Here is a 70,169-nt window from a genome sequence, read left to right as displayed (position 1 = left end):
GCCCAAAGTGGAAGAAAACAGAGGTTTGGAATTCTGAGGAAGGTCAACGTTCTGACGACTGATTATTCACATGAAGGTCATAAGTAAAACTATGTGAATAGTTGTAAACACAAAAGGAAAAGGAGCAGATGAATCCCCAAGAACAAGATGGTTGGCTACGGAAAGAGCTGGCAGGGAGGGCACAGGAGGATGAGCACGTAGTGAGGGAGACACAAGAGGAGCAGTAGAGTGAGGAGAAGAGCCTAGTGCAGCATCACAGGACCTTCAGGAAGATCCATGGATGGGCAATTATGAGTGGTGCTCATTTTCCTTTTTTTAAAATCTTCTATCAAGATCAGGTTGTACTTTTGCAAAAGTATCATTAATCAGTTTTTTTTTTTTTTTTTTAAGAAATCACTTGTTATCATGAAGAGCAAATACTACAGAGACATAAGAAGATGAGGGCTGATGGGGCACCTGGCTAGCTCAGTTGGAAAAGCTTGCAACTCTTGATCTTGGGGTTGCAAGTTTGAGCCCCACACTGGGTGTAGAATATTGCTGAAATAAATAAATAAACTTAAAAAGAAGATGAGGGCTGAGGATAACATTACATTTAAGAATTAGGAACTCCTATGTGTCCTTTAAAAACACTTTTTTTTTAGAAAAAAAGGGAGCAGAGAGGATTGTAAGGCAGCATGGGGTGGTGGGTGATTCTCAGCACGTGACTAGCAGAATGGCTACTTGAGGGGGTAAAAGAATTGGGGGGATTTTTTTTCAGGAAAAAAGATAAGAGGCACATTTGTTGAGGAAAGTAAGGACAGTGAAGAGGGAAAGTTTGAAGATTCGCAAAGAAGTGGGAATCCTTGACAGAGCAGGGCATAGGAAAGAAGCAAAGAGAGCCATGAAAAGCCAACAGCCAGTCTTCTAGAAAACCTATCTTCTAATGAAAAAGTGGAGATGAGTCGTAGAGGTTTTAATGCAAATAGAGAGAAGGTTAGGGACCTCAGTTTGAATTATTCAAAAGGTAACTGAGTTTAAGGAAGGTTTGAGGTTTATGGAAGGCAGAAAAGCAGGCTGCACCCTTCACCAAACCAAAATCAAGTCTTTCTTCTTAAATCTTATCAGATAGATATAGGTAAACTTCCCCAAATCAAAAATTTCAGTAGGTCTCAGTCTCAGCATAAAAGAAGTCACTTATGGGTTCATCAACCTTAATAGTCACAGAACAGACTAGCAGAGTAGGCTATGGCAGAGAACATAAGCAATATATAAATCAGAAATCCCTAGCTTTCATAGGGATTTCCAAAGGTCATCTGCAAATATACAAATCCCAGATAACACACACTGCCACACAAGTGCACAAATGGACCATGGTCTGTGAGAAGAGTTCAGACACCAGGAACTCGTGCACAGGAGAGAGGGGCTTCCCTGCACCAGACAGGGGGAAAACAAGGACGTGATAAAAAGAAAAGGGAGAGGGAAGGGCAGGACAGTGAGCGGAAGGGAGAGGGGAGGGCAGGACAGTGAGCGGAAGGGAGAGGGGAGGGCAGGACAGGGAGCGGAAGGGAGAGGGGAGGGCAGGACAGGGAGCGGAAGGGAGAGGGGAGGGCAGGACAGGGAGCGGAAGGGAGAGAAGGGGAGGCAAGGAAAAAGAAAAAGGAAAGGCAGCTTATAGCATGGAGCCAGAGGAAAATCGAGGCTCCAAATATCTTCTCCAGTCTACTCAACAGATAAAAATTGAACTATGTGTCAGGATCCTTGCATCCAGTTTCCAGAAGGATAATTTTAAACTCCAAGAGATCCATCACAGGGAAAATAAAAGTTTCCTGATTCTTTGGCCCCATCAAGTCCCACAGGGAACCTAGCTGCATTAGCTACACACTTGCTGAGTGTAAATCGGTGATGCAAGCCCATTATTTCAGGACCTTCGATCTCACCCTGAAATCCTGTTTCACTGAAGTTATTCTCCTCGTCATTAAATAGAGCAGAGAGGAAAAGAGCATTAAAAGTGGCAAAAAGATTTAAAGAAGCCACGTCGCATTGTACCATCCCCTCTGCAGTAGAGTCTCTGAGGTTTTTCCATTAATTGCCACTCCATTAAATGCCCAGCACCATGCATAGCATCCCCCCTCCAGCACACCTCTCAGCCTAGGGCTGCTCAAGAGCAGTCATGGGTGGACAGCTGTGCACAGATAAATCACTGTTTGCCATATCCAATGCCTAAATTCCAAGAAGGAAAAACACCTGCAGCACTGAGCACCAGTGACAGAAAATAGGAGGTGAAGAGCATATAGAGAAGGAGATAAGAACCAGAAGAACCCTGATGTGCGCCTGGGCACTGGGGTCACGAAAGCCGCAATGGAGAGCAGGGCCTTCATTATGTCTTTCCAGAGAGCAAAACCATGCCAATGAGAAAGACAAGAGTAAAGATTGTTCAGGTAACAAGGTTTAAAGAGAACAGGGATTTCTCATATGATCTTATAGTACTCCTAGTGGCATTCTAAGATTGCAACCCTCTCCTTAAAAAGTAGTGATATAAGCTTTGGTTGTCTATGAAAATAGGATGGTGCTCAATATGGAGACCTCACAGAACTGAGCAGCATCTACGGAACCAATCCAGACACCTTCTGTTTTAGCTACAGGAAGATGGGGAGGATGAAGGTTGTGGTCTTCACGCAACAGAAAGCACTGAGCTAGATGAAGAAGCATAAGGTGGCGGTGTTCAGGAAGGCCAGGTACTGCAATACAGAGTTGTATGGGAAGGCCAATGGATTCTGGAAAATATAAATGCTCTTCCCCATCACCACTCTGTTGCCACTGCCAACAGAGGCAAGAGTCCCCCACACAAGAGTCCCCCAGGCTAATTTAGCACAAGGTTAACAATGTTCTCTGTAACAACCACTCCATGCTCAATGTTACAGTGATGAACACTGCTTACTGCTGTCACCAGGAACAAAAAATAAAATAAAATGATAGCCAGGGTGATGGCTCTCTTATCGGCCAGTCACTGGAGGTTCTGGAACCATGTCATCTCCATTCATCTCTCCTGTGGACAAGATGGATCCCCCCAGACTTCAAGGTCTATTCCTTTTGGGTGGCTCTGGAAGGTCCTGCCTGATGTTTGCCCCTCTTGCTGCCGTCAGGTGTAAAGGACGGAGTAGAGGACACGGGCTATCTCCTGAGGGTAAAGAGGTTTCTTCTTCTCAGAATAGATGCAAATATTTCTAAGGCTCAGTTTCAAAAATCTCCCTGCCTATCCCTGAATTTGTGTGCCCTTCCTCTGCCCACTCTCTGTCCATGTCAACATTGGTGTGAATAATATGCCAGGCAGGCACTTGCATTTAGCATCCCTTACACAGAGGTTCTACTTCTCTGAGCTGACACCCACATCACTGCACACCTGCTGGCAGCTCTGTGAGGAAATCCTCTATCAAGGGTCAGAGCTCACATTCATTGGTTGATAGTTTGTTCCAGGCATTGTTCTAAGTGTTCTCCACTGTGTTAGTTCTCAGCATGACCTTATAAAATAGGTGTTTTTGGAAAAGTGAGCTAAACCTCTACTAAAGAGGTTAGTTTACCCCAGCTCCCTTCTCCTCTCTAAGAGTCTCAGCTAAGGTCATAGTTAAATGGAGGGAAGACCAAGACCCAAACTGATTTCAGAACCAGAGATCCCTGCCATAGTTAGCAACACATCCTTTACTCTGGTCTCCTTCATCCCGAGCTGAAGACAGAGACCAGGTTTTGAATCTTGTCACAATCACAATCTATTGATCTTCAGGCTAGTCATTTAACCTTTCTGAAAGCTTATTTCTTCACATATAAAATATATGGATCACAAATACATGTGAATATATATCTATACTATCTGCATAAGTATAAGAAAGAATTAAGGTAACGATGACAACTGTTATTATAATAACTACCTTCCTCCTGTGGGGGGACAAATAGTCCAAGGAGAACTCAGGAGAGTATCAGAGATGCAGTAGAGGTCAGAGCACCAAATCTTGGACTATCTACATTAACCAGAGGGAGGCAAAGTAAGCAAAGGTTCTATTTTTCATAGGAATGCTGCTCAAAGAGTAAAAAAAAAAAAAAATCAGCAAGTAAGGTGAGTACTTACTTACCCAGGTGAGTGATAAGCAGATTAATGTGTCTATAGGCACATTAAGGCACATTAATTATTTACAGACAAACAGAAATTATTCTGGTTTTATTATATTATTTTACTATTATAATTATATAACGTATATTACATAATATATATTATATAAATAAATTACATAATATAAAAGTATATTTTATTCTAATAATATAATAGTATTATTAATTAATTACAAGAAAACAGAAATTATTCTGGATCATATATGACAATACTGAAGGCTCAAGATAAAGTAACTTGAGAGTAAGGGAATATTTTATAGTACATTCCTGTTCTGGCCAACACTATATCCTACCAGTTCCATGCATACAACATCATCAAGAGAGAACAGAATGCAGAAACACAGCATCTCTTTCCACTTCCCAGTCCACTGGGACAAAGTTCCAGGCAGAATTGTTCTTCCAACACAGAGCCCTTGCTATGATGAATACTGCATTCCTGAAGACAGGAGAGATGAACTAAGGTGTTTTTTCACCTTGCCTTTCAGTGAAGATGCAAATCCTCAGTAGATAGAGTTTCTAACTGCTCTCTTTATTGACCTTGCTTCTCTGGCTGACATTTGGCCATTTCCTACTGGACCTTGGAGTAGGAATCCAATGGGGCAAACTTTGAACTCCTAAGTTCTAGAGTTTGGCCAGCCAGAGACCTCTCAGTATGGAAGCTCATCCTTCCCATCCACTTCCTACATCTTTGATGGCTTGTATAATTGGAAAGATATGTGCTACCCTAACCTTCAATGCACTCAACAATAATTTATGAGGCATCTCCCATGTCATAAGGACCCTGTGAAAGACACTGGGGATTCAACAGTGAACTAGGTACCTGCCCTCAAAGTGTTTTCATGCACCAATCATAAACTACAACATTACCTAGCCACAAACTTTGTGCAGATTAAGTTAATCCAAACAGGTAAATAACCATTTGTATTTAAATATGCAGTATGTTTTATAGTGATTCTTTTGTTTGTGCTTATTTGTTCACTGCCTTTTACTTCCTCATATCCAGATTTATCTCAGGTGGAAGCCAAAACTGAGAATTTTGAATTTTCACAGCTGGTCTTTATATGTGTAATGGTGGGGATGCTACAGTTAGGAATCCAGAGTAGATTCTCTACATGGGAAATACATACCTCAAGAACTCTCTCTGAGAGGGATAAAGTAGGAGGATTCCCAGGCTGCAGTTGGAAATGTTATATTTCCATTCCTACCAAGAATTCCAAGAAGAGCTCAGTGGGAGAAGCAGCAGCAAAGCCTTCACTGGGGTACAAGAAAGATGCTGTCTTGTATGTTGTAAGGAAGGAGACATGGGTCATTGAAGGAAATGGAAATGCCATTATGTTTAGGGAATAACCAGACAAGTTTGGGTACAGCAAAGGAAATGGTGGCTTATCAGGCTAGGAAGAGTCCACAGAAGGCCTAGAAAGCCAAGATGAGATACCGGGTTATGTTTTTGGTCAAGATGGAGTCATCAAGTGTTTGAGGGCTCTTATGAGCTAAAACCTAGGAAAAAGTGGTTAATAACATCAACCAATCAAGAAGTCCTGAGATAAGCCCACTAGACGTGGCATAACTGAAAGGGTTGTGAACAGGATGCAGGACATAAAAGTCGCATCACCATCCTCTCTCCACCCAAGACATTCAGTACAGTTCTGGAACTCTACTGTTTCAGGGAACAGTAGACACGGAAAGGCAGTCTTCCAGGTGCTTCCAGCTGAGAGGTCTGTGGAGACAGATACTGCTGATGCTCTTGCCTTCACTGCTCCCACCCAACCCTTTTCTAGTCTTTTGGTCTGCATGTGTTTTTTAAAATTGATTCCATCAGCAGGGGCACCTGGGTAGTTCAGTGGGTTTAGCATCTACTTTTAGCTCAGGTCATGATCCTAGGGTCCTGGGATCAAGTCCCACATCAGACTCCCTGCTCAGCGGGGAGCCTGCTTCTCCCTTTCCTCCCCACTCCTCCCTGATCATGCTCACTCATCTCCCTCGTGCTCTCTGTCACTATCTTCATATCTCTCTCTCTCTCTCTCTCTCTCTCTCTCAAATAAACAAATCTTTAAAAAAATTCTAGGAGCACCTAGATGGCTCAGTAGGTTAAAGCCTCTGCCTTCAGTTTAGATCATGAACTCAGGGTCCTGGGATCAAGCCCCACATTGGGCTCTCTACTAAGCAGAGAGCCTGCTTCCCCTTCTCTCTCTGCCTGCCTCTCCGCCTACTTGTGATCTCTGTCTGTCAAATAAATAAATAAAATTTTAAGAAAAAAAAAATTCCATCAGCAAAAAAAACAAAAAATTCATGAGCATGCATCCAGCCATATGCATATTTACTTAACATATTGTTTAACATGCATGTGTACTTTACTAATACATTCTGTACATCATAAAATATACACCAGGGGCGCCTGGGTGGCTCAGTGGGTTAAAGCCTCTGCTTTCGGCTCAGGTCATGATCCCAGGGTCCTGAGATCGAGCCCCACATCGGGCTCTCTGCTCAGCAGGGAGCCTGCTTCCTCCTCTCTCTCTGCCTCTCTGCTTACTTGTGATCTCTGTCTGTCAAGTAAATAAATAAAATCTTAAAAAAAAAATATATATATATATATATACACACCAAAAAAAGGAACTAAAAGGATGAGATAAAAATAAGTGGAAATTGGAGTTGCCACACTTTTCTTTCCACATTCAGTGGATCATTACGCACACAATTCTGGGATGCCAACACCCCAATTTGGAGACTACCATCGTAAGCAATGGCATTCAGGATCCACCTTTTGGGTAAGCAGACAGGAAGGGCAGGATTATCAAAATTAAGAACAACAGCAAACATATTTTGTATTCCTTCTCTATCTTCTGTTGGCCAAAACCTAAAATTATTTCCACATCACACAATTCCTTTGAATTCAACATACAGCAAACAAACAAATCATGGGCAGAGCCTAGAGTGGTGGAAAACTCCTATACAACCTCAGCCTTCCATAGGATCAAACTGAAAAGACTCCATGTGCGTGAAATCAGTCATAAGCTGGGCACCAAAGAAGGGAAGGGACAAGACTGGCAGACAGAAGAAAGAAGTAATTTCCAGATGGGCCAAATGACCACAGGCTAGAGTGAAGAAGATATGGAGATGTGGGGAGATGGAAAGAATCTTTCCTGGACTGGAGTGGAGAGACCACTGACAGGAGAGCAGTTGTGTGTGGGATGGTGGGACAATCTATGCCACCATTAAAAAAATACTTCAGGTTGACCTCAAAGATAACTGACAGCCATTACAGGTCTCCATAAAGTGGTCAGACCCAAAGGATGTTTCGAGAACTCTCATATAGAGGGTGTGAAAGGTCTAGACAATGAGGCCATCATCCCAGCCCAGAGTGGTTTGGGACCCACACTGGGTACTAGGAGCAGTGGAGGGGATGGCAGGAACAGAGAAGGGTGCAAAAAGAATTGATAGGGCATGGAAGAAGTATAAAAGAAAGAGGGAAATGAAAAGAACAGTACCCAAAAGAACAGTACCCAAACTTTACAGGTTCTCACCACTCATGGGCTTGTCCACACATAATGATTATTGACACTGTTAACTTGAGACGGACCAGCCTTTGTCCAGAGCTTTCCAAAGCATGGTCTTCAGGACTTTTCGCAGCTTGGGGCTGCTTAGCACCAGGATGCTGGAGTGCAAACAGATGCTTGCATAGGTCACCACTTCCCAGGACCAGTACCAGTGACCCAGGACCAGTATCAGTGAAGACTGATTTTCATAGCAACAACAATCAGAGACAGGAAATATGATGTATAAAAGACAAGGAAGAAAACAAGTGACTTTCGGGGCCATGGTGTGAGCCTGGGTACTAGGATCACATGCTCCCAGTCTACATTCCCTCATCCGCCCCAAGTGCTGGTACAGTGAGAACATGAACAAGAGCATGGACACCAAGAATAGGAAGAATGGGATCAACCATGTAAGCACTGTATGAGGTAGAACAAGAGACCAATAGAAGGGCTGTACTGTCAGCCAGGGTGCTGTTTCCTTGGGAACTCTGGGGAGTAAGCATCTGCATAAAAATTCTCATTCCAGTGGCTGATGAGATGACTCTCAGGCCAGCTAAGACCAGAGAGCCCAGCAGCAGCCTGGGCATTGATGGAGAAATCCTTCACTTCAGGCAGAAGAAGACAGGGTAGGAGAAGAGAGTGATCTTCACACAGTAGAAGACGGCAAGCCACACAGTGAGCCAGGAAGTGAGAGTATTGATGAAGTTCCAGGGGATCTGGTAATAGTCTATTTCAGAGAAGGTCAAGAGGTTATTCAAGATGGCTACCCCATACAGGCAGAACTGGGAGGCAGCCAGGGAGGCCACAATCATGTCACCTGCAGGCAGCACCCACATCACACTCACTCCATGCCCAGCACAATAACCATGAAGCCATTCTGCAACATCGCAATCATCAACTCCAGGAAGAAGATGACCATGAAGATCAATGCAGGTGAGGAGGACATCATCTCCAGGAGGCTCTGCTCACACTGGGACACTGGGATACATCCACAAGGAAAAGTGGCCTCTCTGGCTAGGCCACTCTGTTGAGACCAGAGATCCAAAAAGCTCTCTCTCTGGATTCATACAAAAGCCCAGCTACTAGTAAATACCTCCAGTCCCGCAGAATTTGAAAAGAAGATCCCTGTGATCTCTCTTGGCATGCAAATCACTCCCAGCTCAATGATCCACTGTCTATATTTGCCTATCCTGTTGCCTGCTTCTTCTTTTTTTTTTTTTAATTTTTTCAATTTATTTATTTTCAGAAAAATAGTATTATTTTTTCACCACACCCAGTGCTCCATGCAATCTGTGCCCTCTATAATACCCACCACCTGGTACCCCATCCTCCCACACCCCCACCACTTCTAACGCCTCAGATTGTTTTTCAGAGTCCATAGTCTCTCACAAATCACCTCCCCTTCCAATTTACCCCAACTCCCTTCTCCTCTCTAACACCCCTTGTCCTCCATGATATTTGTTATGCTCCACCTGCTTCTTACCAGAGCCAGGGAAAGGGAAATGTTAACAGAAGAGAGGCTGCATGAGTGATTGAAAATACTCATATTTTGTACTTTATTTATTAACCATACTATTTTTTTTCCTGACTTTTCTTTAAAAGATGTCCTTATCCTTGTTTGGCTCCCCTAGCCCCAAACCTTCCTGGATCCTTCATGTCCCAGTTTAATATTTTATTCACTAGTCTGTACACATTACAATAAGGCCCATCTCTTGAGTGGGTAAAGTAAAAAGTCATCCATATGCACAAGCACCAGGAAAAGGCTCATTTTCTCCTCCACTGACTGCTCATGCTGCCTAAAATGTCACTGGCAGGCTCCATATTGAAATTTGAGGAGTCTCCAGTTAAAATGTGAATTTCCCTAATGTTAACATCAAATCTGTTAGCCATTAATGCCTTAACTTCAGTGTGCTTAGCAAACAGAAATTACTCCCTTCCCAAGAAGGCTCTGAGGAAATGAGAGTAGGTAAGTCATGAGAAGGGAAAAACAGAGAAGGGAAACTGGGAGAACAGATCCAGAGTGGACATACAACTGAAGCCAGGGAACCAAAAACTGGGATGACAAGAGGAGCTCTGAGCAAGCCCATGGGGTGGGGGTGGCACAATAAGAGAATAGCAACCAACCTGTTAGAACACCTTGCCGTTGAAAGGGGAAAGAAAGAGGAAGGTAGAAGGAAGCAGAAGTGAGGGAAGAAAAACAGGGAAGTGAGTCTCCTCTTCCACTATCAAAGATCCTGGAGTCACAGTCCTCCCCAAAGCCACTCACAAATAAAGGCTTCTTTCGGGGCACCTGGGTGGCTCAGTGGTTTAGGCTGCTGCCTTTGGCTCCGGTCATGATCTCAGGGTCCTGGGATCGAGCCCCGCATCGGGCTTCCTGCTCCGCAGGAAGCCTGCTTCCCTCTCTCTCTCTCTCTCTCTCTCTCTCTGCCTGCCTCTCTGCCTGCTTGTGATCTCTGTCTGTCAAATAAATAAATAAAATCTTTAAAAAAAAAAAAAAAAAGCGGTGGCGCCTGGGTAGCTCAGTGGGTTAAGCCGCTGCCTTCGGCTCAGGTCATGATCTCAGAGTCCTGGGATCGAGCCCCGAATCGGGCTCTCTGCTCAGCAGGGAGCCTGCTTCCTCCTCTCTCTCTGCCTGCCTCTCTGCCTGCCTGTGATCTCTCTCTGTCAAATAAATAAATAAAATCTTTAAAAAAAAAAAAAAGTTACACAGCAATACATTCTTTAAAAAAATAAAAAAAAAATAAAGGCTTCTCTCCCACTCAGTATGGTCTCACTCAAAACTCCACAGTGAGAGGTCTATTGTGAATGGTGAAAGAGAATAAAAACAAGAATAAACATTTATAGAAACCTCAGGAAAAAGAGTTTGTTTGTTTTTAAAGATTTTATTTGACAGAGAGAGAGACAGCAAGAGAGGGAATACAAAGCAGCAAGAGTTGGAGATGGAGAGGCAGGATTCCTGCTGGGCAGGAAGCCCGATGTGGGGCTCAATCCCAGGGCCTGAGCTGAAGGCAGATGGTCAACAACTGAGCCTCCCAGGTGCCCCAGGAAAAAGTGGTTTTGGTTACCTCTCAAATATGACATTTGGTTGAAGAACTGCTTCAGTTTTCTCAAAAGATCACCAAAGAGCAAACAACCCACTCTGATCATTGGTTTAAAACTCAGCTTCCGTGACTTGATTTAGTTCTTCCCATGTTTTCCCCTGCCTTCTCCTTGAAGATAGCAGCAGTAAGTGGCTCCTGCAAGTTTCACAATATTTTGGCTCTTCTTGTAATCCTTTTGGTGAAAGGCCAGCTTCATGATGTCATCAAGAAGCAAGTTGAGGCCATGGCACACACGCCCTGTTGCCATCACATGTAACCAAGTATCCCCCGTGTGCTCAAAGGCAACCTCGTGACTTACACGGTCATCAAAGCAAATACTTTGCTGGAAATGGTTTTCCCGGGACTCTTCCTTTTCTATGGTTGATAGCTCTTCAAGTGTTTTCTTTTGTTTCCACACTCCTCCGTAAGCAGGTTGAAAGAGTACTCTTCCATGGGCACCAGTTCATCCATCTCTCAGTGTGTCACTAGATGTGAGCCTTAGAGAGGTCCCATGCCCTATGCATAATCTGCCTCCAAGAGGCCATAAACAGGACAACCCATTTCATTGTTATTGAGACTCCTTCCAATATACACCACCAATCTAAATACCATGTGTTTCTCACCAGTTTGGGGCATGTTTCTGTTTTCTAAAGGTGTCTCATGGTTGAAAATAAAACTGATAAATCCTTTTGTAGCATAATTGTCAAAAAAAATTTTTAGCATGATGCCTGAGTCGCCTGTGAAATTTTGCTGGTGTCAACACATAACAGCAGAAGGTCAGATTCAAGTGGATAATTCTGAAGAGACTACCTGCACTCCCTTCATTTTGACTCTCTACACTAGAAAAGGACTTTTTTGGCTTCTGTTCACGAGGGAGTTTCTTTTATTTTTCTCTTATTACATTAGAAAACACACTGGGTCACTTTAGTGACATGTAAAAATACATATTTCATTTAACAGCATTTGTAAATCCTTGTGTCCATTCCCAATTGGACCTATGAGTGACCTGCAGTGTACAAATACTTCCACATTCTTCCATGGTTTCATCAGGTAATTGATGGTCTGTGCCAGGGAGAGGTGGAGGAGGAAGGAAATAACAATGTTTTTAAAGGCTACACTGGGCATAAACATGAAGCTAAATTATGCACTAATTTAATAAGATTTCCTGGCAGAATAAGTTCAAAATATTCTTCTGGCCCTACAGACCTTCTCTCATCATATATTCACGTAAATAATTTTGAATAAAACACTGAATTTATTAGAAATCCAGTATAAAATAGGGGCACCTGGGTGGCTCAGTGGGTTAAAGCCTCTGACTTCAGCTCAGGTCATGATCCCAGGGTCCTGGGATGAGCCCGCATGCATCAGGCTCTCTGCTGAGCAGGGAGCCTATTTCCTCCTCTCTCTGCCTGCCTCTCCACCTACTTGTGATCTCTGTCAATAAATAAAATCTTAAAAAAAAAAAAAGAATTCCAGTATAAAATAGAATTGTAGCTTTCTAAAAGTAAACTTGAGTTTACAATATCCTTGTTTTTCAAAATGTATAAGCATAGTTAAATATTGCCTAATATTCAGGTAGATTGATGTATTTTCCTTTTAGCTAAAGAAAATAGCATTTTAAAGTTATTTTTGCAATGATAAAATTTGTTTGCAAGGAGGTCCAGAGTCTAATTTTATTCTAATTCCAAAAGTTTTAGATTAGTTTTTTTTTTTTCTTTCTCTGACTTGGACCATCTGAGCAATGGAGAGCAATAAAACTAATTTCTAAAGGAATAAATCAATGCTCTTTCCATAATGCCATAAACTTTACTCAAATGTCTAACATTTGGTAGAAGGATAAATCATGTTCAACTCCTAAATCAGCAGTTTACAAACCATGCCTTAAAGGAAGTTCTCATGGTAGAGATGGCACAAGATGAGAACTGAAGAAGGGCAACCACGGGCACCCGCTTCCTTTTCAAACAGAGCAGCTTTGGGGTGCCTGGGTGGCTCAGTCAGTTAGCCTCTGACTCGATTTCAGCTCAGGTCATGATCTCAGGGTCATGGACAGAGTCTGCTTGTCCCTCCCCCACCTTGTGCATGCAGGCTTGCTCTTTCTCTCACTCTCTCTCTCTCAAATAAATAAATAAATCTTAAAAAACAAAACAGAGTAGCTTTGCTCATATCTAGTTTATATACATATATATATACATACATATACATATACATATATTTGTGTATATATACATATACATATACATATACATATACATATACATATATTTTCAGTTAAAGACAGGACTGTACCACAAAAAGCAAATTTGGAGCTGATGTCCCAAATCGAAAGTCAAAGAGGGAAAGAGATTGAATCCCTACATATTCTTTCACCCTCTCCCCAAAACTCTTCTAAAATGACTATACAGAGATTTTTAGAAATTATTTTTCAAGCCTTCAATCTACAATAACAGAATGAGGGAAAGAAAGAAAAAATTAGGGGGAAGCTGGAAAGTAGATGGACAAGTAGCCAAAAACATAGCTGATCTGAGAAAACTAAAGCCTATGCAAGCAGAAGGAAAAGTCAAGAACTAACCTGACTTTTACTCAGGATTTTCAGTACCAGGCACCTCTGGAGAAAAGTTGCTAAACATTGGTTATAAGTCAGTTTAAGATTAAGATTCCTAGATCACTTCCTCCCTTTTGTATGACTAGGCAACCACTCTTTCTCAGCCTTAGGGAAAGACTGGAGGTTATTCCCTGGAGATGATAAAACAGGGTCTCTGAGCTGGGTGAACACCAAACACATCTGAGGTAAGGGTACACTGAAAATGACAAATTAAGTAAATTAATATCTTTCCCTCACTTGGGTTCCAAGAACACTGGCACCCAGGCCTTCAGCTTCCAGGCATGAAATGAGTGTAGACTTTTCAAAGAATCCAAGCTTTCCAAGAAAAAGATGTAAAGACACTATCAGAGATTCCTCAGATAATTAGCCCTGCCAGCATTCTACAGGGAAGCCTGGGGTCAACAATCTCATTCACAAGTTCACAGCTTCCAGTCAGTCCTCCATCCCTTATTCAACACAAGCAGAAAACAAGGAGTTTGGAGTATCTGAGAAAAGGTGGAAGATAAAATGAAAACAAAGCAAAAAAAGAGCTACTTGTGGGAAATTCATCAATGCAAGGAGAAAAAAACTTTTCTCACCAAAATTGACATTCTCAGAGAGTTCACAGTATCCAAAACAACCAAATAAAATAATAAGATTTTATTAAAAGAAAACATTCAAAACTTTTAAAAATTTCACTCAAATTAAAAACATGATTAGCTAAAATTAAAAACTCAATATAAGAGACAGAAGATAAAACTTATGAAGTATTTCAAAAAGGAGAGCCAAAAAACTCCACAAAACCATAGGTAGAAAACAACAACACTAATCCAGGATATCGAATATCCAACTAAAAAGATTCTAAAAGGAGAAAAATAATAAATGAAGGGGGAAATCCCACCAACAAAATAACTGAAGAACTAAAAGACATAATTTTTTCTTTTAAAAGGGCCTTCCAAGTATCTGGGCCATCATAAAGTTTCAGAATATTGAGCATAAATTGAGGATCCCACAAGCTTCTCAAGAGGACAAGAAGTGAAGAGGATACTATATTCAAAATATTAATAATTTGAGTATTTTTTAGACTTTTTAAAGGTAATTTTAGAAGCTAAAAAGACACTGCAACAATCATCTCTGATCTAGAATTTTCTATCTGGGTACTCAAGTTCAAGGGCAAAATAGTCTTTTCAGACAATCTTAGTCTCAAAACAGTTTACTTTCTATCTAATCTTTCTCTTTTTTCTTAAGAAAAAAAATTAGAAAAGACAACAAGGAGAGAGCTAGAAGCAAATGTAACCAAATTATTCCTCCTTGGTTTTTGTAAATAGCAGTGCTTCCTAGAAGCATGGATTCATTTTCCTCTTGCAATTAAGTATTGGACTGCTATCCTCCATAAACAGGAATTATAATGATCTAATATTACTCATAATCTTATTAAAATCTTCCAAGTATGTGTTTCTCATAATCATTTGGAGGAAGAAAGGGCAGAAGTCAATATATGAGTCATGTTTCTAGAATGGCTTAATCATTCTGCTAAAAAAAATCATAATCTAAGATTTTCCATTGTTGAAATGGTGATTGTTCTCCTAACTTTTTTTTCTCTTCACACCCCTCCATCTTGTCCCTCCTGGGATCCTCAAACAGCCCCCATCCACCATTCATCATACACCTCTCTGGAGGCATAGGGAGTGAAGGAAGCATGAGACAGGAGGGAGTGCTGGTGATAGCATATTATGGAACACTTCCTAGGATGAGGCCAAAATGTGCTGACCATGCTTAATGGTGTGACAGTCCTGGGAACTGGGGGATAAAATAAAGGGGCAAAAGAAGAGCACAGCATCCACTGTTTTCCCACCATGATGTGGGAGCTTAAGTGTCTCCTCTTAAACTCAATAAAGGAGTTTAAAAATGCATTCCCAATCATCCAGTGACTCCTAACAAGCCCCTCAGAGAGCTCCCATCATTTTGTGTGCATGTGCAGAAATGAAAGCAATAGAGGGACTTCAGTGGGCTGCAGTGGTCAAGTTTCCAACTGGGTAACCCAAGGGAAGAATTGCAGAATGGCTGCAGGAACACTGGGTGAGGGAGTGTGAATGCAGTAGGGACTGGGTACTGGGCTCCCAGGTAGGTAGCTTGGTAGACTCGTTCATTTTCCCCCATCAGACCATAGTAATAAAAGTCAGAGGAGAGTTTTGTTTGTTTGTTTGTTTTTTAATCACAAGGCATTAAGTAGGGAGCTCTAGGAAAGAAATACAATCTCAAATTGAACCAACATTCACTGAAAACCTAATTGTGGCTGGCATTTTGCTAAGCACATTTGCATACATCATTTTCTCATTTAATCTTATTCCTGCCATATGTGCTCCAGATTTCACTCTTTAGTACTAGATACACTGTCTATACCTCTGTGTTTTTCCTCAGGAAAATTCAATGAAGCTGTTGCCACTCTGCCTTTGCCCTGAACGGAAGACTGGGATGCCACATGCCACAGGTGACCCAGCGCCTGGTGGGACCAAAAGAAACCAGCTTTATCTCCTTGCTGCTTCTCAGTAACCGAGTCTCAAATTTCAGAACCAAGATTGCTGTTTGGAGTAATGAACAAGTGTCTTCTTATATTCCTGTTTCTCCTCTTCCCCATAGTCTTTCTTATCTACCACTAGGGGACAATGCGTAAAGACACCCAAGCAGACAAACATTAGAGAATCTGAGAAAATATCATGACATTCCCAAGAAAGCTATAAAAACACGATTTTTGTCGTAACATTCTATGAATTCATATTCATTTAGAGCTGGTTTGTTGTAAAGGGCATATGATGTAGATTTGGAAGCCCTGGGGTTGGGTTTTATTTCTGTCACTTTCTCAACCTATAACCTATGATTATAGGTCTTTTCCACCTGGGTGTGTACGACTGCGGTCATAAATACTTGCAACTCTGTGAACGTTAGATGAGGCAATATATATAAAAATATTTGTGTCCATGGCTAAGCTCTATATAATACTGATTGAGAAAAAGAGCAACAGCCCAGGAAAGATAATGGAGACAAAGCAAAAGAAACACAAAGCAAACTCCTTGCTATCAGTCTATTGGTTTCCTTTTCTGAAGGGAAACTTATTCCCATGACATTCCTGCTCCAGAGTCTTTTCCTCGTTTACAAAAAATTGCCTTTTCTATTCCTTACTTATGAACAAATCTCAACTCTTTTCATGGCTTCTCTGTAATCTTTTGGAATCCTGCTTCTTTTCCTTAGGATATAAAGCAGTAGTACCTGCTGCATCTGAAGCTTTTGAAAGGGGTCTTGCTCGTGGAAAGGGCACCAAAACTCAGACTAAATGTCCTTCAAATTTCCTGCCAGCCTGAGAGCCCACATCTCTAACCCTTCTTTCTTATTCCCAGTCACTCTTTGGGAACCTCTATCTCTTTTTTCTCATCAGTCTCTTTGGGAACAAGTCCAACTTCACTAGCTCTCCAAGAAACACCTTCAAGGTACTCATAATTTTCAACATGCACAATGAAGATACTTCATTATTTAAAAAAATCAACCTAATAGTTTCTGATATTTTACTCCTATTCTGAACTTGACATTTTGGCAAGTAGTGGCATCCCCACCAGCAGGACGTCCCACCAGAGATCATATCTTACAGTAGAAATTGTAAGGTACATTATAGCAGAGGAGTCACACTCACTGAGGACAACCTCTGTGGAAGAGGAAGGCGGGCTCTTTGATATCATGAATGTGCCACCTACCTTAGATGGACAGGTAAGAATGACCCACCTCAGAGGAGGGCTGCATTCCCAGAGACAGAAAGGAGGGCATGACTCTGAGCTTTCCGTGAATCGAAACCTGCTCTGACCCAGATCTGGAAAACACCTGGAAAAAAGAAGAAATTTGGAACAGAAATAGGCATCATCTAGAGAAGCCCTGCTTCATGCCCCTGATGACATGTGAGAGTACCTTGGTTGAAATGACTTGAGGATTTATCTTTCCCTGAAGAACTGTTCTGACATGTGCATAAGGAGGCATATATAAGGATATTCTTTGCTGCTCTGTTTATAATAGCCAAAATCCAGAGGGGAACAAAGCATAAATACCCTCAGATCAGCGGTTCTTAATGAGGACAGTGTAACCCTCTCTGAAAGATACTTAGAAAATTTATGTGGGTATTTAGATTTGTACCATCTTTGGGGTTACTATGGGCATTTATTGGTGGGAGGCCATGATCTATCCTGCACAGTGAAGAATTTTCCCAGCCAGCAAGAACTTTGGGTGTCCTGCCAGATAGCCCTGTAGGTAAAGAACATCTGAGCCAAAAAGTAATTTTTGCACAGCTTTAATATGCAATGAGTCTTTTAAGAATGGAACAACCAAATAAACTGACACATCGGAATTTTGTGAAGTTTGAATCTTTGCCACAAGTTGTTCATCATCTCAGAGAAATCCTGAAATCGATAGCAACATCATCCCAAGTATTTAAATCAGCAACAAACACACCTAAATCTGTCTTCATGTGGGGCTGTAGCCATCCCTTAAATCCACACTTGGTGCAGGCATCTGTCTACTTTATGATGTCATATGTGGCAACGTGCATGAGTCATTTATACATCAAAATAACATATTCACTTATTATAAATTGCTCTTCTTTATATCATTATACTGCACTTAAAGGGATGTATAGATTTTAAGTCATATTTTAAGTAAGCCATTTATGAATTTCATTTCAGGATAATATAGGAGGTATTTCTCAATATTTTATAAGAAAGGGGGCATTGATTCAGATGGAGTATCTTTAATTATACAATGTGATACATTATACTATGGAATAATCTGCAAGAGTTAAAGGATTAGCTAAATCTATATAAACTGATACGGAGAAATATCTAAGACAGTTAAGTGAAGGAAACTATTTCAGGGAAACATATATAGCATATATAGGTAATACCAATTTATACAAAGATATACACACAAAATCATAAAATCATATATGATGATAAACATGTATAGAGAGAAAAATGCATGGAAGAAACATCTGAAAGTTTACAAAATGAGCCAATAACAAGGGGGTAGAATCAGGAATGGTAGTCAAGGTGGGTTTCCATTTTATTTGTAATGCTTGAGTGTACACAGAGAATGAATGCAGACATCTGCAACATAACTACAAATTGCTAAAATAAAAATTTTGTAAAGAAGTGCCGGGGGAGAAAAGCTCTAGCCATGTTCTCACAGCTGTCACTCCTATGTTCCTTGCCTGAATTTTGGTGTGGCCCTGTGCAGCAGTAGCATCTCCTGCTAGAGGGACCTCCCAGGTGCCAGGGCTCTCTGACCCCCTTCTGCAGTGCACTGACCCCTTCAGCTTTGGTCGGCCATACCTGGATTCCTGCATTCTTCTGCACAAGAGATAGGAAAGCTATGACTTGGGTCTCACCTTTTATTTTTTTTTATTTTTATTTTTTTAAAGATTTTATTTATTTATCAGAGAGGGGGGGGGAGAGAGCGAGCACAGGCAGACAGAATGGCAGGCAGAGGCAGAGGGAGAAGCAGGCTCCCAGCTGAACAAGGAGCCCAATGTGGGACTCGATCCCAGGACGCTGGGATCATGACCCAAGCCGAAGGCAGCCGCTTAACCAACTGAGCCACCCAGGCGTCCCAGGGTCTCACCTTTTAATCAAAGGTTTGCCACTCTAGGGAATGGCACTGCATTATCACCATTAGCCATCAGGAATGTCCTACACCTTCACCCAGTATAGAAAAGCCAATTTCATGCAGCCATTGAGGTAGGACTGAGTCAGACTGGGCTCCCTCCTGCTGCACCAGACCAAGACTGGATTAAGCATTAGGACACCCCAGACACAGAACAAGAAGGGGCAGGAGCATCAGAGGAGGATTGGGAGGAAGTCCTGAGCCTTCTTTCATCACGGCAGGGTAGAGGGCTTGATGCACTCCAAAGAAGCAGGCACTTATCCCACGATCCCACGTGACTGAATCAGAAGGATCTTGTGGTTGGGGGTTATGGTCAGCAAAAACTGCCCCCCTCCAAAGTTCATTGGGCCCACTCTCAATAGTAAGTACAACAAAAAATTCTGGAACTTACCTTCTGATGAGGCACTCAATAGAGCAGTACATTCACATAGCCCAGTTTGGAAGATGTTCTTAACAGAAAAAAAACATTTGTCTATAGTAGTAACAGCTATTTCCCCAGGTTGCAACAGCCTGGGGGTCAAATGACACATCTCAATGGCACTAGGTTCTATGTGCCCTGCCAGTCTGGTCTGTGCATTTCCACTCCTCCTCCCCCCATGGGCCTCCCCGCCCCCACACAGCTGTGCAGGGTTCTGCTCCCGCAGCTGTCAGACTCCCTGCTGTTGCTGTCCATCCTGGCCACTGGTCCGCCTGCCCATGTCCTCATATCACCACCTGTATCCTGCGGCCCCCACACTTAGAGGAGCAGCCCCACCTCCAAGGAACATGTTCTTTCCCTCAACCTCAGAAAGTCAAGCCTTTAAGTTTTCGATTGCACAGAAATTCGTTCCCCTCGGGAGACATGCTTTAGACAGGCAGCTCTGCGCCAGGATGGCCGAAGAAGCCTCCTTGATGACAAGAGCAGTGTGCTGTGACAGCCGACATAAGATCTGGAGACGTGTGCAGAATGAAGCCACCACTACAATTTTCCTACATGGCAATGTTAACGACCTGTATTCAGATTTAAATACAGTCTTATTTCTTTAGGATTGCCTTATCTCTAGCCTCTTCCATGATTCTGAAATTATGCTGGATTGATTCTGACCTTGTTTCTGGGACCTAATAGTATTCACAGAATTGAAGATCTTACTAAAAGAGGGGCCTTTAGGAGATCATGTGGTCCCGCCCATTCAGGGAAGATCTTATCACCCCTACTCGAAGCCCCGGAGAGCTCAAAAGACTTGGCAAGGGTGTTCTAGCTAGTAAAGGATGGGGGATCAAAGACAGAAGGAAGCTGTGATTACCCAATTAAATCAGGACATTTTTCACATGATTGCATGTGAGTGTATCCACGGTTCTTGGTGTCAAACTCTCAACTCCCTAAGGACCAAGACTTTCTGGATAATAATTAAGCTTGTTCCCCGCTATTCCCACAGACTAGTTACAATTCCATGCTTCCACAAGATTCAGTGATAAACATGACAATAGTCACAGTAATGACAAAATTAATGCCATTTTTCTGTTAATCTATTGGTTTTCACTTTGGTTCTGAGAATTGCAAAATGACAGCAAGAGGTGTATTTCAAGCTGGAAAATTGATAAAGGAAGAGGGAACCACAACAAATCCTCACCAGGAAATGAAAGACAAGTGAAGAACTGAGTAAACTTGTATCTCTTCCAAACAAATACCACCTTTGGGCAAAAAGCCAGACCCACAGGGAGGACTTTGAAGATCCTGGCACCCAGAGAGAGAGCTGGAGAGCAAAGGCAAGGCTGACAGTGACCTTTATTTTCAGTCAAGCTAGACTGTGGAGAGATATAAAGCAAAACCTACATCACAGGGCAAGAGCACAGAGCAAAACATGGGGCTTAGAAGAGGAGAAGGTAGGAATAGAACACATTAAATAGAGAAAAAGAAAAATATCAGCATAGTTGAAATTTTCAACTGTTTCATTCTCTTACCAAGCAGCAGAGCAAACAAAAAGATTGACCTGATCATGGGGGACTGTCCTTGGCATCCTACACTTCCAAGAAAACCAAGAATCTGAGTCTAAAAGCCCCACATAATGACTTAGTTTCTATGGGGAGAGAGAAGAATGCCACATCCCATGTGGTACTTCACTGCCGATCTTCACAAATGTCCCCTTCAAGTATCCGGGCCATTTTTCGTCAACGTTCTACTCTGGAAGGCACCTGCCATGTCATGATTTCTTCTCTTGTCCTCTTTCAGACTAGTTTCTGCCTGTCCTCTCTGGTTCCCTGCCTCTCACCAGCCACTAACAACTCCTTTTCCCAGTCTCCCCAGCCACACACCCCACTCCACCACACAAAATCCTGGTTAACCATTCCAGTTCAAGCTGCAATTCTGCACCCAACTCTGATGGGTGGGCTCCCCCCCCCCCCGCGCACCACAAAAGTCTGTAACAGCTGGGGGGTCTTTCCATTCAATTTTGACACTATCTACCCAGAAATAGTGTCAGATCCCACAGGTTACTCACTCAGTCCCACAAGACTGTCCCCCACTTCAGATGCGAAAGCAAGTCCAAATTTTCACCTGTGCTCCTGACCGACTGGCTGTAAATTAGGAATTATCATGCCCCTCCTCAGAGGGTGCCTCAAAAAACCGAGGAAAAGGGTTTACTTACTAGATTATCAGTTTATTATAAAAGGATATAACTCAGGAACAGCCAGATGGAAGAGATGCATAGGGTAGGATATGTGGGAAGGGGCACAGAGCTTCCATATTGTCTCTGGACTTACCACTTTCTGGCATCTCCACTCATTCACCAACCTGGAAGCTCTCAAAGGCCTTCATTTTAATAAAATAAATTTTATTTATTTTAAATTTTATTTTTAATGGGGGCCTCATTATACAGTCACGATTGAGTGAGTCATGGACCACTGGTGACTGACTCAACCTCCAGCCTCACTCCCCTCGCAGGAGGTCAGGGTGGGACTGAAAGTTCTGACCCTCTTATCAGGGATTCCTTTCATTCCCCTAGCAACAAGCCCTTCCTATGGTGAACTAGGAGCTTTCCAAAGTCACTCATTAACATGACAAAAGATACCTTCCCCACTCTCAGCACAGGATATTCTACTGTTTTTAAGAGTTCTGTGCCAGAAAAGGGCCTAAGACCAAATATATATTTCTTACCAGGTATGGCAATATCATACTGATTCATCATCATCTCTAAAGCATTTTCCAGAGACCAGAAATTCCTCCCAGCACACCTACTTCCATAGAAATATGGTTTTCCGAAATAAAAAATATGACTTTCACCAATATGAGTCTACATGAATTGGTGGACTTGCCTCACCTCCCCATCTAACTGGCCAACACACCCTATTACTCCATGAGTAAAATGTCACTCCATATCCCTTCCACTCCCTGCCCAAGTTTGAACTCTTATTATTTCTTACCTGTAGAGGCCACATTTAGGTAACAGGCGTGAGCACTGAAAACCTGACCAAGTGTACAAGGCAAAAGGGATCACAGCGACTCCCAGTTGAATGCAAACAGGCTCATGAAGGGACCCACCTCAAAAGAGCCACCCTAACTGACCAATTACAACCAGGCACCTTTCCTAAGATTACCAAAAAAGAAGAAATTCTATACATCCCCTATACATCTGCCCTATAACTATGGCCCCTCACTACTGCCTCACAGACACAGCCTCTCCATTGGAGTCCTGCCCTCCACTTCCCAGAGGTATTATATTTAGTACTATCTCTTTAGTTCTGCCTTAGATGAATCTTTTACCACCTGTCCCACCGGCTTCCACCTGATCTGTCACCCCACATTTGGGGGCCCCCCATATGATTGGGAGATACACCACATTATCTGGACCATTATCTCTGCTTCCCTCCTCCTCTTGTACCTACAGTCTCTCCTCTGTTGTCCACCAGAGCTCAAACCCTCATCCGATCCTGTGCTCCCATGCTCAAAACTTTTGCTATATATCATCAAGGCCAATTCTACCCTGCCTTGTAGAGTTTATCTCCCGTCTCTTCCTCTTCACCCCAAGTAAGCCCATCACAACAGGAAGCCTGCCGTTTCCTGATCAAGCCATCTTCCCACTCTAAAGTCAAATGGCTGCTGCCTGCTTGGTATAAAACAATGTTTGCTGCACTATGGCTCTCGCCCTCGCGGGAACCCTCCAGAGCACTCTGCTTCAAGCCCTCCCATCTCTCCCAGGGGCCAAGACTGAGACCCCTAACTTGTCCCTGCTCTGCCCCCACCCCACACCAATCTGTTCTCTGCACACTAGAGCCAGTAGCCCCTTGAAGAGCTCAGGCTGAGCATGCATCTTCTTTGACTGACTCCTGCTAAGGGTGCCCCACTCACTCAAACGAAAAGCCAAAAAGTCTTTCAAATAGTTTAGAATGTTGCGTGTGTGCTGTTCCTTTCCCAGGACCTCTCTAATCCCCTTCTCCTGCTGCTTGCTCTGATCTGAAACACTGGTCTCCTCGCCTTTCGCTGAACCTCTGCACACATGTGTCCAGGGCCTTGAGCTGTTTTCTGCCTGGGTTGTTCTTCCCTCTAATCTGAATCTGTATGGCACATTGCTTCCTCTCCTTAAATTCTCTGCCCCAAACTCACCTCATCTATATTCAATAGAGACCACCTCGCATAAACCTGACCCCCTTCCCTGTTTCAATTGTTCTCCCAGTATTTCTCACGAACTGAAAAACTCATTTATTTGTGTACTGCCTGGTTCCTCCCCCTGAGATGTAGACTCAGTGAGGACAGGTCTTTTTTGTTTTCCCTGCTTACAGGTATATCCCAATACCTGGAACAGTGCCTCACTCACAGTAAAAGCTGATTACATTTTTGTGGGATGAATGAATAAACTGCTTTATTGAAGTCTTTCTATTTCATTCTACTTGTGGCCCAACACAAAGGCTACCTTTTCCTCAGACAGGATATTGTTCCTGTATCCACGTGGCTGTCCGCTTCCGCCTCCACCTGAGGGCTTATGGGAGCTGCCTTCCACTTGGGTGCACACCACACACACACACGGAGGTACTCCCAAAAGGTAAATGAACCGCTTGCATGAGAGGAAGCCTAAGTCTCAGAGAGGTAAGAAAAACAGCCACACTCCTGCTCCTAGGAGGCAGAAATCCAAATTCTACTCCAAGTCAATCTGAATCCAAAAGCTCCAACACCTCCTTTCCACTAACCCTCAGTACCTCTCAGAAACAAATAGGAACTTTCTCCCTGCCCCAACCAGAAGAATTATTGGGACGTATAATTACACAGGATCAAATTGAGGCTTTAGCAACAGAGAAACCGACACCACCTCAGTATCATCTTCAATAAAATCTGGATATCTTTGGACTTTTGGACACTTTTTTAAGTGTCTTGAGCATTATTAAGTAAAAATAAATTCTGAGTTAAAAAATATTTTTAAGTAAATGAAACACCAAGTACAATAAGTACAAGTTTTGATTTTGGTATAATGAAACATGCTTCCAAAGAATTATTTTAAAAAAATAGAAACAAGAGAGGGAGGGAGGGGTAAGAAGGGCAAGAGAGGGAAAGAAAGAAGAAAAAAGAGAAACACTGTTGCCATTCTTTCTTCATGGGTTCTCTGCCCAGCTTCGGGATAAGAGGACTGAAAGGGAGTAGAGAAGCATCTCTCTCCACTTGTACCTGATGGAAGCACTGCAAATAATGACTGTCCTCTCCTCCAGCCAGCGCTTCCTAGGCAACTTGGATCCTACTTTCTCACTTCAGTTCTGGATTCGCAAGAACTGAGCTGAAGCAAGAAGGTAGGACAAGGCCTCATCGGGCCATGCCGAACTCCTACCTCCCTCCCTCCTCCCTTCCTGCCTGGACCTTCACTGCTGGGATGACACGGTCAAGCTCCAAAAGCTACTTTCTAGCCTAGAGCCTACCCATTTTCATAATAATGAAAATCACTCTTTCAGATTATGTCGATCATTATTCCCATGCTATTCTAAGAGTTTATAAGGGGTAAATTACCTATTGATTGCATACCTAAAGATACAGATGCAGATACCTACTTCTCCTCACCAGATGGCGCTCAGATTTTATGACCCTTGGCCTGGATACTTCCCCAGCTAGGGGATATATTTGGAGAAGTGTACATTAATTTCTTAACAGAGGTGGTTGTAGCTGTATGTTCAAACATGCATGTTTCTGTGTATACATTTATAACAGTAACTTTCTAACTGGAACTTCGAAAAAAGTATGGATTGCCCTATTAGAATCTCTTTTATTAAAAACTTATTCAAAGCAAAATTTGAAAGGAATCAAATATGGCCAATTAATAAGGTCCATACTTATTAAATACTTCTTTTATAAGACAACAAGGTAGTATTACCTCTGGCCCACAGGACCAGTAGCTTAAAACTGAAAGTGTGGGTTATACCAATCTACATTCCAGCCCTCTCTAGAGGTTAGTTTCCCAGAACTTCCAGCCTAGGCTAGCAATAAAATTGTAAGTTTTTCAAATAAACTTTGTTGTCCCAATCCGGAAGACAAAGCTGACAGTTTGTTTCAGCCCTTTCCTCTCTCATACTAGCTAAACAAAAATTGACTTTACAACATAGGTAGTCTACCACTCCCTGTTCTCTTCCTGCGGTCTAAGGAGTAAACATTTCAACAAGGACCAAGCTCTCACTCTTCTCCTGGGGGATTCTGGTATTTAACACTTGTCTCAACTTGTTCTTATTAAATTTCTGACGTGCCCCAGTTCACTGAGACACATTTGTTCTCTCCCTCCCTTCTACCTGCCTAAGCATTAATGGAGCGTATTAACTTCTCAGGGTAGCAATATTATCTTCTGAGGCAGTCAAGCAAACAAGTTAAGGTAGAAGCACAAGGAATTCTCAAGAGACACACACAAATATTAGTATAAGGAATTCTGAGTCACAGCCCCTTTACTAATGACCACTCCATAACTGGAGTGTCACTATTCTAGAAATCAATGAAATAACAGGACAGACCGCAAATTGGTTTTATTTTCACTCTGGAATGAGATCAGTTAAGCCTGGAGGTGGGGGCAGAGCACCTGGGTGGCTCAGTGAGTTAAGCGTCTGCCTTGGGCTAGGGTCATGATCCCAGGGTCCTGGAATCCAGTCCCACACAGGGCACCACGCTTAGAAGGGAGTCTGCTTCTCCCTCTGCCACTCCCCCACCCTCCCAAGCTTGTGCTTTCTTTCTCTCTCTCACTCTCTTTCTCTTTAAAATAAATAAATAAAATATTTTTAAAAATAAAGAATTAGAAAAAGAATGGGGGATGAGGAAGATGTTGAGGGAAAGCCCATATCTAAATATGCACTCGGATGGAAGGCAGAACCCCTAGTGAGTTCCCACTTCACACCACCATGTATCTCCCATCAGCACCAGAAAGAGCCCCATCTTTTTTGTGGCTGCTACCACTCATCCTCCATCTTGAGTTTCCTCTCTTCTGGGGCCCATGCTAGAATGGGGCGCAAGCTCATGGCTTTTTCACTACCTTCTTGCCTCTAAAACAAATAAAATGCTTGGGAGGATTCTAATATTGCAAAGGGAAACAGAAGCTTAAGAAAAACAAGAGCAGGCAGAATTGCAATATCTTCTAAAAGTGTTAATGTCATATTTAGTCCCATAATGGCCTCATAATCTAAATGGATCAAGAGTAATTTCTCTTAGCTCTTGCTTTATTCTTCTCTTTCCTCTTCTTGAGGTCTGAGCTTCAAGCAAACATCCCTTATAATTTAGGGGCTGACACTACTTAGTCTCCTCCTTCCTTCAGCAGACTTATTATTCCCTGATTCTCCAAATCTATCTTGCAAATAACCCTGTACAGGAGGACACAAAAAGGAAAGCAGAAGCAGAAGCATCTGCTTGCATCCTTTATCCTGTTGGTACCCATCTCATCCACAGTACTGTAGATGCTTAGAACCAACACCTATTACCACTTCCCCCATCTTTTAGAGGAGGAAGCTGAGATTCAAGACAGGTGATTTCCCCAAGGTCACATAGCTATTCAGTCACAACAGTAGGACTTTCTAATTGATATTTTTGCTCCTGAAATCCTCAGAAAAAAAAAAAATCCAAATGGCCTCAAAACAGTCCTACTCCTGGTATGAAGAGTTCCAACTACTTAAATCAGGTGCTTTCCTCTTATCAAAGTGACATGGGAGGTGGGAGGGACAGACAAAGGGACAGGGGAGCAGGAGGGCAATAACCAGGCAGTGGCATTGCTCACAGGCTACCTCTGTATAGATTTAATCAATTTAGGAATCATGGGGCTAGCAAGAAATCTCCTTTAAATACAGAATTACCAGGCGCCTAGGTGGCTCAATCATTAAGCAGCTGCCTTCAGCTCAGGTAAGATCCCAGGGTCCTGGGATTGAGCCCCACATTAGGCTCCCTGCTCAGCGAGAGGCCTGCTTCTCCCTCTCCCCCTGCTTGTGTTCCCTCTCTCTGAGGGTCTCTTTCTGTCAAATAAATCAAATCTTTAAAAAAAAAAAATTTAAAAATTTTTTAAAAACAACAATAGAATTACCTTCTGGAAAGATCAAGCCTCTTTCAGAGATATCCAGACCAGTCAGCCACATAAACTCTGGGAGTCACCCTGTGTGACAGTTCAAGTGTAGAATGTTTAATCAAGAGTAAAGAAATCTTTAAAAATAAGGTGTTCTTTATACAAGAGAATATTGTACAGGAGTGAGAGTGAGTTAGCACACAACTGCATAAATAAATCACACAAACATAAGAGTAAATGGAAGAACTCAGATACCAAAGAATGCATATCACGATTCCATTTCTAAAGCTTGAAAACAGGCAAATCTAATGCATGCTGTTTTAAGCCAGGAGACGAAGGTAAGGAGGTAGGAAAACAAAATTTAGGTGTTGCCTACTTCTTTTTTTTTTTCTGGAACTTCAAGTAGGGTCCATAGGCCCCAGAGCTGGATAGACCTGGATTCAAATCCTGATTCTGCAACTGAGTGACTTTGAACTAAAGTAACTTAAATTCCCTGTGCCTCAGGTTTTTCCATCTATAAAATAGAACTAATAATACCTTCTTCAAAGAGTTGGTGTGAGAAGTAAATGAAATAATGTATGTGAAGTGCCCTGGCAGCATGCGTAGGTGCAGTAATAAATGGTAACTATGATTATCCCCACCCCTGTTGCCTGATGGTAAACCAGGATCAGAGAACAGATAGGTAAGAGCACAGAGGCGAAGGAAAGGGAAGGACCAAATTAGTCTTGTGATCAAAGATGTGCGGAATTCACCAGAACACATTCAGAGAAGGCTGTTCTTTCGCTTCCCACTGCCCACACAGTCTCCTGCACTATGCTGCCTACAAGTGCAGGCCAGCCCGAAACAGCCAAAACAAAGCTGTTTGGTCCCATCTACACAGGCCCCTGCTAAGGAACTAATACCCATTTGATAACCAATTTGCACTAATGTCCTCAGAGTTTTACTGGCAGCTTACTGCGTTACCCTGCTGGTTAGGCTGTGTTTTAACCAGAACTTTATGGACGTGACAAGGCCTTGACCTAGGCTAGCTGAAGTTTCCCTTTATCCCAGATCAGCAGAGCCAGATGAGGCTGGCGAGGGGGAATCAGGGCAGGCAGGGGACGGGACAACATAAACGTGAAAGTGTTAAGGTCCAGGTTATGGGAGCAAGCCAGAAACCCAGGAAGCAGGGACAGATAAGCTTCCCTTCCTTCTCAACTACAGAAGGAGAACAGGGCCAGACAACTTGGGTTCTTTCCACCTAAGAGGAAAACCAAGTGTTCCTCTGAGAAGCCTGAAGAGTTAAGGGGCCAATAGTTCCTGGGGAAGCTGAAAAGAGAAAGACTTTTGGGTTTGATTTTTATGTTAAATGATGTCTTAGGGCATCCACACAGGGAATATACAAACAGAAGGAACAAACGGCTGATACCCAGAACATGCATGGACCTAAGGATAAAGTGGGGAGGGGGGCAACACTTATCTATACTGACGGGAAGACTGGGCCCACCGTGGGATCGATTGCAAAGGGCATAAGGCACGGTTTCTGGGTGATGACATTGTTCTGGATCCTGACTGAGGCAGTGGTTATGAGGGCGTATGCCTTTGTCAGAACACATTGAACTGTACACTTGAAATGGGTGCAATTCATTTTCTGCAAATTATCCCTCAATAAATTTGCTTTTAAGAGAAAAAAAAAAAAAAAAAAAAGCTGATGCCTTAGTCACTGCGATTGTTCCAGTCCAGAAGTTCTCTGGAAGACCTGCAGGAGAACCTCAGTAAGCCACACCTCCAACCATCTCCTAGTACCTCAGTGTTTGTATAGCACCTCACTGCTAGGGAGCACTTTCTCCCCTTTGGATTATCACATCTAGCTCCTGAAATGGGCTCGATTAATCCCATTTTATAGCTAAGGAAACAGAGACACAGAATAGAGCCAGCCTATGTCTTCTGACTTCAAATCTTGCCATCTTTCCTGGAATGGGCTTCCAAGATTCCGAGTCCAAGGAAGCTAAGGTCCAGGGAGTATGAAGCGGCACTGCTAGTTAAGGGCCGAGGCCAAAATCGAAGGCCAAATGGAATGAGGAATTGTCAAACTGGGACCATCATGAATGGAGATAGAAGGTGGGCTTTCGTTCTCCTTCTGCATCACTTCCCGACCCTGGACAGAAAAGCAATCTTAAAACCAGCCCTCTCCACACCACCTCTCACTGCATGGAACAGCCCCCCACCCCACCCCCTTCCGTCCCAAGGGTCTCATAACTTTAACAAACTACAGCAAGGAACACATGCATTACCTCACCGCAGTCTGGCTTATTTCCTAGCAGCAATTGTCCAAAGCTTGCTCCATTTCCCCCCTTCTGTTGGCTGTGCACCCTTCACCCGCCCCATTCCTCCTCCCTGCTGAAATCACAAAGCTCTGACCCCTGTGGGCCTGCAGGAGCCTGGGCCTCCTTCCCAAAATACTTACCATTAGAAAGAGGCCCCTGGTGCATAACAGAGTGTAACCCAGGGCCCCTCTGTATACATTCTAAAAGCACATCTGTATGTGTGTGTTTAGGAGAAAAATCCTGGGAGAATCTCAAAACAGGATTGGTGGCAGTTAACTCTGGGGCGAGGAACTGGTAGGAGGGAGGGTTCTACTTTCCATTTCGCTTCTTATCTCTTCAAAGTGAATTTTCCAACCAAGGTGCAGGGATTACATTTACTTATTTATTTATGCCAATGAGAATAGTCTGGGCCAGGAAATTATACACCATTTTCTTCTCATATGTATCTATATAAAAAAGAAGAAAGCCTGAGAAATATTAATTTTTGAAAATAAAGTATGCATCTGTAATGCACCACCTCCCTTTCTCCACAGTGATGTGAAACATGCAGTTTAAATGATACAAAGACTATGAATGATTCACCCAAATGAGATGGAGCCATGAAGGCGCATAGGAACGAGAGGACCTAGGAGTGGAGCCTCCACCATCCTCAGTGGATCCATCACTCCCCCTTTGAGCCACCATCACTCCCATTTCACACCTCAGCTGGGGTCTACGCCTGTCTGTCATTTTAGTCATATGCATTTGCTTTATGCCCTAGCCCTCAACACTCCTCCGACCTATGGTTTGTTTAGGGCAGGAACTGTCTTACTCTTCTTTGATTCTCTCAGAGCTTGATGTGTGCAGACTAGAAAGTGAATAAACATTTGTTAAATATAATGTAAGACAGTCTTCAAGAGGATGGGAAGGATGTGAATTGTCTCCCTATAGGGCTAAAGCAGCTGGACCTGCTCCCTCTCAACACTTGTGCTGAGAACCCTTCACGGAGTCCTCTTTTTTGCTCTGTGAAGTGCATGGTAACGTGTTTACCAAGACCTTCCCTGCTCTGGCCACACCTGCCTTTCTGCCCTGCTCCCAAGACAAATCCCATGCCCCAGCAGTCAGACTGGTCCATTTACCACTCCCAGAGTGCACCTTGAGGCTCCCTGCCTCAGGCCCTTGCCTTTCCCAATATCTGCCACTGAAAACCCAGTTCACACCGTCTACTCCCTGAAGACTCACCTAATGAGCCTTGAAGGCTGGGCTTGCTTCCTCTTTCAACCCCCTCGCTTCTCTAAGAGTTGTAGCCCACCTTGCACTATGGTTATCTAACTCTCCCCTACTGCAGCATAAAACCCTGCCTTCCCGGTGCCTATTACAATGCTAGACCTTTAGAAAGGCAGAGGTGTAATTCAAGTCAGAGGTAGAATTAGGTTAAAGGCTGGATCAAGACTGGGTTGGGTTTAGGTTAGAACCGGGCTAGTCAATTCCTAATCCCACTCACTAGGCGGCGCCCGCAGTCTCATTCCGGACGAGACGCCTCCGGTTTTGAAGTTTATTACCTGTCTAACAAGTTTCCTTCCTGCTCTACTGTCCCTTTAAGAAGGTGATCCAGGTGAGGCCGGGCTCCGCCCCTAGCGCTGGCCCCGCCCCCCACCCCCGCCCGGCCCTCCCTTCCCGTCCAGTCCTCGAGACCTGACCGAGCCGTCTGGGCCGAGGTCCCAGGTCCCGGCCCGGCGCCATGGAGCGGCGCTGGCCCCTGGGGCTTGGGCTGCTGCTGCTGCTCTGCGCCCCGCTGCCCCCGGGGACGCGCGCCAAGGAAGGTACCGACCCCCGCTCCCGTCCCTACCCCCTCCTCTGGGGCTCAGCCGGCATCCTCGTCCAGGAGCCGGCATTCCGGAGGAGGCCCTCTCCGCGCCCCCCTTTCCAGCGCTCTTGTTTTGCCCCGCAGCCAGGCGACCGACTGGCCAGGCCAGTCTTTGGTCTTTGACCCCCCAAACAACTGCTTTCCCGGGTCAGTCACCCTGGCCTACAGTTTGTGCCTGGTGGTGGGGAGGGAGCTCCTGGCCGCTGCGGAGAGGCAGCGTCCAGACCCCCACCCCAGGGATCGTGGAGATCCCTCATTCCCAGGCGGTTTTAGCCTCAGTTGCCCAACCCAGAGATCCGGACCATATGAAGTCAGGGGTGGGAAGTCGCCTTATGCCATCCTAGGCCCGAGGACAGAGGGACCTGATGATAGGGGATGGATTAGAATTCGGGGTGCAGGGGTTCCCAGATGTACAGGTCAAGCCTTCCCTGTGAAGGCTTGCACACCCTCTCTGGCGCTACCTCCCAGACTCAGCTATGCCTTGTACCCACACTGAGCACCCCCAACCACAGGCAGAGCAGGCCCTTTGCCAGCAGAAGGGAACCTCCCCACCCAGGAACCCCCTCGAATGTCCCCTGTCCACACCCTAATCATTTATGACCTCCAGGGGCTGAGATTCTCTTTTGCCTATCCACCCTTCCAGTTCTGCAGCGGATGGATCCCCCAGGCAGCACCAGTCCCTGCTGAGTGAGAGGGTGCAAGTCTTGTGTGTGGCTGCTCTTCCCAACATTTCCTGCCTTGACTTTGGCCAAAGGTCCAGACATCCAGTCCTTGCCCCAGCCCTTCCCCGACTCTGCCTTCCTCCCTTCACACTCTGGAGGAAGACAGACTAATCCCTAGAGCTCTTCACTCCTCCTTCCTGGGCTAAACCTCAGGAAGTCGCAGCAGTTAGGAACAGGATGTGGAAGCCTTAGGGCTGGGGGCCCAGGAGGAGGAAAGTGGGTTGCACGACTAGGGCCTCCTCCCCCAGAGGTAACAGGCCCCTTTTCTCCCTACTTCAGTCACTCTGATGGACACAAGCACAGCACAGGGAGAGCTGGGCTGGCTGCTGGATCCCCCAGAGGATGGGGTAAGTGTCAGGGGAGGGAAGGCTCAAAGCTGCAGGCCAGTGGGAAATGGGCGGAGAGGTGGGTGGAGGAACAGAGAAAAGAGCAGGAAAAACTGGAAGCGTCTCCTCAGGGAGGGGGAGGGGAGGTGAGTCAGAGCCTCCTGAATGGGACATTTTGAGGGGGGGGTTAGGCTTCGCCCCATGAAGAACGCTTCAATGCCTGGCTCCCTCCCTCCTCATTCCAACGAGAGAGAGCTGAATACTTAGAACTTGGGGGTGATGAGCCCACATCACCCAGGGAGAGGATGAGCCATACTAGGGATGGTTGAGGGCTAAGAACCAAAACACCAGATGTGACCTCAATCTGAGGTCTCATCTGGACCAATAGAGTTGCACAGATAGGCTTCAGAGGGTCAGGGAACACCATAAAAGTGTATATTCTAAATTGTGTGTATGTATATGGAGAGGAGAGCCAAAGTTTTCACCTAACTCTTTAAAGGGTGTTTGCCTCCCCAAAGTTAAACGCTCCCCCCACTAGAGGTCCTGAGCCCTTGGCACCTTCTCCATCCTCCCCAGCCCAGGCACACCATGCATTCCAGCTGTCTGAACCTGCTCCAAGTCCCTTCCCTCCTTGGGTGTTCCTAAAACCTAGTGAACAGAAGTAGGTTTTTGTGAGTCCCAGAGAACACCTTCCACCACTCAGCAGAGCCAGCCAAGAACCATGGGAGGCAGACCTCTTTGGCCTCAGCTTCCAGGAGTCTGGCCTCAGGCCCTCCTCCCCTCCAGTCCTGGACCCCTTTCCCCTTTCTATTCCAGTAGGAATGCAGCCTCTATTTCTGGGATTGGGGTCACTTGCTTACTTTCCCTCTGGGTCCTAGGGTCCTGGCTCTACTCTTCGTTCTCCCACAGAGTGGCCTATAATTAGAATTAATAGACTAAACCATAATGTATCCTACAGGAGGGGCTGCTTGGAAAATCCTGGATTAGGCCAGTCGTAATAGGTGCCTCATCTCATAAACCAGCTAATCACTCCACAATGAGGGCTGCAGGTCCATTTGCTGGCTCCCACAGGCCTTCATCCCCCTCCCCGCAGTATGCACCAGCTGTCCCCACCCAAATAACTCTTCCCTTATTGGGTTGGAGTGGAAGCAAGACCCCTTTTGCAGCTCAAGCCAAACAGCTTTGCACCAGGAGGGCACAGAGACAGCCCCAGTCACATACTCCTGATGACTACCTTGCCCCCTCCCCTCCTTATCTTTTCAACACACACACACACACACATACACACACTCACACACATTCAGGCTCCCCAGAATGTACCCATGAAGCAGCCAGCAGCCAAAATGATAAGCAAAAGGATTCTTGCTGCTGATCCTGGGCAGCTGGTTCTCCCCCGTCTGTCACTGCTGGGATTGGGAGAGGCAAGTAACAGCTGGGAACATCTGTGCCTGGCTCCAGCCGCAGCTATGGCAATCTAGCTAATGAGCTGCACATTAACCACCTACTACCCTTCCACCTGACCTCCATCCCAGGCCTTCCACTCGGGCTTCCCCATCATACTTCCTCTTAAGAACAGGCCCTGCATGCCTTCACTGCCGGGACTCTCTTGCCCAATCTTTGAACTATACCTCATGGATTTCTGCCCCTACCCCACCCCACCCAGTTCTTAGTTATTGGTGCTTTCTTCTTGCCTTTTCCCAGAGGTGAGTGTAGCAATGAACACCCTTGGAAAAGGAGATATTTTGAGGGCCTCAGACTCCACTATAAGATAAAGGCGTTGCAACCAAAATACCAATGGAATATTTTATAGAATTTGAGAGCTCCTTTCTTAAATCCATCTAGCATAAAAAAATACATAAGAATGGCTGAGAATTTTTGAAAAAGAATAATGAAATAGAATACTTGCCCTACTAGATATCAGAACATACAATATATCGCCTATAATTAAAACATGTGACATTGCACAAGAATACTCAGGTCAATGGAACAGAATAGAAAACCCATATACATGAGACTTTAGTATGTGATAACACTGGAATTGCAAATCAATGTGCAAAGTATAGACTAGACAGTAAACTGACATTCGGATGTCCATAATTTTAAAAAGAAGACAACACGTTAGAAGAAGGCTGTAAAGTTACATCTCCATTTCACACTATACACAAAAATACAAATACTAGGGAGATTCAAATCTAAACCTAAAATCCAAACCTACAAAAATATTAGGAGAAAATATAGAAGATCTTTATAAGCTTGGGATGGGAGAGTTTTCCAAGCAAAGTACACAACCCAGAAATCATAGGGAGAGAAGAGAGATGTTATGTGAAATTTTTAAGGTACCAACATCAGAGACATCATTAGCAAATAAAGTGGCATGATGGGAAGAAAATATTTGAAACATATTTCAAGCAAATGATTAACATTTATCATGTAAAAAAAAAAAAAGCCTCATCCAAATGCATACTTCAAAAAGATAAGAACAGGCTATCAGGCAAAGTTTAGAAACAGATAATTACATAGAAATAGAAATAGCCAGTGAACAAATTAGAACTGCGAAACCTCCTTCTCAAAAAAATGTAAATTAAAATGACAAGAAGCTGTATTTGTGTCCATAAGATAGGCCAAAAGTAAAGAGATCATTAATATCCAGGTTTTCAAAAAATGGGGCCTCATGCATTGGTGGTAAAAGTATAAATTGATAAATCCTTTTTTGGAGGCCAATTTGACCGTATCTTCTTTAAAAATTTATAATACTTATCCTTTGATACAGCAGTTCTACAGAAATCTTGTAGAAATCTGTACATGTTTACTTAAAAAAAAACAAACTAGAAACTACCTAAATGTTCAACAATATGTGAATGATTAAATGAATTATAGTTCATTCATACAATAGAATACTATTTTATGGACTGCTAAAAAGAATTAGATCTTTTTATACTCTTGTGAACATCTTTTTTTAAGATTTTATTTATTTATTTGAGAGAGAGAGAGCAAGCAAGAGCACTAGTGGGGAGAGAGTATGAGTCGGGGGAGAGGCAGATTCTCCACTGAGCTCGATCCCAGAACCCTGAGATCATGACCTGAGCTGAAGGCAGATGCTTAACTGACTGGGCCACCCAGGCCCCACTTATGACCCTCTTTCAAAGACTTTTTTTTGTTAAGATAAGAGCAAAAAGCAGGTTACAAAATAGAACTTAAGTTTTAAAAATATATATATGTTAAAAAACACATCCACCCAAAAATCTTCAGCCATTTCTATAGAGGTACTATATTCCAAATTATATTCCAATTATATTCCAATTATATTCCAAATTGTTCAGAGTGGCTCCCTGTGAAGGGGTAGTCGGGTGAGAGGACATTCACTTTACACTATACATGTTCTCTGACTTTGACTAACAAGTGCATAGAGACCTAATGATCAAGAGCATAAACTTGAACCTAGAGTGCCTGGGTACATGCTCCAACTCAGCCTCTTAACAACTGAGGGCATAGGGCAAGTCCTTTAACCTTGCTGTGACTCAGTTTCCTCATGGGAAGTACTTACAACAGTGAGTGGCCCGTCCGTGCTATGATTATTAGTAGGTTTAAAAATTATTTTAAGGTAGGGGCGCCTGGGTGGCTCAGTTGGTTAAGCAGCTGCCTTCGGCTCAGGTCATGATCCCAGCGTCCTGGGATCGAGTCCCACATCGGGCTCCTTGCTCAGCAGGGAGCCTGCTTCTCCCTCTGCCTCTGCCTGCCATTCTGTCTGCCTGTGCTCGCTCTCTCTCCCTCTCTCTCTCTGATAAAATCTTTAAAAAAAAAAAAAGTCTTAAAAAAAAAATATTTTAAGGTAAAAGCAGTTAAGGGGGCGTGGACTGCATGGTGTCCAGGAGTCCACCCAGTCCTGTCTGTTGTGGATTTTGATAGTGACCATAACTGGAAGGAATATTAGAGAGGGTGAGTTCCCCCTATACAGAAGAGTGCTGTGCCTGTTCTTGCCCTCCAAAAGCTTAAGGGCCTTGATATTAAATGCAGTATCCTCTTCTCTGAACAAACAGGCAGAGAGGTTTTGGACTGGGCCTATGCCCTAACAGTCTCCCTTTAGGGCCCTTGAGAGCTCCGCTGATGAGAGCCAGTACACATCGGTGCTCCAACTTCAGTTGGGAGTGGACTCATCCAAGGCTGCAGATCAGAAGGGGGTATTGTCTTGCCTGTCCTGCATATCTCAATAGCTCCTGACCCCAAACATTTAACTGACTTTCCTTGGGCCCGGGGGTGGGAAGAGAGCAGGAGCAGGACACGTAGCCTGAACCCCTGGAGCCCTGACAGCAGCTTCCCCATCATCAGCTGCACGAAACCAGAGTTGGGGGAGCACGTGCTGACTGGGAGCCTGACTGGGATTTTCCTCCCGCAGTGGAGTGAGGTGCAGCAGATACTGAACGGGACGCCCCTCTACATGTACCAGGACTGCCCCGTGCAAGCAGGCGGAGACACTGACCACTGGCTGCGCTCCAACTGGATTTACCGAGGCGAGGAAGCTTCTCGGGTCCATGTGGAGCTGCAGTTCACCGTGAGGGACTGCAAGAGCTTCCCCGGGGGAGCCGGGCCTCTGGGCTGCAAGGAGACCTTCAACCTCCTCTACATGGAGAGTGACCAGGACGTGGGCATCCAGCTCCGACGGCCCTTGTTCCAGAAGGTGCTTTTAAACCCTCAGCGTTCGGTCCTAACACTGGTTCCTGCCTCCCTCCTCCCTGTGACCCCGCTCCGCTAAGGAAAAGGCAAAGTGGCAGAAACAAAGAGGGTCTAGATGAAAAATCAGGAGAATGTGGGCCTAGAGCTCAGAAGGGGTGGATGGGAGTAGAGCAGCCCCCGGTTAGCCGGGGGGCGCACGTCCCAGAAACCCCGCTGGATGCCCGAGCCGCGGGCAGTGCTGTTTCCGGGCGCCCGTCCCCGCGCACACGAGGCACGGCCGGAGAGGGCGAACAGTGACTCGTAAAGAACAACGACAGTTAGAGCAGCGTAGGGTGACAAAGGTCTTCGGACTGTAGTCTCTTACCCTGTCGGTCTCTCTCCATCTCTGTCTCTCTCTCTCTCGAAATACCCCATTGCTCCGTTCTCACCCTTTTCCTTCCGGTGATGCCCCCTGTGAGGAGATGAGGGGAGGCCAGCGGCGAGGTGTTGAGGCCTGACGCTGGGCTTGCGGCGTGACGCTAGGCTTGCGGCGTGACGCTGGGCTGGCGGCGTGATGACGCGATGACGCGACGCAGCGTGAGGCTGCGGAAGGGGGATCACCCGTTTCGGCGCTGGCTGACGGCCCCGTGGTGAACACCTGCCGCCCCAAAAGCCAGCGTGCGGATAAGGAGGAGCCGCTGTGCCTTTTCTGCCGTGCCCCATCTTCGGCCTCAGCCTACCCCCTCCCAGGTTCCCGGTGCCCGCCTCGCCGCTTGCCCAGGCCAGCCTCGGCTGAGTGAATAGCCTTCCCTGGCGGAGGCCGGGAGGGGGTATTCGGACCTGTGCCGTCAGCACGCAGGGCGCTGGTGTGCGACACACCCCTGCGAGTCCGCCTGGAGTGGCGTAGGGAGACCGATCTCGGCAGGCTCGCTCTCCAATTCCGTTTCTTTCCTGCTCAGGAAAGCGCACTGGAAGGCGGAGGTCTACAGAGCATAGTATCATAGGAAGTGCTCGCGTTTTTTTTTTTCCAGAGGGAAGATGTTGTAAAGTTTGTTATTAGTAATAAATTAATGATGATGCACTCTATAACTGATCACCTCATTGGCACAGAGGTTGGGAACACCTTCGAGTAAGGGAAATTATATGGGCTGTGGCGTCTCACGGCCTGGATCCCAGTCCCGTCATGTAGTGACTGTGTGATCGTGGACGAGGTCTGGAACCTCTCTTAGCCTTAATTTCTCTGTCTGTTAAGTGGGGCTGGTAATCCATCCTGCCTCGTAGGTTTATTGTATGGACCCAAAGAGCATAACACACATAAGATGCTTACTTAGCTCACTAGCTCACAGGTAATAAGCCCTTGTTTTATGGACGTGTAAACGATGAAGAATTACACAAATAATCGTTTTCTGTTTCATGGAACTGAAGCATGACTTCGCCAGACCCCCTCTCCCCTGCTCCTTCCCAGGTAACCACTGTGGCGGCAGACCAGAGCTTCACCATCCGAGACCTGGCGTCTGGTGCAGTGAAACTGAATGTGGAGCGCTGCTCCTTGGGCCGCCTGACCCGCCGAGGCCTTTACCTCGCTTTCCACAACCCAGGTGCCTGTGTGGCCCTGGTGTCTGTGAGGGTGTTCTACCAGCGCTGTCCCGAGGCTGTGCACGGCTTGGCCCGGTTCCCCGACACCCTCCCTGGCCCTGGCGGGTTGGTGGAAGTGGGAGGGACCTGCTTGCCCCATGCCCAGGCCAGCCCTGGCCCCTCAGGGGCACCCCGCATGCATTGCAGCCCCGACGGTGAGTGGTTGGTGCCCGTGGGGCAGTGCCACTGTGAGCCAGGCTATGAGGAAGACGGCAACGGTGAAGGATGCCTGGGTAAGGAGCCTTGAGGAGGGGGTGAGGACACGCAGAGGCTGCTTGGGGAAGGGAAGGATGCCTGTCCCCCAAGGAGACACATGTAGGGTGTTTCTGGTACAAAGGCTTGGGGGAGAGGGGTTGAATGGGGAGGAGACTGCCCGTAAAAACTGGACATCCATGGCTCTCCTGCATTCTCTCTCCAGCTTGCCCTAGTGGCTCCTACCGAGCGGACACAGATGTACCCCATTGTCTCAAGTGCCCAGGACACAGCACAGCAGAGTCTGAAGGGGCCACCATCTGTCCCTGTGAGAGCGGCCATTTCCGAGCCCCTGGGGAGGGCCCCCAGGTGTCATGCACACGTGAGTCCAAGGAGGCAGGGCTTGGCTATCTGCAAGGGGGTGCAGCCCTTTGTTGAGCCAAAGCTAAGGTTGGAATTTTCCAGAGCTTTCATATGCTGGGCATCCTTTAAAGCAACGAACCATTAAAGCTCCTCCCTTGCGCCTTACTTTCCCTAGAAGAATGCAGAAATGAGGTGATTCCTCATTTCTGGAGTCAGACCTCCCAGCAAGGCCTTCAGAGGTGGAAGGAGGCAGGGGCCAGCAGCTTGGATGAGAGCAAAGCTTAACGGCCCCTCTTCTCCTTACAGGGCCCCCCTCAGTTCCCCAAAACCTGAGCTTCTCTGTTTTGGGGACTCAGCTCTCCCTGCGTTGGGAACCCCCAGCAGATATGGGGGGGCGCCAGGATGTGAGGTACAGTGTGTGGTGTTCTCAGTGCCGGGGAGCAGCGGTGGACGGAGGACCCTGCCAGCCCTGTGGGGGAAATGTGCGCTTTTCTCCGGGAGCCACTGGGCTCACAGTACCGGCTGTGCGTGTCAACGGCCTTGAGCCCTATGCCAACTACACCTTTAATGTTGAGGCCCAGAATGGAGTGTCGGGGCTGGGCCCCTCCACACAGGCCAGCGCCTCCCTGAGCATCAGCATGGGGCCTGCAGGTGAGCAACCGGGGCAGAACTGGAAGAAACCAGAAGGGCTTAGAGCCACAGGGATAAATGGATGGGCAGGAAGCAATCAAAAGGCCATTAAAGTTACTTCCTCTTTCTTTCCAAACCCCTGGGACTCCCCTGACTTACAGAGTCCCTGTCAGGCCTGTCCCTGAGGCTGGTGAAGAAGGAACCACGGCAGCTGGAACTGACCTGGGCAGGGTCCCGGCCCCGCAGCCCCGGGGGGAACTTGAGCTATGAGCTACATGTGCTGAATCAGGTGAGGGCAGGGCTGAGAGATGGTGTCCAGTGTCCATGCCTGGGCACACCCCAGCATCCCTGGCCCGGGTGATGGGATGGAGGGAAATCGGACCACAGTGAACTGTGCGGCTTTCTCAGGACAAAAGCCTACAGAGAGCCCTTGCCCTGGCCATTCCCCCATCCACCCCACTCCACGTGATCCCAAGACTGCCCATCCCCTTCACCGGGTCTGGCTTGGCACAGCCCAGTTAAGGTTAGCTCTCATCAACAGGACGAAGAACGGCACCAGATGGTTCTGGAACCCAGGGTCTTGCTGACTGAACTGCAGCCAGACACCACGTACATTGTCAGAGTTCGAATGCTGACCCCTCTAGGGCCTGGTCCTTTCTCCCCTGACCATGAGTTTCGGACAAGCCCTCCAGGTGGGTGGATTCTCCTGTGTTCTACCCCAAACACACACACAGCTGTCATCCCACTGAGTCTTCTCAGACCGAGCTCCAGTCAGTGACCTTTCCTCTTCCTGTATGCATGTGCACAGACACACGGGAGCTGCCCAGGGTGCAGGGAGAGCCCCACACATTGACACACGAAGCCCCCGCCTCTTCATAATCTCCTCAGATACACCTTCTGATGTGATGCTGTCAGCCAGCTCCCTATCAGATCTGCTAACCCCTCAGTTTTGTGCTCATCAGTAGGCCTCCCCAAGTGAGTGGTCCCAGTGTGAGGCCTCCACGTGCTGGCTCTCTTTCACACACACATAAAAAACACCCATCTCCTTGGGGAGGGGACACACACCTGAGGCCCACTGAGGGCCCTGCCCCTGGGCGTGCCCTTTCAGCCTCCATCATCCCGGTGGACTCTGAGCCCTCCAAATTTCCTCATCCCACGTGCCACAGTTTCCAGGGGCCTGACCGGAGGAGAGATTGTTGCCATCATCTTCGGGCTGCTGCTGGCTATTGCTCTGCTGCTGGGCATCCTCTTCTTCCGCTCCAGGTGCTGTCCCCGCCCCTCCCCAGCCACCCTCAGTGCTCCCTCAGCCTGGCCAGAGCCCCCAAGGCAGCCCCGGCAACCTGCCCATCGCCTAGTATGAAAGCTCTGGCATACCCCCACCCTATCCTATGCCCCCATCCCCTGTCGTTTGTGGGAAAAAGCCAGCCAGAGGCCCTTGGGTGCATGCAGTCATGCCAAGACTCTGAAGAAGCTGCCCCCTTACCCCCACAGGAAAACCCAGCAGCGACACCGGCAGAGGCAACGTGATCGCGTCACCGACTTGAACCGAGGTGAGTGAACCAAGGTGAGCTGGGGGCACCTGTGTGTGTATATGTGGGGAAGGGTATTGGGAAGTACCACTGGGATGGAACCAGAGAACGCACATTTGTAGGCCAACTCTGGGAGCGCAGGTTGGGGCTCTTGTCTCTAGGGCTTTTCTGTTTTGCTACCTAATTAACTTTGGTTAATTAATTTTGTTCTGATAGCCCCCCAGAGGCTCTGTGCAATTACCTGGTAGCTCTTGGTGCCACTGTTCCAGCACCCGGGCCCTGGGCAGCCTCCCCAATCCTGGCTGGCCAGGTCTGTGGGCTGAGGCTCAGCGGGAAAGGGATTGCTGGCAGGCTTCCTAAAGTCCTCTAAGGCATGTGGCCTTCCTAGTGATCCCCTCATTAAGTGCCCCACCAAAGGGGGAGTCAGTGATCCATCCAAGTGAAGAAGTGAGAGTGAGCCTTGTCTGTGAATGTGAATGAGGTGTGAGTGATCAGAGGAGTATGGCTAGCAGGGGTGAGGAGGAAGGGCAAGGAATTCGAAGTGTGGTCAGTGAGCCGTGGGAAGATTGGGTCACTGGAGGCCAGGAACCGCTTTCAGGCCCAGGTTCTGGCCCAGTGCTCTGGGCCCCTGGGGGCAGGGACACAGTGCTTTGCACATGGACAGAGGAAGACCCCACTGCTACAGAGACTTTATTCCATGGGAGAAAGTCCCACGGGACTCTTAAGGGAACAGAAGAATGAGAAAGCTGGGAAGTGCTTCTGGCCTCACCTCTCCTCACCAACCCCCAAAAAAACCCTCCTGAGCCTTGCAGTTGGAGCTCCTGTGGCCGAGCACTCCCTGTTCTCCCCACAGACGACAAGCTGTGGCTGAAGCCTTACGTGGACCTCCAAGCATATGAGGACCCGGCCCAGGGAGCCCTGGACTTCACCCAGGAGCTTGATCCAGGCTGGCTCATTGTGGACACTGTCATAGGGGAAGGTGAGCCGGGCAGGTCCCCTGTTACGTGGCAGCCCAGAGCTCCTAGCCAGCCAGCCTTTCAGCTGGCCCAAGAGCTCCTAGATGAGTTCCTTCCCTCTTCTACGCGATGTTCTCTTTGAATCACTGTGGTCATGTTGTAACCCCCTTATCAGGTGTCTGAGAGCCGCCCCTGCTCCCCACACAATCTGCTTCTGTGGTTGTGGACTTTCTGATGAACAGCCTGCACACATCATCCTTGTCAACAGAGGGGTCGCTGTGCCCAGGCCCAGGATATTCTCACATGGTTCCCAAATATGGGAGAGATTCAGAGCCTCCCTCTGAATCTCCACCTTCCACCCCACCAGAGGCCCAGTGTCCTTGGGCTGCCCTGATCCCTTGGGTCAGCAGAGGAAATGAATCTGAGCAGGAGAACAAAGCCTGGCAGTGTCCTTGCCAACTGTGCAGCCATGCCAGCTGAGCTGTGACCGGAGGATCTTGCAGAAGAGAGGAGGCAATGGTCAGCTTCCCTGGTCATTGGTGCGCTGGCCCTGGCCCCGCCTGCCCTTTGTTGTAAACACAGCCCAGAGCTACCGCATGACCGCCTTCACCGGGCATTTGCCGAGCAGCTCCTGTTAGCCAAGAGCTATGCTCATGTGGGAGACAGTTCTAGACAGGTCATAGAGCTACACTCCTCTTCCAGACTCCTGTCTTCTTCCCAAGAAGGGCAGCCCAACCCCGTGGCAGAACAAGGGCAAGCCACTTCTTTGATCAGAGAAGACAGGAATCTGGGGACTGGATGATATGGCTCCCTGTCCCCTCAGGGGAGCCTGACAGGTCATCGGGCCACGGCCTATTTTCTTTCCATCCAGGAGAGTTTGGGGAAGTATATCGAGGGACTCTGAGAATCCCCAGCCAGGACTGCAAGACTGTGGCCATCAAGACCTTGAAGGACACCTCTCCAGACGGCCAGTGGTGGAACTTCCTTCGAGAGGCGACTATCATGGGCCAGTTCAACCACCCACACATTTTGCACCTGGAAGGCGTTGTCACAAAGAGTACGAGCGGCGGCCTCTCAGAGCATGGGGAAGGAGAGGAGGGCATGAGCCCCCTGGGAATGATGGGAAGATTCGGTGCCAAGGGCAGGAAGTCTGGCTCTGGGTAAAGATGGGGCAGAGGCTGCCGTGCTGACGTGTGCTTTCTGTCTCAGAAAAGCCCATCATGATCATCACAGAGTTTATGGAGAACGGAGCCCTGGACGCCTTCCTGAGGGTGAGGAGGGCAGAGCCAGCTGGGCAGGGGAGTGCACCATGGATCCCTGGGGTTGGCTCCTGGTTTGGGAAGAGGAGACCCTGCCCATTCCCTAACCTGCCCACTCACTGTGCTGCAGGAGCGGGAGGACCAGCTGGTCCCTGGGCAGCTGGTGGCCATGCTGCAAGGCATCGCATCTGGCATGAACTACCTCAGTGACCACAGTTACGTCCACCGGGACCTCGCCGCCAGGAACATCCTAGTTAGTCAGAACCTGTGCTGCAAGGTGTCTGACTTTGGCTTGACCCGCCTCCTGGACAATTTGGATGGCACATACGAAACCCAGGTTAGAGCCCTGTACTCATCACGCACGTGCACACATGCACACACACATGTGTGCAATTATGTGCCATATATATATAGTCACGTGCACGAGTAAGGACACATGCTTTTGTGGACATAATAATTACTCATCCCTTTGACCGTTATTTTCTCACCCACTGGCCCCACCATGCCCTGAAACATGTCACCTTTCTGTCCTACATGCCCCATTAGGGAGGAAAGATCCCCATCCGTTGGACAGCCCCTGAAGCCATCGCCCATCGCACCTTCACCACCGCCAGCGATGTGTGGAGCTTTGGGATTGTGATGTGGGAGGTGCTGAGCTTTGGAGACAAGCCCTATGGAGAGATGAGCAATCAGGAGGTAAGCCTGGAGTACTCCTCCCCGCCATGTCACCCCTAACTCGCTTCTCATCTCCTCCCCAAATCCTCCCATGGCCCTTGCCTGCAGATACCCTCTTCCTTCTTCCTGACCCGCAGCTGTTCTGTACTCTTGTTCTCGGTGCCCTTTGCCTTATTCCCTGTTCTCTTTACTACTGTCAGGGGCAGGCAGAGGCTCAGTTGCCTCTATCTTGTGTGAACAGAGATTTCTCAGGGGCCACCAGAGATTTCTCAGGGGCCACCAGGGAAGGTGAGCTTCTCCCTCAAGCCTGCACCCCTTCCCCACTGCAGGTAATGAAGAGCATTGAGGATGGGTATCGGCTGCCACCTCCCGTGGACTGCCCTGCCCCTCTCTATGAACTCATGAAGAACTGCTGGGCCTATGACCGTGCCCGCCGGCCCTCCTTCCACCAGCTGAAGGCACACCTGGAGCAGTTGCTTGCCAACCCACATTCCCTGCGGACCATTGCCAACTTTGATCCCAGGTACCCACATTGGAGGGGGCAAGGGCTTTCAGAGGCTGGCAGGTCTGCAAGAATGGAAGTGGACATTCAGCTACATTCACTGAGTTCTGGGCCTGTGGATTTCTGGGAAGAGCACAGCATACTCCCGAGGCAGGACTGTAGTCAGCGTCCTTGGGGACAGTCCACCCTGATGGGAGAGCTTTCTAGCCCTAGCTTGGCGGAAGAGAGGAAGCAAGTGCACAGAGATGGAAAGCTCATAGAAGCAGTGCTGACCACCTGATACTGACTCCAGGGAGCTTGGTCCCGGGTGGGGAAGACAGAGACCAGCAAGTACCGGTGGGATGCATGTCGCGTGGCCTTGTGGGGTCTCCCAGGACACATGGCCAGCACGGGTTGGGGAGCGAAGGACAGGCTGATTACAAAGATTGCAGCGTTGTTTGGGGCCCGTGGCCAGAGATGAAGCTGGAGAGGTGACCCGGTCAGTGCCAGGAAGACCAGCTCTGCCAAGAAGTTTGCGCTTCCCCCTGAGCATGGAGAACTGTTGACCAGTTTTTAAATGGGAGGGGCAGGATCAGAATTGTGTTTGACCAAAAAGATTGCCAGAATGTGACGAATGAACTGGTGGCAGGAGTAAGGTGCGGGGGATGGGCAAGGCTGGACTCCGAATGCTTAACCAAGTAAACCAGCCCTGGCATGCCAGCCTCTGTATCAAACCACCATATATAACCTTGTTTCTGGGAGAAAATGTGCTCCAAGTTCCAACTTTTGAAGCTATCTTTTGGAGCACAACTCCCTCCTATACTGGAGAGTGCATGTGCTAATCTTTCTGGAATGCTGAACATTTTTCCCCCAGCAGATTTACTTTGCTAATGGTTTTGGCTCTGGTTGGCTTTAGCACAGGAACACTCATTGTCTTGTGGGTGTCGGAGGGCAAGAATAACAGCCAGGCTTGGAGGGGGCGAGCAGTGGCTGCTCCTGGCATTGATGGGGGCCACTCTGACAATGGCAGGAGCCTGTCCGGCTTCCCAGGCCTCTGCTCTTCTGCCTTCTGCGTCCCCTCGGCTGGGATGGTTGACCCTTGCGCATCAGCCCCTGATCAGGCAGCACCAGTCCCTCTGACAGGAGGTGGGCTAGCGGTCTGCTGGTGTGCAGGCCTCCCAGGGCGGCCACTTCCCCTGGGCCCGTCAGTGCAGCAGGACTGTCAGCCTGCCTATTGCCCTGAGCAGACCAGGAATCGGGCCAGGAAATGAGTTCACAGACAATGGCCAGGCTAATCCACAAAGTCCAGATAATCTCTGTGTTCAGACACCCAACTTGAATGCTGGCTGCAGATGCTCACGGGCTGAGTCCGGATGTCAGGGAAGCTGGAGGGGGGCGGCCGAGGACAGCGCCTGCCTCTCCCATGGGACTGAGGTACCCTGCATCCCACAGGGTGACGCTTCGCTTGCCCAGCTTGAGCGGCTCGGACGGGATCCCCTATCGAAGCGTCCCGGAGTGGCTGGAGTCCATTCGCATGAAACGCTACATCCTGCACTTCCGCTCAGCGGGGCTGGACACCATGGAGTGTGTGCTGGAGCTGACGGCTGAGTGAGGACCCCGCGGGCCTGGGCTGGGAGGGCTGCTGGGAGGGAAGCCCACACTCACACTCCCCTTTCGTCACCCACAGGGACCTGGCACAGATGGGGATCACGCTGCCAGGACACCAGAAGCGCATTCTCTGCAGTATTCAGGGTTTCAAGGACTGAGCCCCTCCCTCACCCGCAGAGATGAGGGCCGTGGTCACTCCCCCCAGTCCTCCCCTCAACCTACGAGATGTAGGCCTTTGGTGCTGCTCCTGCCCACCCTTCCCTGAGGAACTCCCCTCTGGGCCTGGGGGCCTTTGTGTTAAAAAGGGAGGTGGGGGTAGAAATAAAAAGGTAATTGGGGGAGGGACCTGGGGAAGGGTTTAATATATACACATATACATATATATTTTTGTAAATAAACAGTTTTCTCCTTTACCCCTGGCTGCTTTATCCTTGTTATTTCCTCCAACCCACCCATGAGGGCTGTAGGCACAGAAGAGTTGACTCCTAAGAATTCTGGAAAACAGGGTTTTTTATTTGTAGCTGTAGCCACAACCTGGCAGCATGGGGATGGGAGGGAATGTCCAGGCCCGTCTGCCCGGCCCAGTCCAGCCTCCTGGAGTCCGGGCATCTCCTGGCCTCAGCAAGCAGAGGACGCAGCTGCTCAGGCGCCAGCCAAGGGCATGGGTGCAGCAGTGAAAGCAGCAGCGCTCAACCTGGTGCCCCCACAGGTGGGGTACACCGGAGGATGGTGCGTGGTCCCTGCGGGGTGGGGGGGGGGGGGGGGGCTGGAAACCCGGAGCTGGAACTCTGCAGCCCTAGGCCGTGCTGGGACCCCCGGACAGGGTGCTTGGGATCCTGGGGTGGGGATTGGCGCGTGGAAGGAGGGGCTGGACATCAAAAAAATAACTGAAGGGGGGGCAGGGTGGTCTCAGTGTGGGTGGTACGCTGATGGGGAAGAGACTCGTCCATCCCCTGCTCAGGTCTGGGCTCTGGCAGTGTGGCACTTCCGGCAGAGCACATGGCCATCCAGGGGGAAGCAGCCATTGTCATCTGCCTCAATGGACAGCGCTTTCCCACAGTCCTGGGAGACAGGAAGAAGAGTCTGCTGGTGGAAGGCCCCTGTGTCCCCCCACACCTCCATCTTTAAAGTAGGAAGACCAAATGCCTCAGGGCTTGGCTGATATCCAGGTCACTTCCTATGTCCCCAACCACACGCACCCCCACTCCTAGCCTCACCACTATTGCCACTCGTTTCGCCTAGACTCCTCCCACCGAAGGCAGGCATTGTGGGTAGAGCCATTTCCAAAGCACCCACCCAATAAAAGACATGGACCTCACCTCTCCCACATGCCTCAGCTCCCTTCTCTGCCTCCTTTAACTTCACCCAGCACATCCCCCTGCCCCTTCCCCTCCACTATAGCAAAGCACAAGCCCCTTACCTCCCACTGATCACGTTCTTTCTTGGTTTATCCAAACTCAGGGACCCCACAGCCCTCCCCCTCACCTTGCACAGGGACAGAAGCACTGGATGGGGCAGGCTCGGGCATCGCCCCCACCACCACCCAGCCCGGGGGTCCAGAGGCACAGCCAACCTCACACTTGTAGCACTTCATGTGGAAGTTCTTATCCAGAGCCACCACTCGCACGGTCTCCTCGCGGCCAGGCTCAGGCATGATGGGTCCCTCGCAGACAGAGCACCTGGGGGCGTACTGCCTGGAGGGGCCCAAAAGTGGGGCAGGAGTCAGAATGGGAGCACAGGGTACCCAGGGTTATCCATCGAAGTGCAGGAAGGAGATGACATGCTGGTTGCATGGCAATGGGGCAGACAGACATCTTGGCCAACTTGCTTCACATCCCTAGGCAGAGGAAGCTCAACAGGGTAGTCCTAAGACAAGCCACCTTCGTGGGCCCTTATCAAGGGGAATTTCCTGCCTTTCCCCCATCCTCCCAAAGGCCCATCCACTCCAGGGACCTCTGCCATGAGGCCTTTACCTGGTGGTACAGACCACAGCCAAAGGCGCCCTTCTCCAGCCCCCATGCCTGGACCCGGGACCCTAGCCTCCCCTGCCATGCAGCTATCTCCGCTCCACTGGTGGGGTGGGTGGAGGGAGGGATGTGAAGTTCTGGACACGTCAGGTGGAATTCTGAAAACGTACACCTCAAACACTGGCAGAGGTGGGAATGAGACTGTGCAATGTTCCCGCACCGACCTCGAGATGCACTGTGGGATCCTGCTGAGGACCTAGGAAGTAGCCGCCTTGTAAACACTGTTTCTAGGAGAACACCAGAACTCCAAAAAGCTGATCTCCAAAAGAACTTTCAGAGCCCAGCTTGTGTGTGAAATGAAGTCATTCCAGCACACAAGGTTGAACCTAAGACCACACCCAAAAGAAGCCTCAGTGAACCAATGGCGGGGGGGGGGGGGGGGGGGGGGCCTACCAGGAGTGGGACTTGCTACCAAGTTCTGAGACTGCTGGACAGCTACATCCAGACAAATGGGGCTCCTGCTGTTGGACAGAATGTGGGACCAGAAAGTGAGGCCAGAAGTTTGAAGTGGTCTTGGACTTGTGGGAGGGCAGCCTAACTCTCAGACAACCTCAGAGAAGAGCCCAGGAGACAGGAGGTGGGTCCTCACTTGTGGTAGTCAGGTACACAGTGGGGCCGGTTGGCCTGGTCCACGATGAAGGAGGTGCCTTCCAGGGGACAGGCACAGACCACACAGGTGAAGCACTGCGGGTGGTAGGCTTTGCCCGTGGCCCTCAGCATGCGGTCAGTGATGGGCTGCCCACACGTGTTGCACTTCTCCAGAGTGTCCTAAGGAGGCAACAGTAGGGCATTGGCAGGGAACTGGCACCCAAAAACCAGCCGGGAAGGCGCATCTGCCCCGCACTGCCCCCCACGTGCTGGCGGAGGCTCCAGGCAGCACCTCTCAGCCCCAACAGGGACTCACGGTGTAGCAGCCCTCGCAGTAGGGCGCCCCCTCCAGGCTGTAGAACTGCTGTCCTTGCAGCTGCTGCTCACACTGGTGGCAGGTGAAGCAGGGGACGTGGAACAGCTGCCCCAGAGCCCGGACCGCGGGCTGGGTGCGTGCCAGCGGCTGACGACACCGGCCACAGGACTCTGGGAAGGCCGGAGAGGACAGAAGTAAAGGGGAGAAAGAAGCATGCAAGGGTCCGGCCACCCCGACAGGGAGCAGAGCCAAGGTGCTGGGCAGCACTGCAAGGCCAGGGGCGAGGTCCCAACGGCTCGCCAGGGAGCTCACCGTTGACAGCCACGTTCTGCCTCTGAGGGTGCTCCATGTCATGCATCAGCTGCTGGGTCAGCTGCTCCAGCTCCTCCACCTCCTTCAAAGTCAGAGGTCCTGGGGCCCCAGGGGAGCGTCCCTGAAACGCCAACACTCTCTTCATACTCTCCCGAGGGCCGCCCTCTCTAAGAACTTCACCCAGCCAGCTTACTCGCTTTCTTCCAAGACCGACTAACTCCCCGCCCATCTCCCAGACACTCAGGTTAGACTCAGAAAGCTGCTCCTCCTCCCTCCCTGACCCCCAGCACCACAGGGGAAGGGGATGACGCTTCCGCCCACTTTGCCCAAACCCCCCCTGGGCAGTGACGGACAGGCCAGAACAACTGAGCAGACAAAGGCCACACACACACAGCAGCTGAGGTTACTGAAGCACCCGACACACCAGGCCACGCGTCAAGTCCACGGAGCATGCGCAGACATGGCCCCCCACAGGAGAGGTTGGCACGTGATGGCATGTGCACCCCGGTGCACACACACCTACCCGGCCCGCCTGCTGCCGAGCAGCCCCTGTCAGCGTGAGGATGCAACACAGGCGGGAATCACACGTTAAACCCCCAGGGCCATCTTTTGGAGCCCAGCCCCCAGCTCCCCAAGCAGGGGTCCAGGAGTACCCGACCCCACTCCCTTCCCCGCAGGCCTCAGAGGACCATTCGCCAGACCTGCCTACCCTTCTCTTAATGGCATCCTGAGAGAGTTGGAGACGGGGATGGGGGTGCCGGTAAGGTTAGGGGGGCACCGCCAGTCACCCTGAGCCGTGCCAGGGGCTTTGTGGCCTGCACCAGCATTTCTATGACACTCCAACAGAAACACTAGGTTGGTTTTCTCTGTACTGGATAAGCCCAGCCAGGACTGAGGCTGCAACCACCAAATGTTCTACCTGCCAGTGCCTTCATTTCTGTAACGCCTGCAACCTCAAAGCCTCCCAGCCCCCTCTCAGCCCTGATTCCCCCATACTCACACCCGCCTGCATCTAGAGCTGCCACGGCCTGGGGAAGCAGGGCTTCATGGAGGCTCCAGCTCCTAGCCCCTTCCCCCACAGACTCCGACCACCTCCTGCCCTTCCGCGACTGTGGCCCCGCGGAGCCCCTTCTCCTCTCTGTCTCTTCTCCCAGTCTTCCCTTCCTAGCATCTTGGGGACAGAGGAAGGGCACTCAGCCAGCCCTTGCTCTCTGGGGTCCCCTGAGGTGTCCATCCCATTCTTTTAAGTATGAGCTCTTCATACGCATCAGCTCCCCGTGGGTACCCAGCCACAGTTTTCCCTCTCTGCCTGCCAGCACCAATGTCCCAGCCTCAACATCCATGGTCAGACCCCTAGCTCTTCCACTAGAACAGCTCCAAATGTCCTTCCGTCTCGGGCACCTTCCGCCGGGAACACTTCGGACCCGAGGTTCACCCGTCTCAGGTCAATCTTCCTCCAAGACCCTGGTCGTGACCTCCCAACAATCACCTTCCTTTCTCCTTTCCCCTCCGTACCTACTGAATGCACCAATTCAGAAAAGGTTCCTCTGCTTCCTGACCGTCCCCACGTATCTTGTGCATCAAAACCTCCTAGCTTGCCTCCCCCAGGTCTGGTCCCTGAACCAGCTATTTCAACAAGGCCCTCACAGCTACTCATGCCTCCCTCAGCCACCATGGCTGGCTTAGCCGGCCCCATCTCAACCCTGGCTCATGCACTGCCCGCTTCCTGCTTCTGCCTCCCAGCTGCAGAAAGTAGGTGGAGAGATCCTGAACACCGCAGAGTGAGTTCACGAAACACTGCAGCGCCCTCTGTGCCCTCCAGCCTCAGCCCCAGGAGGGCTGTCTGGTACTTGGCTCCTGCAGATTCCCAGTCGCCTTCCCCACAGCAGCTGTTCCAAACCTTTCCATCTCCTAGAGCCCCCGACTGCATTGCCCCCTCGCTCACCGATGACCTCACCTCCTACATGACTGAGAAGATGGAAGCCAGCCAGCTCCAGCTCCCTGCTCGTTCCTCCCCTACCAGAAAACACGGTGGCCATACTGCCCTTGCTCTCTGGGAATGCCTGGGGCGGCGGCATCACCATGTTCCCCTCCAGGAGGCCATGAGAGCAGCAGCCCCCGCTTGCAAGCATCATGAACCCCTCCTCCAACAGCTTCTTCCTCCCGGTTCTCACATACATGGGCACTCTCTTCCCTGCTGCTTCACCTCCCTGCCAACCTGGGGGCAGGCTACTCTGGCAGCTCCATTTCTCACCACCTACTGACTCCCCTCCTTTCACTCTGTCCCCAACACAGGGCCCCAAAGGGCAACAACAAAGTCATCTAGGACTTCAGAATGGCCAAATCTCTGACCTTAGTCCTCGTCCACCTCAAACCCCCGCTGAGGAACCTCTCCCTCGTCACACTGTCTTGAGACCCCACCCTGACTTGTGACCCTCTTCCTCCTGCTGCCCGTCTTCCCCCCCCAACCTGCTCAGCCTGAGCATCACCCAACTGCTAGACCCTCAGCTCCTCCTCTCAGCATCCCCTGGGCCCCTCAGCAGCCCCTGCTCCTCTGGTATCATCACACGCTCCTCAAGAGTTCAAGGCCCTCTCCTGAAACCCAGTCCTCCATTTCTAACTAGATGACAGTTCCAGCTGAGACCAAGTCCTCCTGGAACCTGTTGCTCAACATGCTGACAGCTGGGCCCCTCCTCTTCCCGTCCAAACCATTTCCCCTTCTGGACTTCTCTATTTTGTCAGCAATACCATCATTCCCCAACACACCCCTCCTCTTCCACGGCTTATCGGCTTATAGGTTACCAAGCCTGGAGGCTCTTCCTTTTTAACAGTTCTCGTATCTGGGCTTTATTTTTCACTGCAACCAACACTACCACGGTCGCCCAGGAGTGAACTCCCATGCATCACTGACCTCCTACCTCTAGCCCATGCTTGTGCTGGAAAAATTTCCCCCAAAGCTTCCAAAAGCACAGCTGTCACCAACCCTCCAACCCGGCCACATGACTCCTCAAAACCCAGTACCGACTCTCCAGGACTCACGGGCTCCCTTGGTGTGTTGTCTTACTTCCTCCTCCCTCAAACCCCCACCTACCTATCTCTGTGAGTCCAGCTCTGCATTACTGCCACAGGAACTACTTTCTCTTCTCCAAACACCCCGGCAGCCCTTGAGTCTTGCTCATGCCGTTCCCACTCAAATGCCCTTCCCTCTCCTCTCGGGTACCTCAAGTCCCACCAACCCTTCAAGGTACACTAGGGCTGTCACACCTTTCCTAACCTGCAGCCTCCCATGTTGGTGCCTGTCTGGAGCTCCTGTAACAGCAGATTCTGTAAAACTCACAGGCACTTGCATCCCTTCAACTGTGCCCGCGCACTAACACATTGGTGGCATCGACTAACATGACAGTTCGTAGGACTATGTGACCGGCAGGTTCCCCTCAACTCAGATCTTGACCCCTGCACCAGAAGGTAAAAATGGTCAAACAGGAATGATCACTTTCCTATGGTTAGCATTCAAGAGCTAGATAGAGATCCCAGGCCTTTCTATGAGTTAGCTCACTTAATCTTCAGAACCACTGAAGGGTTCTGAAGGCCAAAGTTCACCCAACTTGCCTAGGGTCTTGTGAGCCAGGAATTCTATCCCAGGCCCATCTGACTCACTCAGAATTCACCTCTTCGAGAGATCTCTTCCCTCCAGAGCACAGAGCACAGTGCCTGGCACTCAGCAGACGCTGGCTCAGCCAGTGTTTACTGACACTGTGACTCTTATCATCAGATGAGCCCCAGGGCACTGACAGTGGTTCAGAGCCGCAGAGAGATTAACTCAAGAATCCAAGAAGAGGAAAGAAGCAAGATTGGACCGGTGATGATCTCATCCCTCCATTTAACATTCTAGAGGGCAGGGTGCAAGGAAAAGTCGATCTTATGACCCCACCCAGACCCAGAACCTCCGGAGAACTTTCTCTTACCACTGACCCACCAGGCCAAGTTCAGAGGCTCAAAAGTCCTAGCCCACTGTTTCCATGTCCACCTCCCTCTCTGAAGCCACCTCTGCCCTCATTCTCTGGCTCCTGACTTAGCCCCCTCCCCAGCTCCCTGGTCTCAGCCTGGTCCTCCTACCCTTCCTCACCTGATTTTGGTTTTGAGCCGGTGGGGGCACCGGATGCTGTTTCTCCTGCACTCGGGGCTTTTCCTTCTGCTGAGCATAGGTGAAGCTGGGGGGCTGAGGGGAGCCTGTGCTACTGGAAGAGGGAGGTTCAGCGGACCCCAACTTCTGACTGGGCTGTGACCCGGGTCCACCTGGGGCTCCAGGGCTGAACTTGGAAGCCACAGGAGTAAACTTGGGAGGGACTGGGGAAAACTTAGGGGCTGGAGATGGGGCTGGGGGTCCTCGAGGCTGGGTGTTAGCCGAAGGCACAGGCTGGGGATGAGCCTGGGGCTGGGGCTGCACACGGAACTGGACCTGAGGCTTGGCTTGGGGCTGCACATGGAACTGGGTCTGACTGGGAGGCTTAGCCTGAGCCTGGGCCTGGGGCAGAGGCTGGGAGCTAGAAGGGGACTTCCAAGGAGGCAGGGATGCTGTGCCCCCAGCTGCAGGCTTAGTACTGGACTTGGGAACGAATGGAGTGGCAACTGGTGGGGGTACATATCCAGAGGACACCTGCAAGGAACGGGAAGGAAGGGAAAAGCAGCTCAGTTAGAGGGGCGGGTGCCTTTCCTCCCTGCCCGGCCTTTCCTACTCTCCCATCTCTTACCCGGGCTTTGAAGGGATCATTCCTGGTCATGTCATCCAGCAGCGAGGACAGAGAGTCGATCTCCAAATCAATACTGCTCACCTTCTCCCTGGGCTAGAGGGTCAGGGGTCAGAGCAGGGATCCCAGGTCTCCACTCCCACCTCAACCCCCATCAGGCCAGAGGTGCAGAGGTCAGAGGTAAGGACTTGCCTCTCCTCCCCAGCGGGTGTCCCACTGTAGCCGACCCTCCCAAGCCCCCATACCTGTGGTGGGGGAGGTACGGCAGCCTCAGGCCCTCCCTCTTCCTCCAATGGAGGCGGAGGGGAAGGGAAGATCTCCTCCTCCAGAGCCTCAGAGGGAAACGGTTCCTCCACAGGCGGAGGGGGAGGTGGAAAGGCACCTCCTAGAGCACCCTCCGAGTCGTCGCCATCACCAAGGACAGGAGGCGGTGGTAGGGGAAAGTCTGAGGTAGGAAAGCGAGAGAGGACAGTCTGGTGAGAAGACAGTCTGCAGGCGACCCCTCCACCCCTTCCCCAAGCTACTCTCCTTCTACAGCTCTCACCCCTAACCCGAGAACTCTCCCGGGGCCCCGGAGCTTGCGGGAAGGCAAAGAGGAGGCAGGGCGCCCTGGGAGCGCTGGGTCAGTAAAGGCGGGGGACTCGACAGTGGAGTGATGCAGCTCCCGTTACACTGGGGAAAACGGACCCAGAGGGGAAGATTCGTGCCCCACATTCCCGCCTCCCACCCCCAGGCGGGGGACTTGGAACGGTCCCAGGAGCCCTGGCTCCCAGCCATGAGCTCCACGATGAGGTAAGAACATCTGCTCGGGACAGGCTAGCTGCGCCCAGCCCCCTTCGTGCAATCAGACCCCCAAACTCCCGAAACCCCTGCCCCCGGCCCGGCGCATACCCGCCGGGGTTCAGCCCCAAGCCCAGCCGCATACCTTCAGGGGGCGGCGGGGGGATCTCGCCCACCCGGCCCATCTGCGCGCGCTGGACCCCGGCGGCCGAGGGGGGCTCGCTGTCTCCGGGCCGGAAAGGATTTACTTTGGGCTTTGGGGCCACCACCGGGCCGAACTTCTTCTGTGGGGCGTAAAAAGCCGGAGCCGAGACCGAGACGGAGATCGCGGGAGGCGGGCGGGGGGCCGCCATGGCCAAGCCGGGCTGCTGGGGGGGAGGTGGCCAGGTTACGCGGCGCGCGGCCGGCCCGAGGACCCCCGGCCGGCCCGGCTCCCCGCGGCGCCCGCGCCCCCGCCCCTCCCCGTGCGCAGCCGCCGAGCGGTTCCCCACTCCTCACCGCGGGCCGGAGCGTGCGCGCCGCGTCTCGGGTGGCCGTCTCGCAGCCGCGTCCCAGGACTCTGCGTCCGGGTCCCGAGCAGCCTCCAGCCTGGGCGGGGAGGGACGCAGGGAAGAAGGAGGGAGGGAGGGGGCGGGAAGAGAGCGGCGCTCAGACCATACAAGGAGCGGCCCGGAGAGGGGGGCGGGGAGAGGCGGGGAGAGGCGGGGAGAGGCGGGGAGGGCGGACCCGGCAGGAAACTCCCCCAGGAAGGGGCCCTGCTCCGGACCCCGGGCCCGAGGCTCTGCCAAGGTCCTCCCGCCCCCGTCCCGCCGCCCCCGCCGCCCCGGCTGGGCTGAGACCTCCCCTCCCCAGGCACAGGCCTCTGATGTCATTTCCTGACTCGCCACCACCTCCACCAGCACCCCCGCCCGACCCGACCCGCGGGTGCCCGAGATCTGACTCACCGTCCCCACTCCCGGCGAAGCCCGCGGAGGTCGAGCGGCTGCCCCCGAGGTGGCGAAGCAGCCGGACTGCGCCTCCCGCAGGGGCCCAGCCCCCTCCTCTCCCGGGCAGCCGCTACCTGCCCCCGCCACCTCCAGCTGCTCCTCCTCCTCCTGCCCAGCCGCCGGCCACGTCCCCCGTCCCCTCCGGCTCAGCCCAGACCGGCAGGACTGGGATGGAAACGGGCTCCAGGGTAGACGGGGATGGTGAGTGGGGGATTCTCCCTGCCCACGTCCCCCGGGTCCTTCTGTGCCCCCGAGGCGGGGTGTGAGCATGAACCTGGAGGGTCGTTGGAGGATCCTAACTTAAAATCTTGGGTAGCCGCCTAAGGCTTCTAGGAATTCTCATCACCCGCGCCCCCGCCTGCGGATCGGTGAAGCTTCGTGGGAGAGAGAGACTGGGAATGGGGGTCGGGGGCCCCCGAGGCCAGGGCGGCGGGCGGACTTGGGGCGGGGAGGACGGAGGTGGACCCCCGCAACATGGCTTCGACAGTACTTAAGCGCCCACCGTGACCCACCCTTCCGAGAGGCTTTGGGCCGCGAGGCCACCCCGGGACAAGCGGAGCCTGCGTTCGGTGGAGCCCCCCACTGGTCCGACCGGATTCCTCGGCCTGGGACTCGGCCCCTGGCTACGAAAAAGGGCCAGACCTAGGCTCTTTTTCTCTTTGTTTTTAATTCAAATGGGAAATTTACCAAATTGCCGCCTGAATTCCAACACATCACAACTTGCAAAGTAGGAGACATAGGGCATTTCGGCCTGTGGGGCCAATATATCACCCGCGGGTGCTTCCTTTTCTTTCATTCTGTGCTCCCAGCCTTCACTGCCATCTAAGGCAGTCAGCGCCCTTGTGCGCACCATACTCAGTGTGCTAGGTCAGTCCTTGGCCCTAGGAATGGGCCATTCCACACAGTCAGGGAGCCTCCGGGCTGTGCTTTAGAGACCTCCAGACTCAGCCCTCACATTCGCACAAGAAAACAGGCTGGGGACTTAGGAGATGGGGCCAGGTCCCACCCAGTCAGCTGCAGGGTCTAGACTAGAACTAGGTGTCTTGAGGGCTGTAATGTGAGAGCTCATTCCCCTGCACCCTGGTATCAGGTAAAGCAACCCTGGATACAAGAGAGCAGAATGAGGTCAGGGTTCAGAGACCCAGCCTGAGCGCCCCAAATAAGTGACAACTGTCTTCATTCTCTCTGCTTCAGTTTTCTCTGTAAAAGAGGGGATGATCTTCAATCCACCAACCTTATTGCAGTGTTATGGAAAAATAAATAAAACTCCATACCTGAAAGTGCTATATATTGCTCCGTATTATTTTCAAGCCCCAGTTCTGCCCAGAAGGGAAATTCTGGTGGATTAACCTAGAACCAGTTCCCCCTGGAGGTTGGCAGGCAGACCTCTCATGGGCCTTGGTACACACGAAGCCCTGCTCCTTTCATGCACCTTATCCAAGAACTTATTCTACCTGTGACTACATTTTCATCTCCTTCTATGACCCCACTCTTCCTTTCTCTAGCGTCCTACGGTCGTCACTGGGATTTCTCGCAGCCACAAGCATGTGTGGCCATGTATAATACTAAGCCTGCAGTGCAGATCTCTGACACGTAGGAGCAGGTCCTGGGCCTGTCCCTATGAAGATCTGCTGGAAATTTGATATTAGATTTTTCCGTGCATGTCGGAGACTGTGTCTTGGGCTTTGCAGACCCAAAGTCTCATTGCCAACCCTTCAAAAGACAGTTGGTCCTTGAACGGCATTGGTTTGAACTGTGAAGGTCTATTTATAAACAGGGTTATTTTGTTTTGTCTTTTGAGAATTACAATACTGTAAATGTATTTACTCTTCCTTAAGATCTAGTTAACATTTTCTCTAGTTTCCTTTATTGTGAGAATACAGTATATAATACATATAGCATATAAAATATGTGTTCATGGTTTGTTTATGTTACTTCCAGTCAACAGCAGTCTGTTGGTGAATTCTGGGGGAATCAGAAGTTATTGGTGGATTTTTGGCTGCACAGGGGTCAGGTCCCCTAACCCCCATGTTGTTCAACAGCCGACTATACGCCCACTTGGGGAAAAAAGTTAGGAAGATGGTTTCCAGATAGCATCGCAAGAGTAAAAGCCATCTACCCTCCAAATGTCTCCTTAAGGAATATGCATGTGCAAAATATAGTACGTTTAATTGTTAGGCAGCTGAACCTATTTATAAATCAAGAATAGAAGAGTGCGTAGGCAGGCTTAGTTTTACTGACAACTAAGAGCATTTGGGATACAGAATATTAAACCCAAGAGTTTTAAGCCAGCTTTCCTAAATACAAGTAGAAACACTGCAGAGCATCTCAGAAGGACACATTTACTAGGCCAAGATGTCTTAAGTGCAGCTTCAGGGTCAATGCTATCAGAACGTACACAATGAATAAGAGAAGCCCTACAGATTCTTAAGTATTTTCTTAAGTAAGCAGTCCTAATTGGCTTTTTTGGGTAATATGTGTAAAGTGCAGCAAGTGTATAGATGTTCCCACCAAATCATTTCCAACAGCCTGGGGCCAGGTGAGAGAGAGGACAGGAGAAAACTGGCAGTGACCTTTTGCCACAGAAAACATCCCTACACACCTCTGAGGATTTGTATTCACCAGGTCTCAGAGAGTTTGCTTCAAGGGCACACAACATAAATAAGAAGTTAGAGGCAGTCAAGGGGAAAAAAAAAAAAAAGAAGAAGAAGAAGAAGAAGGGAACAGGGCAACGAATTCAGTAATGAAAAGAGGGACGTCATCACGGATGTCATCACGAAGTTCTTTCTGTGTGCTGGCTGCCGATGGACAGAGGGTCAACAGGGCTCCAGGCATGGTGCTGGCTGCTGAGACAACAGCAGGAACTACAACCACCATTACCACCACCACGTGTAACATCACCCGCACCACTAATAATCGCACACGAGGTAAGGCTTCGTGTGTGCGGCTAGGCACAAAACTAAACACTTTAAACATATACCCCTATTTTATCCTCACAATAAATCTGTGAGGAATGTACATTATTATCCCATTTTTCAGGTAAGGAAACGGAAGCCAACCAGATGTTGGATTTTCTTCACCTCCAAAACTGAAAAAAGAAGAAAAAAAATTGTAACACCAAAAAAAGAGAGAAAAATTCCCATGCAAATATGTTACTATTTGAAGACACCCCCACCCTCCACTTAGACTCTTGCGGTCCCTCATTTCTTCCCTTCAAAAGCCCCAGCCTGCTGCATCGACGACCTCTTCAGGTCCGCCTCCACTTCCATCCCTTATTGAAGTCCTGGTGCCTATCTGTCTGTCTGTCTATCTGCATGTGTGCATACACACTCGTGTTTTGTATTTGTGAGATTAGATACAGATATAGATATATAGATATAGATAGGCACTTTAGAAATTTCATATATATATATATATATGAAATATATATATATATATGAGACAAGCCTTTATACCCAAGTGTGAACTGCTATCAGAGGACATGCTTAGGCTACAAGAAATCTTTTTGTATATTACACTTTTGTATAATATGTAGTTTTGTATGATGGAACGTTTCCAGGAGGCTTCTCAAAGAGTCGTTAATAGTGGTTGGTGTTATGGTTTGGAACTGGGGGCAAGCAGAAGACTTTTATAACCATTGTCTTTTTCTCCATGAATGCACATTACTTTTATAATTTTTTTAAAAAGGAAGAGAAAGAAAGAGGAGCAATGACAACGCCATGGTCTCTTTCCTCCTGTTGGAGAGCTCTCGTGCACCGGGGTACCGGGAGTACATGGTCTACAGTTCTCCCCCTTCCTCCAATATTTACTCCTCTCCTGGTCCCACTTGCATTTCTTGTGGATACAAAATAAACTTGTAGCTGGAAGAATAGATACCAGGCAGGGGCTGGGTAGGGGCTGGGTAGGAGCTGCTGAAGTACTCAACAAGACCCAGGAAGCTTGGTGGCAAAGCCAAGGAAGCGGAGGGTCCTGCCACGCCCAGGAGTCACACCCCACACACACACACAACCCCCCTGGAACGGATGCACTGACAACCACAAATGCCCCCTTTGTCCTCCTTTCTTCCAGGGTGGCCCCAACAGGCTGATATCGAAACAGCATCCTCAATGTACTTTTCTCTTCCCTCTCTCACTTCGGTTCAACCAATATTTACTAATAACTTTTGTATTCTTGGCACTCTGGATATAAAGATAAAGCCAGTTCTTGCCTTCAAGGAACTCTCCATCAAGAGGTGTGGTCACACTCCTTACAATAGCTGGGTGGCCTTCTGGCCCCTTAAACCTCATGATGATCATCCCACCAGGTCCCAAGCAGCAGTGAGCAGAGCCTGCATAGGTCATCCAGGGAACAGAGGTCAGATGAGCAGCAGAAGTCAGGGCCCCATACATCCCCAGGTCTGAGCCAGATGGGCACCCAAAGGCACTGCAAGTGTCAGCAAGGCAGAAATGCATGGTGGTTATGGAGGGCGGAGTAGGACAGATGGTCAGATGGCGGAGAGTCAGCAGCCCAGGGAGCTGGGAAGGGCAGACAGGAAAAGACACCCAGGCCTCCCACAGCAGCACAAGCAGGTTCCTGGCACGGGGGGGATGAAGGCGGGAGGCAGCCACTAGTGAGACATCTGCTGCCTTCCTTCTCCCTGAACCCAGGCAAGCCAAAATCAGAGACGGTCTGGCCTCAAAGCTCCTGTGTTCACCATGGAAAATTGCAGATTAGGTGGCTCTAGAGAGTAAACACCTCCGGAATAGGGGGGTTAACTATAGAGAGATAACCTAGCTGCTTGAGATGAGGAGGACTGATGTTTCTCGAGTGGTTCCTGCCACCTCCACTCCCTTTAAGAAGATGGGCCTAATATGAAGAAACCCACCGGCCAATCTGACAAAGGAAGTGGGCGCTCCGGAGCAAAGCCACAGAGCTTGTTCAAGCTTCCTCCAGCACCTTCCTGCCCCTGGGTTTATTTACCTGCCATCCGGAGATGCCACCCACGTGGCAAACGGACACCCAGTCTTAGAAAGATGAGAGAGGATCCACCCAGAACACAGCCGTCTTCCTCCATAGGCTCGCTTCTCTCACTTCTCCAGGAAGCCAAGAGACAAGCCTTTGTACCCGAGTGTGAGAAGCTAGCAGAGGACACGCTTAGGCTACAAGCAACCCACCCAATTCCCCCCAACCTGCCCTAATCTCTGTAGTAGCAGAGCCTAGCAGACCTAGCATAGCGCCTGCGGGGGGGGGGGGGGGGGGGGGTTGTTGCACTTGCAGCCTGAAAGTGAGTTCCCGAGCCATGCAAATCTCATGCTAGATCAGAAAGGCCTGAATTTAAGGGCTTTTAAATTATCTTGAATCGTTCGTTTATCCATTTAAGATTTATTGAGTACCTACTGTGTGCAGGACTTTGTCAGGCGCTAGAGATGCAATATTGAGCGAGGAGCTCAAGCCCGCACGAAGGGCCACGCCCTTGGAGAGGCTACTAGGGGAGAGAAATATTAATCGAATATCGTAAATGCGAAACTGCAGCTGTTACTAGGACCTGGGGGTGGGGGGAGCATATATGATGCCTCAGGGGAGATGCGATCTGGTGCGGGAGCTTAAGGAAGGGATGGCCACGCTGAGATCTGAAAGATAAGACTTAAGGAGGCAAAGTGGGAGGGAAAAGGCAGTCCCCGCCGAGGCCGGAGCAAGAGCAAAGCCCTCGCTGGCTGTGGGCACGCGCTGCCCGGGTGAGCGGAGGGAAGGCGGGCGGGGCCGGGCCCTCCGAGGGTGCGGCGGGAGCGCGCTCCGCTCCGGGACAGGTAGAGAAGGGGCGGGCCAGAGATGCGGAGCGCACTTTGTCCCGCGAGCCGTGGGGCGCCACTGCGGACTTCCAGGTTGAAAAGAATGGCATGAAAAGACAGGGATTTTGAAAATCCCACGTTGGGGGCAAGGTGGAGAACAGCAGGAGGCTCTGGTACAGATATGGACAGACTCATGTGGGAGGAGGGCGTTTGTGGAGATGCACAAAAGTGGATATAGATCGAGGGCTGTTTCGGGAAGGAATAATTGGCAGAACCCAAGGATGGCTTGAATCTGATGCCTGGGCAGGGAGGGGAGAGGACGGGGCGGGGGGGGGGGGGCGCTGAGGAGAAAGAGACATCGTGGACCCAGCACCGCGTCTGGCTGGTACCTCCCCAGAGTGTGGTGCTCAGGACTGAGAGCTGCAGGTCTGGGAGGAAGACCGTGTGTTTTCCTCCGGACTTGCCAAGAATGAGAGGGTGTACAGTAAGTAGGCAGTGGGCTGTCCTGGTCCAGAGCAGAGTAGAGCGAACTCCCCCGAATATCCACCTTTACAAGTCATCTGGCTCCAGGTACTAATGTGAAGTTGCTATTGACTGAAAAAAACCCGCCTTGTGAGTAGTTGAGAGGGCTTTGACGGATTACAGCAATTGTGGGACATGTGGATAGGGAGGCGCGACTCTCTGAATAAGGAAGCCCCTATCCAGGCCCCTCTGCACCTCCAGTAGGAGTGATGAAAGGCCGCCTCCACCCCGCTTCTCCTCCCCTCCCCACCTGGCCTCCTTGTGCTCCATTGCATTAAGCCCCTTAACCCCATGTGTCTGTCACTGTAAGAAGCCCCAGGTGCCCAGCTCACCCCACATGCTTGCTCTTCTGCCCACCTCTGGAAACCAGTGCCTGGCCCTCAGGATCTCATAGTGGGGGCCCTCAGGATCTCATAGACGCTGCCAGCCTGTTCTTCCAGCATTCTCTCCCCATTTGCTCTAACCTGAATCACCTCTGAGGACACACCTCCCTCTGCAGCCCACTCAAGTGGCAGTAAAAAATTTCCTCCTAGACTTCTTACCAGTAGCACTGGATGTGGACACAGATCTCCCTTTCGATCCTCATTACTACTTCCACACTATTCTCCTTGCCTCTTCCCTAGAATCCCCAGCTTTGTCTATCTCATCATCAAACTATACCACCTCCTGCCCGTCTGTGGCACAGCCATCTATTGCCATGGGCCATTTCTCCTTGTTTCTCAAAGATTGTCATGTCCTAGCTCACTAGCACTTTCTCCAAAACAATGTTGCTATTAAGTCTTGGTGATTTCAACATCACAAAGAAGATCCTTCCTTCCCTCTGCATCTCTCTGTTCCTTACACTTCTCTTATCCCATGTCTTTGCTCTGCCTCAACCACGATTCCCACGGTAATACCCTAACCCAATATTGACCAACAGAAATGTGACATGAGCCATTATTTAATTGAAAAATAATCTAAATTTAGGGTGGCTCCTGGGTGGCTCAGTCGGTTAAGCATCTGCCATTGGCTCAGCTCATGAGCCAATGTCTTGGAATTGAGCCCAGGTCAGACTCTCTGCTCAGCAGGGAGCCTGCTTCTCCCTCTCCCTCTGCCCGCCACTCTCCCACTTGTGCACTGTCTCTGTCAAATAATAAATAAAATCTTTAAAAAAAAAAAAAAAAGAAGAAGAAGAAGAGGGGTGCCTGGGTGGCTCAGTGGATTAAGCATTTGCCTTCCACTGAGGTCATGATCTCAGGGTCCTGGAATCCAGCTCCCTCCCCCACCTAGGGCTCTCTGCTTCGCAAGGAACCTGCTTCCTCCTCTTTCTCTGCCTGCCTCTCTGCCTATTTGTGATCTCTGCCTCTCTCTCTCTAATAAATAAATAAAATCTTTAAAAAAAGAAGACGAAGAAACAGATCACAGTAACTTCAATAATACATTTAATGTAATATATCCAAAATATTATCATTTCAACATGTAAACAATATTCTAAAATTATTAATAAAACATTTTACATTTTTTGTACTAAGCCTTGGGGATTTGGTATGCATTTTAGCGTTACAGCACATCTGGATTCGGAAGAGGCCCGTTTCAGTGCTTAGCCACTAGCAACTACTGTAATGGACAGCCCAGCTCGAGAAGCCCTTGTGCTACCCCTTCCCAATCACAATTTCAAGCAACCCTCTCTCCAACCAGCTCCTTATATGTTTCCAGTTTATTCCCTTCTTCTAGCTTACCCTTAACAATCCTTGGACACACTGGGACCTACAACTGATGTCAGCTTTTCTCTTTACCTCCCCCTACATCATGCCCTCCCCACCCAGCTTAAATGCCTCAGGCAATCATGGGAGGTACTCCCTTGCACCTGCTTTCAACTTCCTTCTGCCTCCCATTTTGTGGTCCTCATTGGGCAAAACCCAACCCTGGGGTCAACCCAACTCTACCAAACCCATAACCGCAGCCAGGCAGCTCTATGGAGCGGAGGCAAACACACAGCCCTTCTGACCAATCTCATTTTAAAATTCATGACAACAGGCCTTCAGGTGCTACTCAGCAACTCTACTTCCCCATAAGCACCCAAATTTCTCTTGTCCGTTCACCTCCTTACTCTTTTGAAAGACTTCTAGATCTTCCCTCTCTTCAACTTCTTCCCCATCCCCCACCACAGCTGATGACCTTCTTCCTGTTGCACTGAGAAAATTGACGAAATGGAAAAGCCCTTGCCCAGGCTCCCCTCGTGTCCACCCCCAACCTGAGTCTGCATTCCTGCCCTCTGCTCTCCTTCCTCTTAGTGTCATAAAATGATGCATAAAGCTACCACCACTCTTGCACTAGATTCTACAACTTCTCATCTGCTCCAGGATGTTGCTCCAGGAATTAATGCACTCCCCTGAATTTCAGTGTCCTTCTCTACCAGATCATTCTCAGCAGTATACAGATATTTGCTAGTGTTTGCCCCAACTTAAAAATTGACCCCATCCCCCCTCCCAGCTAGCTCTCCATTTCTCTGCTCATTTCCTGAGTTCTGTATACATGTTATGTCTAATTCCTCTTTTCCCATTTTCTCTTAACTTACTCTAGTCATCTTTGACCACCAGCACCGTACCAACATTACCTTTCTCAAGATTAGTGATGACCTCCTTATTGCCAGTCAATGAACAACTCTCGGTTCCTACTTTTCTTAACATATCTGCTATATTTGATTCAGTTGTTTACTCTCTTTTTTATGAAGCATCTGTTGCTTCACTCCCTGTGCATCATGTACTCTTATTTTCCTCCACCTCGCTGGTCCATACTTCTCGTTCCCCTTCTCTGGCTCCAGTTTTTCTGCTCAGCCCCTATGTGTTGGGATTGAGTTCTTGCATCTTGAGTCCACCCTGAGTCCATCCATCTGGGCACTCTTCTTGATGACCATACCCAGTCTCAAGCCTGTAAATGCCGTCTATGCTAATGATCCCTAAATGTGTACCTCTGTGTGGATCTTTCCTATTACCCAACAACATACATCTGACCTCTTACTCTTCATTCCCACTTGATTATCCAGTTGACATTTCAAATATGCCCAAAACCTAACTTCTACTCTTCCCCCCAAAAACTTCTACCCATAACCGTCCCTCATTCAGCTGATAGAAACTCCATTCTTTGGTTCAGGCTAAACATTCTGGAGACATCTCTGACATCTCTCTTTCTTTGGCACTCCAAATCCATGGAATCCTGTTGACTCTGTCCTCAAAACATTTCCAGAATCTGGCCACTCCTCGCCATCTCTATCACTACCCTCTTGGTCAGAATTTCCATCATCTCCCCTGATTTACTGAACGATCTTGCCTCCCTACAGTCTACTCAAAATGCAGACGCCAATGTTATCCTTTCATCTTATTTCACATCATGTTACTCTGATCAAAACTCTCCTTTCTCATTTCACTCAGAATGAAAGCCAGAGTACAAGGCTCTCCCCAGATGAGTCCCACATACTCTCTGAGCTCACATTCTATGACTCATTCTGCTCCAAACACACTGGCCTCCTTGCTTCCCCTCCAACATGAAAGTCACATTCCCACCCAAGAGCCTTGCTCCTGCTACCCCTCTGCTTAGAAGGCTTTCCCCCAGACATCTGCATGGGTCGCTCTAACATCTCCTTCATATTCTTCCTCAAATGTCACCTTCTCAGTGAGGCCACCCTCACTGAGGGTTAAAACTACATATGCTTAAAACTATATACTAAAAAACTATATGGGTCACCCGGCTGGCTCAGTCAGTTAAGCATCCAGCTTTTGATTTTGTGTCAGGTCATGATCTCAGAGTGGTGAAATCAAGTCTTGCATGGAGCCTGCTTAAGATACCCTCTCTCTCTCCCTCTGCGCCTCCCCCAGTGCATGCATAAGCACGTGCATGCATATGTTCTTTCTCTCTGAAAAAGGAAAAAAGAAAGAAAAAAGAAAAAGTAAAACTACATACACTAATCCTGTTTATTTATTATCTTCCTTTCTTTCATTTTTCTTCATAGCACTTATCTCCTTAAATATATTCTACTATTAGGTCCTGGGCTTCAATAGCCAAAAAAAAAAAAAATTATAATACTTATTTAATTTCTATATTGATATCTCCTCCCAACTACTTCTCACTAAACTGTGAGCCCCGTGAAGGCATGAGTTTGGGCCCATAATACTTGGAATAGTTCTGTTATATAGGTGCTCAAGAAATACTTGTAATATGGAATGAATGAATGAATGAATGAATGAACGAGCAAAGAAAGAAGACAGAGAAGGAGCAGCCAGAAAGACAAGAGGAAAACCAGGAAAGGATGTTTAGGGACAAGGGAGTGGTCAACTGTGGAATGCTCCTGATGTGTCAAGTTAATATTAGAAATGAGCCCCATCTGCTGACATGGAGGAGACGTGAGACCACCATGCAAGCTGTTTCAGTGAAGTGAAGACACCAGATTGGAGTGGGATGAGGAGGGAGTGGAGGTGAGGAAATGAGGAGGGATGTTGGCAGCTCCGCCAAGAACTTGGCCTATGAAGGAAACTCGAGATACAGGGAGAGAAAGATCAAGTGGCAAATCCCAGCTCCCACGTTAGAAGGCAGAAAGTGTTCCTGTTTCCTCCCTCAACACAATTTTCCACCGTCAGTAATAAAATCCAGTGTCCACTACCACCAACCGCGTCAGTGCGTATAGATGCATGAGTCAGTTTGAAAGGAAATGCTGTAAAATAGTGATAGTGTAAGAAATAGGTGAGGGCTTTGGTGTCCTTCTTTCTGCTTGTGTGTATTTAGATTTTTTCCGGGGGGGGGGGGGGAGGGGGATGTGGCTGGCTCAGTCAATAGAGCATGTGACTCTTAATCTCAGGACCATGAGTTCAAGCCCCATGTGGGGCTGTGGAGCCAACTTAAGAATAAGTACATTTTTTCCCCCTAAAACAAGTATATATTGTTTGAGAAAAACATGTACACACCACTCAGAGCTCAAAATTTCCAGTCTCTTTTGGACTTTCCCGTCTGGGTGGGTCCACTGCCCATTGGCAGGACAATCGTGATTACTCTGGTGCATGAACAGCCCTCAAGTGAACACCCACCCACCCCAACACCCAGGGAAGGAAAGCCTTGTCCCCTGCAGCTTATCACCATGAAAAACACCTAAACCAAACAATGACCTGAACATATACATAAAGATTACATACCCATTTTTTTTTCTTTTCCCGTACACACCCATTCTCAAGCCCAAAGAACAAACCTCTGGAACTCCTAAGTTAAAACAATGTTCTCTACTTTTTTTTCCTTTTTTTTTTTTAAATTTTATTGTGGTAAGAACACTTAACATGAAATCCACCTTCTTAGAACAACGTTGTTTTTACCTTTTAGGTCCCAGAAGGAGCTGATCATCTACATGAGCAAAAAGAGTAGGGGGTCTGAGGGTATTTCAACAGGGTTTAGTGTTACACACATTTTACGTAATATAAACCAGAAAAATGACCCACCATACATTTAAGGTAGCATCATAGATAGGGAAAAGAATGCTAGAAGAGAGTTGGAGAACATGAATTTAGGTCATTAACTGAGCCACTTAGCCGTAGGATTGTGAAGACTGGAGAGACCAATCTTCCGTGTCTGTGAAACACTAGGAGCAGACTTGATGTCTAAGGTCTTGTCTAGTTCCAACACTCTCAGACCACTACTTAATGCCCTGCATATCTCTGCTCTTCCACTGTCGGGAAGACGCCTCTGATTGGCTCGCTCATGGGAGAAGAAAACAGACTGAGACAGGCAGAGCTGGAGCTACACTGACCCATTTTGCAGTAAACTCATCATTGGGGATCTGGACCAGTCACGGGAAAGAAGAAAAGGTTCCAGGCAGTTAGACTTTGCAGCAAAACAGATCCTTGTCCAAGAAAACATTTGCAAGAGGGATCCATGCTGAGATTGCAGGACATCCCAAAATTTAAGGAAGGAAAGGGGCTGGGAACCCAGAACAGGGGTAAATTCGGGGAATCCAAAAAGGGGGCTGTCAACTGTCAGCTGGTGACAGAGAAGTCTGGCAGGTAGTCATGGAGCCTCACCCAGCAGGCCATGATTCAGAGGTAAGATCAGGGGAGAGTGTGTTGTAAGCAGAGGCAGCGGCTCTCCTGGGGGAGCTGGGCATAAAGGTGGAGGCAGAGGGGTGCCAGCAGGGGGGTGAGAGGGCTCTAGAGGCATGGTGTGCTTGGCTGTTCCTCTCCTTTGAGTTAGTAAATACTGGCCCACAAGCTATCAGTGATGCTCAGGACCCAGTCTTCCAATTTCGGGTTCTCCCTGATTCTCTCAGACGGAAGACTATGACATTGGCAGGTAGGCTGCAAGAAGCAGCTGCCCGGCGTTCCCCATCTGATTCTTCCCTTCTCTGTCAGGGGCTCTGGGATGTGTGAGTGCTGAGAATTTGCTGGACCTCTGAAGATCCCATCGGCTCCGTCTCTCTTGCTATTGATGGACTCCCCTTTTTAATTATTGCCTCACGGTTGCCTATACTTCGAGCCTGCTTCCTTGGTCCTGGCACCCTGCCTGATCTGCTGCTGGCTGTGACCTGGACATGATGAAGATGGTACCCCGAAACCCTAAATATACTTGGGGCCACCATGAAAGCAGTTGTAAAGCACTGACATCTTTTGGGCCCGTTGGACCAAAGCCTCCTCTTCTCTGAGGGACGTAAGATCTTGTTGGCTTAGAACCCGCTGGTCTTTCTCATCAGAATCTTTGGAGGGAAACCCCAAATCTTCAGTAATTCTCTGATAGCCTTTCCCCCAGGGCTGCTTTTCAAAGAGAAAACAGGGCAAATGCATCCCCTTGATAAAAAGAATAGAGTCTATTAGGGTCACCAGGGAAACATTCATTTAGGCACTGTCCTGTGCTGAATGAAACCACAGGACCCTGGACAATGGATTCTGTGATGGTGAACTGCCCAGGCAGGAGACTTTGCCTCACACGCAGAGGTGTGTCTCCAGCCGCTGCACCAGAGACAGCTCACCGCCGCTGCCCTCGCTGCCAAGTTCCTTATCTCAGTACACGTGGCCATGAGTTCACCTTACCTTGATCCCTAATGTTCTGTAAAGTTTCAAACTTCCTCTAAAAGTCAAACCAGCAATGACCTATGCCAATCTAAAAGGTTTTATCTTCCTCAACGTCCAACAGATCAGACATTGGTCAAGTGAGGTCTCTCTGCCCCCACCAACCACACTGAAGCCGGAGAATTTCTGTTATGGAATGTGTTGTCCTGTATAATCAGCTGCCCTGAGTCGGCTCCCTCTCCCTCAGCAAACTTGCGCTGCCCTAGGAACGCCCCATCCCCCCACAATGGCCAGGAAACTCATCAACTGACTACTCGGGGAACCCAGCCGAAGGGGGGGTGGGGTGGGGAAAAGAACTTCACAGACCACCGAAGATTCAAGGGGTACTTCCTCCTCCGTGGAAATTCCATCTGCACA

General features: G+C 48.9%; 3 protein-coding genes, 1 long non-coding RNA gene and 1 pseudogene across 6 annotated transcripts; 2 read left to right on the top strand and 3 right to left on the bottom strand.

Moving 5' to 3' along the window:
* Positions 1-2,000: 2,000 nt before the first annotated feature.
* On the bottom strand, positions 2,001-2,780 carry TAS2R60 (taste 2 receptor member 60). The gene is given in 5 exon segments (XM_059172558.1): positions 2,001-2,212; positions 2,215-2,269; positions 2,272-2,374; positions 2,376-2,563; positions 2,565-2,780. Coding segments are annotated over 5 exon segments (774 nt in total).
* Positions 2,781-7,701: 4,921 nt separating this feature from the next.
* Positions 7,702-8,619, bottom strand: LOC131830226 (taste receptor type 2 member 134-like; annotated as a pseudogene).
* Positions 8,620-31,461: 22,842 nt separating this feature from the next.
* Positions 31,462-47,099, top strand: EPHA1 (EPH receptor A1). The gene is made up of 18 exons (XM_059172118.1): positions 31,462-31,616; positions 32,662-32,729; positions 37,102-37,383; positions 38,824-39,226; positions 39,412-39,567; positions 39,855-40,199; positions 40,340-40,467; positions 40,720-40,870; positions 41,345-41,441; positions 41,670-41,728; positions 42,561-42,686; positions 43,535-43,720; positions 43,873-43,934; positions 44,053-44,259; positions 44,469-44,618; positions 44,927-45,120; positions 46,531-46,686; positions 46,766-47,099. The coding sequence occupies exons 1-18, from the start codon at positions 31,535-31,537 to the stop codon at positions 46,842-46,844; spliced, it is 2,931 nt and encodes a 976-aa protein (XP_059028101.1). The 5' UTR covers positions 31,462-31,534; the 3' UTR covers positions 46,845-47,099.
* A 79-nt stretch (positions 47,100-47,178) lies between these two features.
* On the bottom strand, positions 47,179-56,089 carry ZYX (zyxin). Of its 3 annotated transcripts, none has more exons than XM_059172119.1 (10): positions 55,956-56,089; positions 55,603-55,822; positions 54,923-55,122; positions 54,681-54,773; positions 54,056-54,586; positions 49,930-50,050; positions 49,618-49,787; positions 49,303-49,481; positions 48,260-48,380; positions 47,179-47,748 (listed from the first exon to the last, which is right to left on the bottom strand). In XM_059172119.1, exons 2-10 carry the CDS (start codon positions 55,808-55,810, stop codon positions 47,644-47,646), a joined length of 1,728 nt encoding a protein of 575 aa, XP_059028102.1. In that variant the 5' UTR covers positions 55,811-55,822; positions 55,956-56,089; the 3' UTR covers positions 47,179-47,643. The 3 variants fall into 3 exon arrangements, with proteins under 3 accessions (XP_059028102.1, XP_059028103.1, XP_059028104.1); XM_059172120.1 differs by having other exon boundaries at positions 55,603-55,825; positions 55,956-56,077; XM_059172121.1 differs by lacking the exons at positions 55,603-55,822; positions 55,956-56,089 and adding an exon at positions 55,222-55,243.
* Positions 56,090-56,503: 414 nt separating this feature from the next.
* LOC131829892 (uncharacterized) lies at positions 56,504-57,134 on the top strand. Its single transcript, XR_009353025.1, has 2 exons — positions 56,504-56,644; positions 56,931-57,134. It is a non-coding gene; the product is annotated as an uncharacterized LOC131829892 (long non-coding RNA).
* Positions 57,135-70,169: the final 13,035 nt, after the last annotated feature.

Source organism: Mustela lutreola, chromosome 4 (assembly GCF_030435805.1).
Source record: "Mustela lutreola isolate mMusLut2 chromosome 4, mMusLut2.pri, whole genome shotgun sequence".
Lineage (NCBI taxonomy): Eukaryota > Metazoa > Chordata > Mammalia > Carnivora > Mustelidae > Mustela > Mustela lutreola.
This window is presented reverse-complemented; position numbering and strand designations above follow the sequence as displayed.

Excerpts from the sequence above, each read along its gene's own strand:
- EPHA1 (XM_059172118.1), top strand. The coding sequence starts at position 31,535 with ATGGAGCGGCGCTGGCCCCTGGGGCTTGGGCTGCTGCTGCTGCTCTGC. Across the intron at positions 39,227-39,411 it reads CAACGGTGAAGGATGCCTGG|CTTGCCCTAGTGGCTCCTAC; the intron begins GTAAGGAGCCTT and ends TTCTCTCTCCAG. Across the intron at positions 44,619-44,926 it reads GAGAGATGAGCAATCAGGAG|GTAATGAAGAGCATTGAGGA; the intron begins GTAAGCCTGGAG and ends TCCCCACTGCAG.
- ZYX (XM_059172119.1), bottom strand. The coding sequence starts at position 55,810 with ATGGCGGCCCCCCGCCCGCCTCCCGCGATCTCCGTCTCGGTCTCGGCT. Across the intron at positions 54,774-54,922 it reads CCGTACCTCCCCCACCACAG|CCCAGGGAGAAGGTGAGCAG; the intron begins GTATGGGGGCTT and ends CTGACCCTCTAG. Across the intron at positions 49,482-49,617 it reads ACTGCGAGGGCTGCTACACC|GACACTCTGGAGAAGTGCAA; the intron begins GTGAGTCCCTGT and ends TTGCCTCCTTAG.